Source organism: Siphateles boraxobius, unplaced genomic scaffold (assembly GCF_051911475.1).
Source record: "Siphateles boraxobius isolate OS27281-9 unplaced genomic scaffold, OSU_SipBor_1 49, whole genome shotgun sequence".
In the NCBI taxonomy this organism is placed as follows: Eukaryota; Metazoa; Chordata; class Actinopteri; order Cypriniformes; family Leuciscidae; genus Siphateles; species Siphateles boraxobius.
Genome location: NW_027509130.1, coordinates 3,045,457 through 3,117,545, shown reverse-complemented (window position 1 = coordinate 3,117,545; position 72,089 = coordinate 3,045,457). Strand labels below are relative to the sequence as shown.

At 40.0% G+C, this 72,089-nt stretch overlaps 2 protein-coding genes and 1 long non-coding RNA gene across 3 annotated transcripts; 2 read left to right on the top strand and 1 right to left on the bottom strand.

Annotated features, from left to right (window-relative positions):
* The first annotated feature begins 21,838 nt into the window (after nt 1–21,838).
* Nucleotides 21,839–32,888, top strand: LOC143711100 (tripartite motif-containing protein 16-like). The gene is made up of 9 exons (XM_077202429.1): nt 21,839–21,887; nt 22,827–22,859; nt 23,323–23,355; nt 29,103–29,710; nt 29,794–29,889; nt 30,001–30,234; nt 30,320–30,470; nt 31,054–31,113; nt 31,949–32,888. Exons 1-9 carry the CDS (start codon nt 21,872–21,874, stop codon nt 32,476–32,478), a joined length of 1,761 nt encoding a protein of 586 aa, XP_077058544.1. The 5' UTR covers nt 21,839–21,871; the 3' UTR covers nt 32,479–32,888.
* A 2,621-nt stretch (nt 32,889–35,509) lies between these two features.
* On the top strand, nt 35,510–61,822 carry LOC143711109 (tripartite motif-containing protein 16-like). Its single transcript, XM_077202439.1, has 6 exons — nt 35,510–36,159; nt 58,915–59,010; nt 59,486–59,719; nt 59,799–59,949; nt 60,073–60,132; nt 60,755–61,822. Exons 1-6 carry the CDS (start codon nt 35,650–35,652, stop codon nt 61,294–61,296), a joined length of 1,593 nt encoding a protein of 530 aa, XP_077058554.1. The 5' UTR covers nt 35,510–35,649; the 3' UTR covers nt 61,297–61,822.
* On the bottom strand, nt 44,076–44,810 carry LOC143711184 (uncharacterized). The gene is made up of 3 exons (XR_013194767.1): nt 44,708–44,810; nt 44,286–44,357; nt 44,076–44,174 (listed from the first exon to the last, which is right to left on the bottom strand). It is a non-coding gene; the product is annotated as an uncharacterized LOC143711184 (long non-coding RNA).
* Nucleotides 61,823–72,089: the final 10,267 nt, after the last annotated feature.

Below are 72,089 nucleotides of genomic sequence, written 5' to 3'. Positions count from 1 at the left end.
TGTGTGGAGCAGCCTGTGTCAGTCACCTCTTCCTGAACGTCACTCACTCACTCGCGCACTGCGGTCTCGTGAGGAAACGCAGCTTTTTGATATAAAGTTTTTCTTGTTCCCGAATACAAATATTTTCTAAAGTATTTGTTCGAAATAAGTATTCGTAAAAAACACGTTATTTGTGCCTTTCCGAATACCGTATTCGGGTTCGGCTCCACCCCTAATATATATATATATATATATATATATATATATATATATATATATATATATATATATATATATATATATATATAATTTTTTTTTTTTTTTTTTTTACAATGTTAACAAATAATACAAAGTTACAGAATAAACAGTTACAAACATACATACACACACAAATATATATATATATATATATATATATATATATATATATATATATATATATATATATATAAAATAATAATAATAATCATATTGTGTGTAGCTGTCATTTGTATCAAAATGATCATCCATCAAATCTTCCTTATCCCAGAAAATTTTCTTTTTTTCTTTGCAAATCCCTGTACTTGTGACAATGACAACAATGATGACATAAATCTCAATGAAAAAAAAAAAAAAAAAAAAATCAGAAACAGGTTTTGTCTAAGTGGTCAACAAAAGTCTCGTTGCTATTTGCCACTTGATCATACATATTATATAGCACAGATCTTTAAAGAGAGAGAGAGAGAGAGAGAGAGAGAGAGATGTGACCCTAAATACAGCTTCCATGTCACCCAGCAGATGTAACTATAGCTTGTATGTCTGATAGCACAGCTAACATGAACATACATGAATGGTAAAACAAAATCTATTTGTTTCCATGATAAACCAGCCTTATTGCATAAGTCATGTTTTCCAGCTTCTAGTCATTTATTGTGCATGCTACCTTATATTTACGAGTTGTTATTTTACTTTAATAAAATTGAGATATGTCATGCATGGGATTGGTAGGGTTTAACCAACATCTAAATGTAGATATCAGCAATATTATTTTGCATTAAGTTAGAAAACACTTGCCAGTCTGTTAACATTAATATTTGCAAGCCTCCAAGCTTGGTTGTAAATCTACGCATGATTCCATGGTAAACCAGAGATATTGCATTAGTTGTTTTCCAGATTCAATCAAGTTTGCTGATGATACTACGGTCGTAGGTCTGATCACCGACAACGATGAAACGGCCTACAGAGAGGAGGTGCTCACTCTGACGCACTGGTGTCAGAGGAACAACCTCTCCCTCAACATCAGCAAAACCAAGGAGCTAGTGGTCGACTTCAGGAAGAACGACAGAGAACACAGCCCCATCACCATCAATGGAGCACCGGTGGAGAGAGTCAGCAGCTTCAAGTTCCTCGGTGTCCACATCACAGAGGAACTCACATGGTCCGTCCACACTGAGGCCGTCGTGAAGAAGGCTCATCAGCGCCTCTTCTTCCTGAGACGGCTGAGGAAGTTTGGAATGAACCGCCACATCCTCACACAGTTCTACACCAGCACCGTCGAGAGCATCCTGACTGGCTGCATCACTGCCTGGTTTGGCAATACTACCAGCCGTAACCGCAAAGCCTTGCGAAGGGTGGTGCGCACTGCCAGTCGTATCATCGGAGGTGAGCTTCCCTCCCTCCAGGATATATATGCCAGGCGGTGTGTGAAGAAAGCTCGGAGGATCATCAGAGACTCTAGCCACCCGAGCCATGGGCTGCTCTCACTGCTACCCTCAGGCCGGCGGTACCGCAGCATCAGGACACACACCAGCCGACTCCATGACAGCTTCTTCCCACAAGCAATTAGATTTCTAAACTCTTGATCCCTCATGATCAATAACCATAAACATTCTAACTGTCAACACAGCACAACATAACCTACTGCATTTACATAATATATATATATATATATATATTTGCACCTTACGAGTATCTATTCTATGTATAATTACCTCTTTTTGTATTTTTGTATACTGTTGTATATTGTAAATTGTTGTATATTGTATATTGTTGTATATTGTAAACTGTTGTATATTGTACATTGTATATTATTTATTGTTCTGTTAGTGTATATGGTACTGTGAGTAATTGTGCGCACATTAGATGTGTAATCTATGTAAATCTGATGTTTGCTGTAATTGTTTTCGTCACATCGTGTCATACTGCTATGTTGCTCGGAACTGCACCTAAGAATTTCACCCACTGTTGCACTTGTGTATATGGTTGTGTGACAATAAAAGGATTTGATTTGATTTGATTTGATTTGAGATTCTTGTCATTTATTGTACATGCTACCTTATATTTTTTAGTTTTCAGCTCAGCAACCTCGGTTTTGCATATTCTAAACTAGCTAGCTCTGGCTGCTACATTCCCAGAGTTAGCAAACGTTAGTCTGTTAACATGAATAGGCAAGTGTAACGGGTATATATTATCTAGAAATAATAATTATTTTTGGCGGACTTTTATTTTGGCGGGTGGACAGGTTTTCGGAGTTGAGTGTGTGCTGGTGAAGAGAAGAGCGCGGAGTATGAGAGGGGGGATGAGACAAAAGTGAGTGTTGTGTCGTGTTCGAGAAGCTCGTTCGAAAAAGGGACTTAAACAGAAGTTGATTGGGCTTTGGTCGGATAAAGGACGACATCATGTGATTTTTGTGAACCGTATCACTTGTTTCGTAGTTTTTGGGAATTTTGATCCGTGAACCGCATCGCAGTGGACTGTTGGAGTGACGCAGTAATGTTCCGTGAAGGCTACGAGAACTGTGAGTGCTTTAAAAGTACAAGTTTAGCTTGATTGACGACGATTTAAGAGATTTTTCACATTTTTGTTAAGTTTTGGACTTTCATTTTGATTGAGAAGCACTCTTGAAACGGACGTTTCAACCGTATTGGTCACGCGCACATACATAAGTGTTCTGCACGTGTTGTCGCACGTGAGATGGAAATTGCGGTTCGCAGCTGGTGCTGAACATAGTTGTTTTCCGGAGGAGATTTGAGTCTAAAACACTTGGTGTTACCCTGCCATCCAACGACATCTTAGGTGGATACATCCCTGTGAGATATCTCAGTTTTGTTACCCTCCTGTGATACATTTCATCTCTGACTTATTTTTGATTCATTCATTTTTTTTCGTGGGACATTTCATTGAGCTTGAGTGATATTGCTACGAAACCTCAAGAGAATTTCAACGCACACTACGTCGAGACAACTCCCCTCAATTTTTCTATCTATTATTATTTTTTTTTTTGTATATATTTTTGATCCAAGGAACTGTGAGAATTCTGTTGAATCACAGGTGAACTAAGGTGAACTGAGTGAGCACAGTTCAGGGACATTTCACGTAAGTGCTCTTCCATATGTGAGATTGCATTGTGTATATTATTGTTTTTTTCAATGTGATTTATTGATCATTTGAATCTGTCCGTTTGAAACGGAGAACTCATCCTAAGTGGTGTTTATATAAGGTTTTTGTTTTGTATTTTATTTTTGAGTGAGGTTTATCTTGGTACAAGTGAAAGAGATTAGAGCTTTTACATTTAAAGTGATTGAGAGTGAGTTTAAAAGAAAACACAAAGACCATACATTTAATATTTTTTTATTTTTATTTTTTTTTATTTTGTGGTCATTAACCCTGAATTGAACATTTGATTACAAGAAAGAAGAAAAGAGACAAAGAATAAATACTGTTTGATTTCATATTTACTTCTTTGTATTTTTGTTTTGTTTTAGAGCTGTCAAGGAGTAGGGGCATCTCAGCTGCTTTATTAGACCAGAGGAGGGAGGGGTATATTAGACTGTCTAACCCATTTTACTTTTACTTCAGTGACATTACTTAGGCTGAAGCCTACTCTCGTCGGTCTGTACCCAATAAAGTAGAACATAACATACACCCATTTAGTGTGTAGTGAGATTAAAAGCACTGAAAGCGGGGACTAAGATCTTTTCGTTATTCAGTCTTCCGTGGCAGCACTAATATATTTTCCCTACAAGACGGGTTAAATTCTCGTTACATAAGTGGCGTCACGAACAGGATCATACTTAGCCTAATTTTTGTTGTTGTAGTATTCTGTCCCAGGTCTGTGAGCAAGAAGAAAAATGGCGGAACTGGAAGAACTGAAGAAGGAGTTCGCGGAAATGCAGAAGAGGTTAACGGAGCAAGCTGGGGCATTGGATCATGCCAGAACAGAACAGCGAGAAGCCCTGGCACTGGCCAGAGCAGTAATGGAGCAGCAAGCATCCACTCGTGCACCCCCAGCAACGATCTATATCCCAAGAGATCATAAACTTACTGATTTCACTGGCACCACAAAACCTGGAGAAGGAAGTGTGGAGGAGTGGATTGTCTCCATGAAATCAGCCTTTCGAGTTATGAAGGTGCCAGAAGAAGATCAGGTGGAGCTGATAAAGCAGCACTTAAAGGGGGAAGCTAAAGATACTGTGAAGTTCATGATGGAAGAAGTGGATAACAGCGTGGAGTCCATCTTTCAGCTGCTCCAGGAAACCTATGGAGACAAGGTACCTATTGGCACAAGGTTGAAAGACTTTTATGATCGAAGACAAGCACCTGGTGAGACCATACGCGCCTATGCTTACGATTTACGAGAAAAGCTCCACAAGGTGAAACGCAGAGAGCCTAGGCGAGTTCCAGATGAAGAGAGTGTGTTGAAAGAGCAGTTAGTCCTTGGACTGAGGGATGATTTCCTAAGAAGAGAGATGAAACGGAGGGTCAAGGAAGAGCAACGCTTGACTTTTGCACAGTTGATGCAGGACGCCATCACATGGTCTGAGGAAGAGGAAGCACAAGCTGAAGGTAACCTGAAGACCCCTGTGCGTGCGAGAGTAGCAGTTCACACTACAGTTGCGACTGGTGACAATCCATCCTCACTGACATTAGAAAAGTTGCACGAGGCAATAGAGAAGATAGCTGCACGGCAGGAAGAATTGTACAGAATTGTCCATAGTCAAGGGAGAGTTGATCCACAGCCTGATGTTATGAGAAGACAACCTCTGAGAAACAGTGAAGGGCAATATATCTGTTACACATGTGGTCAACCAGGTCACACCAGTAGACGTTGTAGACAGTTTAAGGAGTTGGGTAACCGGGGCACGGCGTCATCACCAATGGCCGAAGTATCTGAGGTGTTAAGAGGGGCTTCGTCGGGTGACAATGCAAGCACCAGTGGGCTTTCCGTAATCCGGAGCCATACAGCTGATTGGAATGCAGATATAGCACCAGAAACACTAAGGGATAGTGCTTTTGGAGACTGTTTAACAGTGGATGTGAAAATAGCAGGGGTGCCCACCAAATGCTTGTTGGACACAGGTTCAGAGGTTACCACCATCTCAGAGTCTCACTTTAAACATCATTTCGGAGGACAAGAAATACATCTGTCATCTGCTAACTGGGTGCGCCTCACTGCTGCAAACGGACTAGACATTCCTGTCCTTGGATGTCTACAGGCAGACATAGAGTGCATGGGAAAGCTGCTTCCAGGGAAGTGTGTTTTCGTGCTAACAGACTCGAACCCCGATGTGAAGGAGATGAAGGGATTGGCTGGAATTGTGGGGATGAATGTGCTTAGTGAATTGAAAAACCTTGTGCTGTCTGGAAAGGATTTGGATAAGGAAAGCAAAGTGAGCCAACGTGCAGATGCTAATGTCAGAAGAGTGATAGCAAAGGTGAAAAAAGATGAAAGACTCTTGGGCTCAGAGGGCAGGATAGGATTTGTTAAAGTGTCTGGGAAGCAAGTTGTGATAATCCCACCCTTAAGTGAGAAGATTGTGGAAGGCCACTGCAGTATACCTCATCAAGTGAAGCATCAAGTGTTGGTGGAGTGCACAGGTTCTGTTACCCTTCCAAAAGGATTGTTAGTAGCCAATGTGCTTGCAAGCCCAGAAAAAGGGAAAGTTCCGGTGCGAGTGTTAAATCTCTGTCAAGAAACCATCAGGTTGATGCCGAGATCCAGGATTGCAGTTGTGTCCAAGCCTCAAAAAGTAGTCCCAAAGCAAATGGTGGAATTCGAAGAGGATGATGATGAGTTGCGGGTTAAACGACATGTACAGTGCAGCATTAAGAGTGAGATCCAGCCCGAACAACAGTCAATTCAAGTTCAGATGAATCAGGATGGACTGTCTGAGATGCAACGGGAGGAGCTAAATGCTCTGCTGACACGTTACAGTGATGTTTTCTCCAAGAGTGACACAGATTATGGATACACAACAACAGTGACGCATAGCATACCTACTGGAGATGCTCAGCCAATAAAACAACGCCATCGACGAGTTCCCCCTCACGTCTTTCAAGAGTTTAAGAGACATGTGCAAGATCTTGTCAGTCAAGGGGTACTGAACGAGAGTCGCAGTCCATGGGCCTCGCCTGCAGTCATTGTGATAAAAAAAGACGGAGGTGTTCGTTTCTGCTGTGACTACAGGAGACTCAACCAAGTCACATTCAAGGATGCCTACCCCCTTCCGCGTGTGGAGGAATCCTTGGATGCCTTGGGGAATGCACAGTTGTTCTCAACTCTAGATCTCACGGCAGGTTATTTTCAAGTGGCAGTAAAGGAATCAGATCGAGAGAAGACTGCTGTCACAACACCGTTCGGGCTGTTTGAGTGGACACGGATGCCGTTTGGTTTATGCAACGCTCCGGCCACCTTTCAGCGATTGATGAGTGCAGCATTAGGTGATCTGGCCTTTGATATTCTTTTGATCTATCTTGACGATATTATTGTGTTCTCTGTGGATTTCAAGAGCCATTGTGAGAAGTTAGAGCTTGTGCTCTCAAGGTTGCGTCAGCACGGACTGAAGCTGAAACCGAGTAAATGTTTCCTCCTGAGACCAGAGGTCCGGTTCTTGGGACACATCATTTCGTCAAAGGGAGTTCAGGTAGACATGGACAAGGTTCAGTGCTTGGACGCGTGGCCTTCACCGACGAACGTTAAGGAGGTTAGACAGCTGCTGGGATTTATGAGTTACTATCGTCGATTTGTTCCAAGATTCGCACAGCTGGCAAAGCCTCTACATGCCCTGGTGGGAAAAGGTAACAAAGGCAAGTCCGCAGAAGCGTTTGTCTGGAGTGATGAGTGTCAATCCGCATTCAGCAAGTTAAAGAGTTGTCTCATGTCACTTCCGATTCTGGCTTACCCCGATTTCCAGTGTCCGTTCATACTCACGACGGATGGGAGCCTCAATGGACTTGGAGCAATTCTCAGTCAAAAGCAGGGGGGCGTTGAACGTGTTATTGCTTACGCGAGCAGAGGTCTAAAGGGATCTGAAAGAAATGACAAGTATTACAGTGCCTTCAAGTTGGAGTTACTTGCCCTTAAGTGGGCAGTAACTGAGAAATTTAAGGAATACCTGATATTTGCAAAGTTCCAGGTTATTACTGACCACAACCCTCTTCGCTACCTGGAGACAGCCAACCTCGGAGCAGTGGAACAGCGTTGGTCTGCACAGTTAGCGGAGTTCAACTTTGAGGTGTGTTACAAGCCCGGCAGACAGAACATCAATGCTGACGTTCTTTCTAGGATTCCCTGGGGAATGGAACCTGAGGAGGAGGACGATGGAAAAGACTTCATTCGGTTGACATCAGACGAGGTACGGGCATGCCTGTGGCCAGGTAGAGAGGAAGCGGTTGACAAGTCTGTTGTCAGAGTTGCCAGGCAAGCAGCCATAAGGAAGGGTGTTGATGGTTATAGCTGGCCATCCATCAAAGAGCAACAGAGGAAGGATCCTTGTATAGCGCCTGTGTACAACGCTGTATTCGAGAATAGGAGGATAATGACACGTAGTTTCCGGGATATGGAAACCCAGCAAAAGAAGCTAGCTAGACAGTTGGAGCGTTTGAAATTAAGACATGAAGTGCTGTTCCGAGTGATTACGGACCCAAGAGACGGAGAGGAGATATGGCAGTTGGTAGTGCCTGAGTCTTTATGAGAGAAAGTGTATGGGGGAGTTCATGAACATGGAGGACATTTTGGTAGCAGGAGTACATTAGAGCAGATGCGACAGAGTTACTATTGGCCCACAATGGCCAATGATGTACAAACATGGGTAACCCAGTGTCGAAGATGTACCCTAGCTAAGGATGTATTCCCTAAGATTCGTGCTCCTATGACTTGCACCAACGTAACTGCACCTCTAGAAGTTCTTGCCATGGACTACACCATTCTTGAGAGATCAGCAGGGGGTTATGAAAATGTTCTAGTGCTGACAGACATGTTTACAAGGTTCACTGTGGGGGTTCCAACGAAAAATCAAACAGCACTTACCACCGCCAAAGCCCTCGTACGACACTGGTTTGTCTGCTATGGGTGTCCCGCCCGATTGCACTCGGATCAAGGCAGATGTTTCGAGGCAAACGTAATCAAGGAGCTTTGTAAATTGTATGGAATCAGCAAGAGTCGTACCAGTCCTTATCATCCGCAAGGGAATGCGCAGTGCGAAAGGTTCAATCGCACGATGCACGATATGCTGCGAACGTTACCTGCGGAAAAGAAGAAGGATTGGAAAACACACCTGCCTGAACTTGTGATGGCCTACAATAGCCACGTTCATTCATCGACCGGTTACTCCCCATTTTATTTAATGTTTGGACGGGACGCAAGACTGCCCATGGATGTCCTAGGAGGAAAAGACCTATCTGATGATGAGGCGGATGATCTTGATGAGTGGGTAAAGAATCATCATGAACGCCTGAGAACTGCAGTGGAGACGGCGAGGGTAACTGCTCAAGAAGCTTCCAGGAGAAGGAAGAGGGTCTATGACCGCAAGGCTTCAGGAGCGCTCATTAGACCTGGTGACAGAGTATTGTTGCGTAACCACAAGTTTAGAGGACGTAACAAAATCCAAGATAAGTGGGAGTCTGTACCGTATTTGGTAGTGCAGCAAAATCATGCAGGTTTACCAGTCTTTACTGTACGTCCTGAGCAGGGAGGTTCCACAAAGGTCGTTCACAGAGATCAATTGAGACACTGTACTTTCCCCTCACCCACAAAGCAGGTTACACATGCAAGAAGAGAAAAAGAAGTCAGACTCAGATTCGCAAGACATTGTCTACATTCCATATACTACACACTTACCGAACACGTGCTTACCTGGGGAAGTCGAGGGTGGAGTGGTATGTGAGGAGGGTAATGTAGCTGGGAGTGAGAGAGGAGACACAGGTCAAGATGGGGAATCTGAAGGCTCTGACAGTTTGGAGGCTGACACTAGGGGGGTACCTAATCTTAGACGTTCGAAGAGGGAAACCCAGGGTAGAATGCCTGTGAAATACAGGAATGATTACATTCTAAAATAAGGTTCCAGAAAGTTTTGTAACTTTTAAGGTCTTAGGAGAAAGAGTTATACATGTACATGTGATGTATTCCTAATATGTTTTTTTGTGTTTCAGAGATGAGTCTGCTAGAGATGTCGATGGAGTGGCAGGGTTTAGCAGGGGGGAATGTAACGGGTATATATTATCTAGAAATAATAATTATTTTTGGCGGACTTTTATTTTGGCGGGTGGACAGGTTTTCGGAGTTGAGTGTGTGCTGGTGAAGAGAAGAGCGCGGAGTATGAGAGGGGGGATGAGACAAAAGTGAGTGTTGTGTCGTGTTCGAGAAGCTCGTTCGAAAAAGGGACTTAAACAGAAGTTGATTGGGCTTTGGTCGGATAAAGGACGACATCATGTGATTTTTGTGAACCGTATCACTTGTTTCGTAGTTTTTGGGAATTTTGATCCGTGAACCGCATCGCAGTGGACTGTTGGAGTGACGCAGTAATGTTCCGTGAAGGCTACGAGAACTGTGAGTGCTTTAAAAGTACAAGTTTAGCTTGATTGACGACGATTTAAGAGATTTTTCACATTTTTGTTAAGTTTTGGACTTTCATTTTGATTGAGAAGCACTCTTGAAACGGACGTTTCAACCGTATTGGTCACGCGCACATACATAAGTGTTCTGCACGTGTTGTCGCACGTGAGATGGAAATTGCGGTTCGCAGCTGGTGCTGAACATAGTTGTTTTCCGGAGGAGATTTGAGTCTAAAACACTTGGTGTTACCCTGCCATCCAACGACATCTTAGGTGGATACATCCCTGTGAGATATCTCAGTTTTGTTACCCTCCTGTGATACATTTCATCTCTGACTTATTTTTGATTCATTCATTTTTTTTCGTGGGACATTTCATTGAGCTTGAGTGATATTGCTACGAAACCTCAAGAGAATTTCAACGTTACGTCGAGACAACTCCCCTCAATTTTTCTATCTATTATTATTTTTTTTTTTATATATTTTTGATCCAAGGAACTGTGAGAATTCTGTTGAATCACAGGTGAACTAAGGTGAACTGAGTGAGCACAGTTCAGGGACATTTCACGTAAGTGCTCTTCCATATGTGAGATTGCATTGTGTATATTATTGTTTTTTTCAATGTGATTTATTGATCATTTGAATCTGTCCGTTTGAAACGGAGAACTCATCCTAAGTGGTGTTTATATAAGGTTTTTGTTTTGTATTTTATTTTTGAGTGAGGTTTATCTTGGTACAAGTGAAAGAGATTAGAGCTTTTACATTTAAAGTGATTGAGAGTGAGTTTAAAAGAAAACACAAAGACAACACATTTAATATTTTTTATTTTTTTTATTTTTTTATTTTGTGGTCATTAACCCTGAATTGAACATTTGATTACAAGAAAGAAGAAAAGAGACAAAGAATAAATACTGTTTGATTTCATATTTACTTCTTTGTATTTTTGTTTTGTTTTAGAGCTGTCAAGGAGTAGGGGCATCTCAGCTGCTTTATTAGACCAGAGGAGGGAGGGGTATATTAGACTGTCTAACCCATTTTACTTTTACTTCAGTGACATTACTTAGGCTGAAGCCTACTCTCGTCGGTCTGTACCCAATAAAGTAGAACATAACATACACCCATTTAGTGTGTAGTGAGATTAAAAGCACTGAAAGCGGGGACTAAGATCTTTTCGTTATTCAGTCTTCCGTGGCAGCACTAATATATTTTCCCTACAAGACGGGTTAAATTCTCGTTACACAAGCCTCCTCCAAGCACAGACGTCACACCTGTTGCATTTCACCATCCACTTATTTAGCTGCTGTCGCATCCCTTGACATACCATCTCCTTTAACCTCTTTCTTTTTCTATTTTTAGCCCCCGACCGCTTTTTTGCTTCATTCATCTTTTTCGAGTTTCAACGATAACGCACTCCTGTGCTGCTGATTCAGCGCTCACGCGCGCGCCCCCCCCCCGCTCGCGATACCCTTCTATGTCAAAATAAATTCTATGATGGAATATTATGAGGGTGCCGGCGCCTACTCTAGCCTGTTAGTCCTCCAAAATTTATATAGCTTTTTTTATATTTAACTTATATAACTTTTATATAAATGTATATAACTTATAAAAAAAATCATTTTTTTTAACCATCGCTTTGGCGCCCCCATGATGCGGCGCCCCTATGCGCCGCATATAGCGCATACCCACTTTTTGCGCCACTGGTCCCACTCAACCTGGTGTTCCACTCTACCTGTATTCACTCTACACCGCATTTGTAAATGTAATACAAAAAACACTTTTTCATGATCAGATTTTTTTTTTTTATACAGCATTGATGTTGAACAGGTAAACACTTTTGAACAATTGCATTTTATGTTGGCTATTTTCTTAACCAGTGGAACTGTGTTTACATTATTTGACCAAAAATGTGAAATGCGTGCTATACTGCTGCCCGCAGCCTCTGTGCCTGGCTATATAGACCTTATGTAGCCCCGCCCCTGCGCTCATTGTATTTTGTCTTACGATAGTAAGTACGATAGTTAAGGAGTACGATCTTAAGGAATTAGGAATGAACCGCTCATCTATTTAGCTAGCTTGTACGCATATTGTTTGGATTAGAGTCACTTTCCAAAAGTTGCTAAAAGTTGCCAAATAAATTGTAAAAATTGCTAAATTTGTTGCTAGGTGCTTTTTGAAAAAAAAGTTGCTAGGGTAGTCTAAAAAGTTGCTAAATCTAGCAACAAAATTGCTAAGTTGGCAACACTGTTCTCAATACCAGTACGCAAACTTCGGACTTGCGTCCTTGGTAGTTCAGACTTGCCAAGTTCGACTCAGGAGAACGAACTCCCAAGGACGAGAGGACGCGAGTCCGGTTATTCTGCAAATGGAACAGCGGCGTTCTTGATCGCGTCACTCAGCACGCTCTGGCCACTCCGCTTATCTCTTTATATTTTAGGCAACAATAAAACGAAATATGTTATAAAACACCAATCTGCCTCTTTTCATCAACAATAAAACGAAATATGGTATAAAACACAACTCTGCCTCTTTTCATTTAAAAAAATCTTAAACATATTATTGGCCACACAAATCTGGTTCAGGCAACGCGTACATCGATTATCTTCACTGCATATATTTATAACAACACGAAATATAAAAAACAACCCTGCTTCTTTTTTTGTTTTCATTTTAAAAATATGAAACATTATTGATCATTAAACTGACATTTAACAAACAGACAGGGTTGTGTCATTTTTATTCAGTGAAGAGAATGTATAGTAACATAAATATAAAAAATATTCTATAGGTATATTTTAAAATATATAAAATAAAATTACACAACCCTGTCTCTTTTTGTTAATTGTCAGTTTTAATGATCAATAATATCCAGTATAGAAGTAAGTCGCCTAAAAGGTATAAGAAGCTATACAATGAGATATAAAGCAAACAATTCAGTCAAACATAAGTCAGCACTCTAATAGGCTACAAAGTTAATATATAAAGTTATGAAACTTCACTTTGCCCTCAGCCAAAACGATTTGCCATGGAACAAACTATAGATTAATGAGACCAAATATCGACTTATACACAAGACAAATTATATCTCATGTTTAACCACTAGACTAGAGACATCAGAGCCAGCAGCAAACATCAGAAGGACTAGCCGAGGAAAAGCGGTTCCAGTCGGGGTTAATGAGCGCTGAACTCCCGGTGATCGCCTGGATCTCACAACTCCGAAAACGTCAGATACATTTTTCAAATCAGAATCAGAATCCGAATCAGAAAGAGCTTTATTGCCAAGTGTGCTTGCACACACAAGGAATTTTCTTTGGTACTGAGGCTTACAGTGCACATATACAAATACAGATTCAACAAGTAATAGTAATACAAATAGTAATACAAATTCTACAAATAAAATTATAAAAAATATGAAAATACTATAAAAATATATGGTCACAGTTGGGTTTTGTCAGAATAAACATTTACAGATAATGAACATATTTACAGTATTTTGTATTGAGAGTGAGGAGTTGTCGTCATTGTACAGAGCCCCTCCCCTCTCCGCCATGTTGGCAGGATTACCGCGGCAAAACAATGAAAACATGATTGTTTACGTGTGTTGTTAACTCGGTAGTAGAGGAGATTCTCGCAATTCCGCACTGTTTTACCATGCCTGGACGTCACTGCTGCGTTAAAAACTGCTCCAGTACCTCACACGATACATACGGAAAACATAGGAACAATGGAATACAGTTTTTTAGGTTACCGAAATGGACACAGCATCAGGGAAAGCAAGTCTCTGACCTGACGAGACGCTGGATTGCTTGGTTGGCTGATGCCTTTGATAAGATTGTCTGCTGTGCCTTAACGAACATGTGCAAAAGTGTTGTTTGAGTGCCTTGTTCATTACTTTTTTATTTCTTTGAAATAAATGCTTGAAACAACTTGATATGGCTTAACAATATTTATTGAGAACTGAATATATATTTTTTGGACAACATAAGTAATAATAATAATAGGCCTACTGTTATTAGTGTAAAAGAACAAATATCTTGATGCTACTTCTCCAAATACCGCTGTTTTGCGCTTGGTGTGAGCTTGTTCCTGTAAGGTCCCTTTTCTTTCGCCATATCTTTTTGCATTGCTTTACTTTCTTCCTTTTTTCCCCTCATATTCGTAGATCCGTCTCTGTCCCGCCAAAATAATAAATGCGTGAAAATAATAAATGCGCGAAAATTAAAGAGCTCTGGAATGTTTAGTAGCGCCTCTGTGAAGTTCTGAAGGCGTTGCCCCTGGCAACCGATAGCATCTCCTAACATCATGGCCGACAGGCTCAGACCCCGCCCAAATCGGCACGTGACTCCTCACTCTCAATAGTATGAATAAATATAAATATAAATATCACCTGAATTTTTAAGATATTGCACTAAACAGTGGGAGTATTGCACTTACAGGCATATGCCTTGGGAGATATGTTAACTTTTCAGAAGGGAGATGGCCTGTGGGAAGAAACTGTTCCTGTGCCGAGATGTTCTAGTGGCCAGTGATCTGAGTCTCCGTCTTGACGGAAACAGTTCAAACAGGAGGTGTCCAGGGTGAGTGGAGTCTGTGATGATTTTACCTGCTCTCTTCCTCACTCTGGAAGAGTACAGGTCCTGGAGGTTTGGCAGGGGGGCACCAATAATCCTCTCCGCAGTCCGGACTTTCCGTTGTAGTCTCCTGATGTCTGATTTGGTATCTGAACCAAACCAGACAGTGATGGAAGTGCATAAAACAGACTCAATAACGGCTGAGTAGAACTGAATCAGCAGCTCCTGTGGCAAGTTGAACTTCCTCAGCTGGCGAAGGAAGTACAGTCTCTGCTGGGCCTTTTTCATAGTGGAGTCAATGTGATTATCCCACTTCAGGTCCTGAGAGATGATAGTGCCCAGGAACCTGAATGACTCCACTGCTTCCACAGTGCTGTTCATGATGGTGAGTGGGGAGGAGTGCTGGGCTGTTCCTCCTGAAGTCCACGATCATCTCCACTGTTTTGAGCGTGTTCAGCTCAAGGTTGTTATAACTGCACAAGACAGCCAGCTGTTCAACCTCCAGTCTGTAAGCAGACTCGTCACCGACAGTGGGGTCTTTAGAAGTGCAGTCATTAGTGTACAGGGAGAAGAGCAGTGTGGAGAGAACGCACCCTTGGGGGGCGCCAGTGCTGATTGTGAGTGTCTTGGATGTGTGTTTCCCCAGTCTCACTCGCTGCTGCCGGTCCGTCAGTAAGCTGGTGATCCACTGACAGATCGAGGATGGCATGGTGAGCTGGGTCAATTTGGCTGTGAGAAGACCAGGCATGATGGTATTGAAGGCCGAATTGAAGTCATCAAAGAGGATCCTTGCATAAGTCCCTGATCTGTCGAGATGTTGCAGGATATAATGCAGTCCCATGTTGGCTGCATCATCCACAGACCTGTTTGCTCTGTAAGCAAACTGAAAGGGATCCAGCAGGGGTCCGGTGATGTCCTTCAGGTGGGCCAGCACCAGTCTTTCAAACGACTTCATGACCACAGACGTGAGAGCGACAGGTCTGTAGTCATTAAGTCCAGTGATTTTGGTTTTTTTGGGGACAGGAATGATAGTGGAGCGTTTGAAGCAGCAGGGAACTTCACACTGCTCCAATGATCTATTGAAGATCTGCGTGGAGACCGGGGCCAGTTGGTCAGCGCAGGCTTTTAAACAAGCAGATGAGATGCCGTCTGGGCCTGAGGCTTTCCTAGTCTTCTGTTTTTTGAAGACTCTGCTCACGTCCTCCACACAGACCTTAAGCTCAGGTTTGATGGCAGGAGGGGGGGGGGGAGTGGGAGTGCAGGAGGTGATGGTGAATGTGTGAAGTGCAGATCAGACCGGGTGTGTGGTGTGAATGAGGGCTTTTCAAACCGGCAGTAAAATGAATTTAAATCGTCCGCCAGGTGTTGATTGTCCACAGATCGAGGGGGTGGTGACTTGTAGTTGGTGATGTTCCTCAGGCCATTCCAGACTGATGATGGGTCGTTGGATGAAAACTGTTTTTTCAGTTTATCATGTTCCTCAGGCCATTCCAGACTGATGATGGGTCGTTGGATGAAAACTGTTTTTTCAGTTTATCAGAGTAGTTTCTTTTAGCAACTCTGATCTCCTTTGTCAATCTGTTTCTGGCCTGGTTATACAAGACTTTATCCCCACTCCTGTAAGCATCCTCTTTGGCATGATGAAGGTGTTTGAGTTTCCCAGTAAACCATGGTTTATCATTAGTGAATGATAAGAATGTCCTGGTAGGAATGCATGTATCCTCACAGAAACTTATATATGATGTTACAGTATCTGTGAGCTCATCCAGATCGTTGGTAGCAGCTTCAAAAACAGTCCAATCAGTGCAATCAAAGCAGGCCTCTAGATTTTGCTCTGCTTCATTAGTCCATCTTTTTACAGTCCTTATTACAGGTTTAGCTGATTTCAGTTTCTGCCTGTAGGTCGGTATGAGATTAACCAAACAGTGATCAAAGAGCCCCAAAGCTGCCCGTGGGACCGAGTGATACGCATTTTTTATTGTGGTGTAACAGTGGTCCAGTATATTTCTGTCTCTGGTGGTACATGTAACGTGCTGTCTGTATTTTGGTAGTTCGCGGGAAAGATTTGCTTTGTTAAAATCCCCAAGAATGATTAAAAGAGAGTCTGGGTACCTTTGTTCCGTTTCAGCTATTTGTTCAGCCAGCTGTTGTAGCGCCGCGCTCACGCACGCGTCTGGAGGGATGTAAACATTCACGAGAATGAAAGAGGAAAATTCCCGAGGCGAGTAGAAGGATTTACAGTTTATGAAATGTGCCTCTAAATTAGAAGAGCACATCTTCTTCAGTGTTGTTACATTTGAACACCAACTTTCGTTAATGTAGAAACACAATCCACCACCTCTCGATTTCCCCGTTAGCTCCGCGATGCGATCCGCTCGGAACAGCTGGAAGCCCGGCAGATATATTGCGTTGTCCGGTATGGCTTCACTCAGCCAGGTTTCAGTGAAGCACAAAGCAGCAGAGTTTAAAAAATCCTTGTTAGTGTGGGTGAGGAGAAGAAGTTCATCCGTTTTGTTAGGAAGGGATCGGAGATTCGCGAGATGAATACTGGGGAGTGCAGTGCGCAGGCCGCGCTCGCGGAGTTTAACCAGCGCGCCAGCACGCTTCCCGCGTTTGCGTCTGAAAGCGCGTTTGAACAACACCGCTGCCCCTCCGACGAGAATGTCCAGCAAAACGTCCGAATAATCAAAAACTGTAGAAAAGTTTTCTGGTGTGTGTTTCCTAATGTCCAGTAGTTCGTCTTTGGTGAAACTGATAGGAAAAGAATGACTAAACGCAGAACAAACGAACAAAAACAACACAATAGCTGGAGAGCTCAACACCGAGGCAGCCATCCGCGGCACCATCTTGAATTGAAAATAGGCGTTATCTTTATAAATAAACCACAGATTTGAGCTTTAAACAACTACTTTCTCGCCTGAAACACTCTTAAAATTACATTTCGTGACACAATAACAGTAGTATATTGATATTATGCGGGTTTTCTCCTCTGCTATTGATGCCGCTGGATGGTGCGAGATGCATTCTGGGATACCTGGCTGTCTCAAGTCCGCACAAGTCACCTCTCGATGCATCCTCGGTAAAAGTGGCGGATCAAGAACACATCCGCGTATTTGAACTGGACTTGGCTAGATGTGAACTTTGAATTGGAACAGTACTTGGGCAGCGAGGGGTTTTCAAGATGGCGGAGTGAGTGGTAGCACTCTTGCAGGCCCCGGTAAAAAGTTTATTTTTAGTCCTTGAAATGTGATAAACTAGTGTAACAACCCCTCTAATAAACAGATATTTAACGTAGTGTCAAAATTAAGGGACAAAATAAGCTGTCATAACATTCTGGGGTTTTTTTTGGAATCATGTCCGTCCACAACTACAACTTGGCTTTTCTCCACAATGTATGTGAAGATTTTGACATTGAGGAAGAAATGGAAGCGGAGCAACATTCATCCAAGGAAGACAAAATTAACAAAGAACATACATCAATTAAACAGCCGAATCCAAAGAAACAGAGACACCAAAGAGAAATTGAGGACGCGAATACTGGCGCTGCAATTTTACACGCAGTACAAGCTCTGACCAGAAAAATGGATGAGCAGACGGAACTTTTGAAAAGTTTTGACAGACATATTGAATAAGCCAACACAACCGCAACAAAAGAAAACCGAGAAGAAATCAGCGTGCTTCAGAAAAAATAGGAGGCTTTCAGAGAGAAAACAGCCTGTTAAAAGAAGCATGTGCAGAGCAAACCCCATAAAAGAAGATGGAATTTGAGGATGATTGGTCTGGTCTCCCTGAAAAGGATAGAGAGGACACAAGAGAAGTTGTCATCGGGATACTGACAAGAGTCATTCCAATGTCTGTGGAGCGGCTGCGAGACACGTAGTCCGTTCACCGGCTGGGAAGAAAAGGCGATGCCGCTACCTCAACTAACACAACGAGAGCTATCATCATTCAGTTCGGGATGAGAACGGTGCGGGATGATATTTGGAAGAAGTCGAAGGATGCGAGAGTGTGTAGGGACATGCACATACGTTTCAAAGAAGACTTCTCGAAAGAAGACTGGGAGGCGCATGCAAAGCTATGGCCACTGGTCCAAGAAGCCAGAAAGAGAGGTAAAAGGGCATTCTTAAAGGAAGGATACACTCTGATCGATAACCGGAGAGTAGACCCTTACTGAACACTTGTTTTGCTAGCATTTGAATGGCTGTCAGAAATTCAGCCTGCACTCACATTTGACTGGGAAATTCTACTTTTATTGTTTGGTTGACATAAACACTATTATTAACGTGAGTATTAACACTACCTACACTTTGTTTGTTAATGCATCACTGAACATTCGAGGTTCAATAATCCGATATTATGATCGGATCATGGTCAATGATATGTTGATGACTCCAAATGTTTGCATGGCAGATACTGAATGTTTACTTTGTTTACCTGTGTAAATGCTTTAAAACTGGTTTGATATTTTTTGTTATGGTAGTCTACTAACAATAGCTCTATTCAAAATTAAGAAAATTACAACAAAGTAGGTTAAGTTGATTTCATACTTAAATGGACCTTTGCTAAAGTAATGGTTTGGTTTGTAGTTTTCCTTTTCTCCCTGTATAGTGTATAGAGGGTTAGTTACTCTAAACATGTAGATTTAGGACTAATTACTCATTCCTGTGCATTGTGTAGCTATAGGTTATCTACTTATCACCTAAATGTTGTCCTTTATTTCTTTAAATACTAGAGGGTTGAAAGATAATGTAAAACGTAAGGCTATTTTTCTTTTCTGTAAGGAGCAAAGGGCTAATTGTGACTTTTTGCAAGAAAACCCACTCAGCGGAAGTTGACAAAATTTTGGAAACAGCAATGGGGAGACACTATCTTTTTCAGTCATGGAACGTCACACTCGGCAGGAGTTATGATTTTATTAAATAGATTTACTGGGAAAATTATTGACCATAAAAGTGACTCTACAAGCTATTGGTTAATGGTTGCAACAGAAATGAATGGTATAAACTACATTTTATTATGTGTGTATGGTTATAACAAAAGAACACAGATAGAAAAAATCTTCTCATCCTTAAGTAAGTGCTTAGAAGAATGGAAAATTATTTTTTCAATGGATAGAGTAATAATTGGGGGAGATTTTAAGATGGCCCCTGATCTTTGGTTAGACCGCATACCATCAAAGAGACACTGCCACACATTTGATGAAACAATAGTTGAATTGATCACAAAGGCCAATCTAATAGATTATTGGAGAATGAAAAACGCACTCAGAAAACAATTTACTTGGTTTAACTCATCTAATAATGGCCAGTGCTCAAGATTGGATTATTGGTTAATCTCAGACAATCTAGTTAATGAGGTAAATAGATGTGAAATCTCAGCATCACCCCTAACTGATCATTGTGTAATATTTTTGACTCTTTCTCCAGGTGGAAGAGAGAATAACATAAACTCCATATGGAAATTCAACAACACCCTTTTGGAAGATACTGAGTTTTGTAATGTAGTTAAACAACTGGTTAAAGAAGTAGGTGAATTGGAAATGTGTTTTCTGAGTAAATGGGTAATGGTTCAAGTTCAAAGTTAGACAGGAATAGTTTAATCTAAAAAGGCTATCAGAAGGGAAGATGTTCGTTTTTCTGACCGATTAATGGATATGAAGAAATCTTTGAGTCGCTGGCTTACCAGAGACCTCACTATCTTTGGTAGAGTTACTCTATCTAAAACAGAAGGCATTTCCAAAATAATTTATCCATGTCACTCCCTGTATGTTTCTTCTGGTAATATTAAGAGAGCCAACTCAATTATTTTCCCATTCCTGTGGAAAAATAAAACCCATTATATTAAGAAATCACAGCTCATTAAAGAGTATGATATGGGTAGTATCAAAGCCTTGGACTTTAAATCAATGTTTGGGACCTTTAAGATTAACTGGTTGAAAACATATCTATCACAACCGGATTCTATGTGGTTTCACATACATAGACATCTATTTAAAAAAGTTGGAGGGCTTGATTTTCTTTTGCAATGTGATTTTGAGGTGACCAAAATTCCTGTTAAATTATCAACAAACAAATTCTCCAATATTGGAAAATGATATTCCCCCATAACTTTTCTCTGCATGGATCAACAACATGGTCATTAAATGGTAAATGGACTGCATTTATATAGCGCTTTAATAGACCCAATGGCCACCAAAGCGCTTTACATGTCGCCTCACATTCACCCATTCACTCACTCATTCATACACCGACGGCGGTGTCAGCCATGCAAGGCGCCATCCAGCTCGTCAGGAGCAGCTGGGGTTAGGTGTCTTGCTCATGGACACCTCGACACTTGTTCAGGTGGAACCGGGGATCGAACCACCAACCTTTCAGTTTGTAGATGTTATAGATGATAATGGTAACTTTTTGGAATATAAAGCTTTCTTAGACAAATATAATTTAAACTGTACATATAGAGAATACAATAAGATCTGTAATGCAATACCTGTACCTTTATTACAGTTAATTCAAGGCACATTGTTATATACAAGAAGACCCATACCAACTTTACCAAATTTAGTTATTAATGATTATACTTTAGTTGACAAAAATATAAATAATAAATATATTAATGATCCTTTGAAATCTAAATTGTTTTTTGATTATAACAGAGGATTGTGTGTCCAGATTCCAAACATGCTGCATTGTCCATAGAAAAAAACATTTTAAATTCATTAAATTGCCCATTTTCCCAAAAGTCAAAGAGACTCACTTTAAAATAATTTATAAGATATATCCGGTCGCTGACTTTCTTAGAAAAAGATTCAAATATGATGTAGACCCTTGTGTATTTTGCGTGATGGTGGATTAGACTCTGGAACATGATGTGGTGGATGAGACTTTTCTTTTTTTTTGCCCCGTGTCCAATCGCTTTTGGTCCGCGGCACATAATTGGCTGTACTTAAGATTGATAATATCCCTACTTTCATCTTGCCACACATCCTATTTTATATGGATAATGTAGATTCATCAGTATCAGATTTAGTCAATATTATTCTTATGGGTAAATATCATATTCATTGCAGTAAGTGGAGATATTCTAAGCCTTCCTTTGTTTGGTTTATAAATTATTTTGAAATGTTTTTTTTACCTCACTGAGAAAGATCAAATCTACTAAAATTGCAAGGAAAATGTGTAGAGACATATCTAGGAAAATATTTATTTGATTAATCTCCCCTTGTATGTGCCGCTCCAAATGTTATTTTTATTTTCTGTAGCCTTTCTGCCTTTGACTTGTTTATTTTGAAGTAGCTCCCCCGTTTTGGTTTTTTTTCTTTCTTTTTTCTGCTTGGTTAATACTTTTTGTATATTGACAACATTTGTATATACACATGGCATGTATATTATCTTTTCCCTACAAGAGTTTGTATGTTGGATTTTTTGTTAAAAAAAAAAAAATACTTGGGAAGCGACTGATGACGTTTCAGAAGTCCACAAGTCCAGAGTCGCAGAGAAACGCAAACGGGAGCATAAAATGGAGCACAGTGCAGGTAAGGTTTGATTAACTACAAAACATGTAGTACATTAGCATGCCAAAATGTAAAGATCAGAGCCAAAAACAATTCTTCTAAGGCAATGACATTTCAGTGTAAAAAAAGAGTAATTTCGGCTGGAAGTAGACCATTTGTTTACGATCATTTGCATATCGAGGAAGTAATAATACATGCATGGCATAATTTTAATTCGTTTAAAACTGGTAGTGGTAAAAGTCGCTTTATTTAGGATTAATAACCTCAGTCACTTCGTTCAGTGACGATGAGGAACTGTGAAAGATTGAGAAGTCTTAACTGAAAATGTTCTGTCGTGTTTTTTTTTTTTGTAGCTAAAATTGGACTAAAACATAAGCACTGATCTATTGAGTGTTATTTCACCGCCGGTGTAAATAAACAAATAAATGAATAAAATCTAATAAAATAAGTGTGTGAATCAAAACCTAATAAAATAGGTGTGACTCAAAATCTAATAAAATAAGCTGTGTTCTTAATCTGGTAGAGTCACACAAAGTTCCAGGATCAACAAAATGTTGGGTAATATTTTACTTTGATGGTCCCTTTTGAACACTCTACTGACTAAAAGTAACTTTGGAAATGCATGTCAACTAACTGTCATTAGAGTATTAATAGACTGTCTGCTTAATTTCTGCTAACACTTTATTTGATGCTCCTCTTTCAGACATTCTACTGACTATTAGCAACTTTGCAACTACATGTCAATTTATTCTAACCCTACCAGTCTAATAATACTCTACTAATACTCTAATAACCTAATTAGAGTTAAGTGCAAAGTTACTTATAGTCAACCGAATGCGTGGGACCATCAAAATAAAGTGATGTTGATCCAAGAACATTCACTGTGATTCTGAAACACAAGTTGCTTTTTTCCTCTCATTGTCGAAAACTTTGTATGTTTTTGCAATTTGTGTTTTTCAGCTGGCAGTAGTCCGGACTTCCATCGGCCCGACAGTAAGGCACTTAAAGAATTTGACAAGTAGTGTTTTTGGGTTTTATTTATTTATTTTTATTTTTGTTATTAATATATTTTATTCATTTTTTATTATAGTGCACTCTCAGAAAACTGTCACTGTGGGGCGGTACCTTTTCAAAAGGTACACCTTTATACCTAAATGGTGCATACTGGTACCTTAAAGGTACAGAAATGTACCGTCCCAGTGACAGCTTTTGTACCTTTTTTTCTTAGAGTGTGTGTGAAATGATTGTGGATAATTAGTAGTACACAAGCTATAGCAGAAGTGAAGAAGAAAAAAGTGGGTGATGGATCGAGATAATTGAAGTGCCTTTATGATTTAAATCATTTATGAATCTAGATTAGATCTCTTCATTCTTAATCATTTTAAAAGCATGTAGTGCACCTAATAATGTTCACCAGATTCCCTTACAGTTTGTGTTTTTCTGTTCTGTTTTGCAGTGAGCAGAAATTCAGATGATGATCGCCCCCACAGTAAGTAAAAGAAAAGAAAAGTATGATACTTGTATATATTTATAGATTTGATAAACTGTGAATGTTCATCATTGCTGTCACGGCTATGGTTATTTCTCTTCAGAGACTCTTATGTTGAAGTTTTTCTGTTCCTTTTACGGCTGAGTTTAATTTCCCATGTTTATTTCCTGTTTCCGGTGTATAAAAAAGGTACAATGGGGTTCTATATATAGAACACTAGGCTTCTTGACACAATTTTAAAGCCCTCTTTGAGCCAAAAAGGTTCTATATAAGGAAAAATGTCCTAAATTATTGCATAATACTTGTTTATGTTCATATTTAAAGGGTTATTTAATTTTTTTCTATTGACAAAATACAAAATTAATTAATTAAAACTAAATCTGTAAAATGATCAAATGATGGGTCCTATACGAAAAGCCTGACAGAACAGTTTAGGTTCTATATTTTCTTCTAAGTGTGTATGTTCTCATTGGTTTCTGTAATTATTGATTAGTTTGTCATCTGTGTTTAGTTCAGTTTATTAACCAATGCGTGTATATAGTTCTTTGTTTTATTCACCGAACTAAACTGACTGCGTTTAAAGAATTTTAACATTTATTTTAAAGCACATATGAAATTAATTTAAAACGTGTATTGAGTCAGTATATTGGACATCAGTCTCATCATGATACAATTATGATTTTGTACCGTAACACTATTTATATATTAGTTGGTAATGCTAGTACTATTAAAGCAAAATCTGTATGTTAAGAGTTCAATCATATTCAGTTCAGAGTATTTTAGTATTTTAGACAACTGTCTTCTAAACAGCATAGTCAGTGTAGTCAAAAAACACTGAAATTAACAAGTTAAGTCACACAATACCTGTCAAGTCAAGTCATCCTCATTTATATAGCGCTTTTAACAATGTAGATTGTTTCAAAGCAGCTTTACAGAGATAAACATATAATTTAAGGTAACAGAGATTGGTTTAGTTTTATAGTGGTTCTTGAAAAATGTTTTTCCAGCTAAAGTTAGTTTTGATTGATTCACTTCCGTCTAAATGATAGTTTGTTATTAAATTAGGGGCCGCTAAGACGACACCGTTCTCTCTAAACAGACTAAACGTGAACCTGTGATAGACGCTGATGGCATTCACATGCGCATTAAGAATTGATTCTATAGTTTTGTGCGTTTGAATATATGTGCGCAGGTTTGTAATTCTTACAAACCATGCCTAAACAAACTACTTGTCTATAAATTTTGAAGCAGAATTTTATTTTATCTTATCACTTCGGGTAGGTACGCGAACCAAAAAATTCCACAACACTTTATCTGTAGAGTGGTATAGGGACCCTCCATAGGGAGAGGCTAGTTGGCACTTCAGCACTGCATTGTCATCGGGTCCAGGCAAAAGTCCTTTGTCAGATCTGGAAACGGCCTGGATCCGGCAGGCTGCGGGAAAACCTCGGGATAAACAAAGACACTAAAATTAGCGTAGATGCCATTCTTCTTATGATGTAACGAGTACATCATTATTTAAGGGAAGTGTTCCCAGTTCCGGCTGACCTAATCTAAGCAGCCTAATATTGAATTATAGAAGTCGATAATGTGTTATGTGTATGCTAGGTCAAAGAGATGTGTTTTTAGTCTAGCTTTGAACTGACAGACTGTGTCTGCTTCCCGGACAATGTTAGGAAGATTGTTCCAAAGTTTTGGTGCTAAATAGGAAAAGGATCTACCGCCAGCAGTCGATTTATATATTCTAGGTATTATCAACTGGCCAGAACTTTGAGATCGCAATAGACGTGAAGGACTATAATGTGTTAAGAGCTCGCTCTTACTAAACCATTTAGTGCTTTGTAAGTAATCAGCAATATTAAAAAATGTATACGATGTTTAATAGGGAGCCAATGCAGTGTTGACAGAACCGGGCTAATATGGTCATACTTCCTGGTTCTGGTAAGAACTCTAACGGCTGCGTTTTGAACTAGCTGTAGTTTGTTTATTAAGCGTGCAGTGCAACCACCCAGTAGAGCATTACAATAATCTAGCCTTGATGTCATGAACTAGTTGTTCCGCATTTGTCAATGAGAGCATATGATGTAATTTAGATATATTTTTAAGATGGAAAAATGCGGTTTTACAGACACTAGACACGTGACTTCCAAATGAAAGATTGGTATCAAAGAGCACACCCAGGTTCCTAACTGACGACGAAGACTTAACAGAGCAGCCAAGTGTTAGACGGTATTCTAGGTTATTACGTGTGGAAGTTTTTTGTCCAATAATTAGAATCTCTGTTTTTTCAGAATTTAATAGTAGGAAATTACTAGTCATCCAATTTTTTATATCAACTATGCATTCCGATAATTTTGTGAATTGGTGAGTTTTGTTAGGTTTGGAAGAAATATAGAGCTGAGTATCATCGGCATAACAGTGAAAGCTAATTCCATGTTTCCTAATGATATCTCCTAAAGGTAGCATGTACAGAGTGAACAGCAGCGGTCCTATCACTGAGCCTTGTGGTACGCCATACTGAACTTGTGATCGATAAGACATCTCTTCATTTACTGCTATAAACTGATAGCAGTCAGATAAATATGATTTAAACCATGCTAATGCAATTCCACTAATGCCAACATAGTTTTCTAGTCTATTTAAGAGAATGTTGTGGTCAATGGTGTCAAATGCAGCACTAAGATCGAGTAGCACTAATAGAGAGATACAACCACGATCGTATGATAAGAGCAAATCATTTGTGACTCTAATCAAAGCTGTCTCAGTGCTATGGTGCGGTCTAAATCCTGACTGGAAATCCTCGCAGATATCATTTCCTTCAAGAAAGGAACACAGTTGTGAGGATACTGCTTTTTCTAGTATCTTTGATAGAAAAGGTAGATTTGAGATTGGCCTGTAATTGACTAATTCTGTAGGATCAAGTTGCGTTTTTTTAACAAGCGGTTTAATCATAGCCAGCTTAAAGGTATTTGGTACGTATCCTAGAGACAAAGACGAATTAATGATGTTAAGAAGAGGATCTATGACTTCTGGAAGCATCTCTTTCAATTAGGGCTGGGCGATATATCGCACGATATTGTTAGGCGCATCTCGTCAGTAAAGCCGGTTCCTTGATTAGTAGTAAATCACCTTCACCTGCTTTCAGATGGAGCGGCATTAACTACACAGCACAAACTCCAGTGTTAAATTAACACTCAAGAGTGTTAAAGTTAATGAGATGATTAAGTGATTAATTTAGTGATGTTTGAGCATTATTGAAGACACCTGATGTTAACAAGCAGAATCACTGAAGGAGAATATCACAAATTGTAAGCAACCGTTATGGCGATAAGTGTTTGCTTTAGTTCGGCTCTCAACCTTTATACATTCACTTTAAATTTGTTTGTCTGCTGTTATTTATTTATGACAGTCAAATGAACAAAAAAAGTGTGATCTTATAGTGTTGGTTGTGTTCTGGCATAATCATGCTGTGATCTGATAAATAAATGTTATTGATATAGTTTGGTTTAACTTGTTGGCAACAACTTTTTGATTCTACAGCATATATGAATATAGGGATGTTTCTAATAATCCAAAAAGTTTAATAAACATTGCTCTGATCTAAACACATTCAACTAAATTTATTTAGAAACACAGACATCAATAATCAGCCTGTGAATCTCAACAATGGTGACAATAATAAAGCATGTTGCAGTGGCTGCCACCAATCACAACTCAATAATGGCTCCCATCATGCATTGCGATGTGAATAAATTATGATCTGAATTTTCTATGTAATTTACTTTTCCTAATTGAATATTCTGTTCGTCACCATTGTTGAGATGCATAGACTGAATCTTGAAGTCTGTGAATGCCCATAAGAAAGTTTTTTTTTTTAGAAACAACTTTTAAGAAATCCTTTTTATTATAGCTCAAATTCTGGATATTTATTCAGAATCACAGTTATGCTGTAACCAACAACATAAATCAAAATCATAGAGTTCAAATGATGATTTCATAATATAACCAACACCATCAGATCACCTTTTTCTTTGTTCATCTGGCAGTTATAACTCAGATACATCAGCCAAACAAAATCTAAAGTTACTAATATAAGGTTCAAGAGCCCAACTAAAGCAACCAATGATCGCCATAACGGTGGCTTACAATTTGAGTTTCTCTCCTTCAATGACTACGTTTACATGCAGCCAAATTTCGGGTTATGGTCGGGTTAAGGTCACTATTCGGGTTTCTGAAACATTAGGGATAACCCGTTTACATGCGTGAGCAGAGAGAGTTACTCCTGTATACATGGAATTGCAATATCCCGATGTAAACGCGACGCGCGGTTAGCGTCTGGACATACGGACAACCTTAAGACACAATATGCGTCATTTCCGATTCTTCTTCCTGTATCCAAAGACAACAACAACAGCAGCACGCGGATAATGAATAGTTCGGGGCAGATAGCGATCGCCTTTGTTTGCGCTTTGGTGCTGGTAACGTTACTGACCTCGCTCCAAAAGTATGGTGTGCTGCGTCTCGCCATGTTTACTTCCGGTATACTGCACGCGGGGTTTTGTATGCGAGAAGTTTCTCTACTCAAAAGACCAATATTCCTTGCGAATAGAACATGCGCAGAACACACATCACTATGGGGATATGCCGATGCGCGTTTACATGACCAAAAATTCGGGTTAGAAAAGGGGTACCCCAGGTATAATATCCCGTTTTTTAAAATCCGGGATATGAGCATATTCGGGTTTTTGCCGGTGTTTACATGGCCGTTCAAAACCGGGTTATTGCTAATATCCCGGTTTTGAACGGGTTATTGGCTGCATGTAAACGTAGTCAGTGATTCTGCTTGTTAACATCAGGTGTCTTCAATAATGCTCAATCATCACTCAATTAATCACTTAACTATCTCATTAACTTCAACACTCTTGAGTGGACTCATATACACTCCCGGGAGTGTTAATTTAACACTGGAGTTTTTGCTGTGTACAAAGAGCCGTAGTTAACTGACAAGCTGAGCCATATCGCATTAATTATCGCACGCGATACGTCCGCGATATGGCTCAGCTTGTCAGTTAACTACGGCTCTTTGTAGTAAATGCCGCTCCATCTGAAAGCAGGTGAAGGCGATTTACTACTAATCAAGGAACCGGCTTTACTGACGAGATGCGCATAACAATATCGTGCGATATATCGCCCAGCCCTACTTTCAATAGTTTAGTCAGTATAGGGTCTAAAATACATGTTGTCGATTTTGATGAATTAACGAGTTTGCAAAATTCTTCCTCTCCTATGGCAATGAATGAATCAAATTTTACCTCAGGGAGACTATAATGCACTCCCTGATGCGATGCTGTAGTAGACGGTTGCATAGTTATAATTTTGTCCCTAATATTATCAATCTTATAAGTGAAGAAGTTCATAAAGTCATTACTGCTGTGTTTCTTGGAAACTTCTGGGCTTGAAGCTTTCTTTTTCGTTAGTGTATCCACTTTTTCAAATAAATACCTAGGATTATGTTTATTTTCTTCTAATAGGGTTGAAAAATAAGCAGATCTAGCAGCTTTTAAAGCCTCTCTGTAAGCAATCGAGCTCTTCTTCCATGAAATATGAAGGAGATTTCATGTTTGTTAGGTATGTAAGACTAACCTGTTTGTTAGGTATGTAATCGGGAATATATAAACCCTTCAATTAGAAGGAACTTGACTGTCATACTGAAGTGTGCATCATCTCTCTATCTGTGTGTTTAAAAGGAGAAATGGCAGAAGCCAGTTTCTCATGGGCTGAGGATCAGTTCAGCTGTCCAGTGTGTCTGGATCTCCTGAAGGATCCAGTAACGATTCCCTGCGGACACAGTTACTGTATGAGCTGCATCTCAGATTGCTGGGATCAGGAGGATCAGAAGGGAGTCTACAGATGTCCTTTATGCAAACAGGCCTTCACACCAAGACCTGTTTTAGGTAAGAATGTTGTGTTTGCTGGGATGGTGGAGAAACTGAAGAAGACGAGACTCCAATCTGCTCCTGCTCCTCCTGCTGCTCCTGCAGTTCCTCACACTGGATCTGATCTGCAGTGCGACTCCTGCACTGGAAGAAAACAGAAAGCAGTGAAGTCGTGTCTGGAGTGTCGAAGCTCTTACTGTCAAATTCATCTTGAACAGCACGAGAGTCTCTTCAGAGGTAAAGGACACAATCTGATGGACGCCACTGGACGACTGCAGGAGATGATCTGCACTCAACATGGTAAAATGCTGGAGATTTACTGCCGTACCGACCATCGGTGTCTCTGTATGCTGTGTTTGGTGGATGAACACAGAAATCATGACACTATATCAATTGCAGCAGCGAGGACAGAGGAACAGGTACGGCTTCATACTGGATCTCATGAGTGATCCAACACTGAACATTTGAGTGGTAGTATAAATTTAATTATATTTTTCTTCAGAGACATTTAGAAGAAACACAGAGAAACATCCAGACGAGAATCCAGCAGAGAGAGAAAGATCTGCAGGCGCTGATAGAGGCTGTGGCGTCTCATAAGGTGAGTTTGGAGAAGAACAGAAGTTTGAGTCTCAGTTTGGACTTTCCTCCAGTGCTGGAGCTCTTCTAGTAACACTGAAGCCACTGTGTGATTGTGATGTGTGTGTAACAGCGCTCTGCACAGACAGCAGTGGAGGACAGTGAGAGGATCTTCACTGAGCTCATCCGCTCCATTGAGATATGTCGCTCAGAGGTGACGCAGCTGATCAGAGATCAGGAAAGATCTGCAGTGAGTCGAGCTGAAGAACGACTGGAGCGACTGAAGCAGGAGATCGATGATCTGAGGAGGAGAGACACTGAGCTGAAGAAGCTTTCACACACACACGATCATGTTCATTTCCTCCAGGTAACAGAGATCTTCTCAAACACGGAGGACTTTAACAAGCTTCTGGAATTACAGCGAGTTTGTGTTTTTGTGTTTGTGTCTGTAGAGTTTGCCATCTCTCTATCTTTCTGGATCTACAGACGTGTTCACTATCAGTTCTCATCTGTGTTTTGATGATGTAGTGAAATCTGTATCTCAACTCATAGACAAACTGGAGCAGTTCTGCAGTGAGGAGACACAAAAGATATATGGAGCAGGTACTTTTATAGGGGTTTAGTTACAGGTCCTTCTCAAAAAATTAGCATATTGTGATAAAGGACCTGTATTCTCGTTCATTAAAGGGATAGTTCACCCAAAAATGATAATTCTGTCATTAATTACTCACCCTCATGTCGTTCCAAACCGTAAGACTTTCGTTCATATTCTGAACACAAATAAAAACATAATTAAAGTAATATTAAAAATAATATTATTTAAAGAGTTTTCAAACAACATCAAACATTTAGAGCAAACAAAGTACTTGCTTCGCTTCATAAAATTGAGATTAAACCACTGAAGTCACATGGGTTACTTTAATGATGTTTTTACTACCTGTCTGGGCCTTGCAACTGGTAGTTGCGTAGCTGTCAATGGAGAGACAGAAAGCTCTCAGATTTCATAAAAAATATCTTCATTTGTGTTCCAAAGTTACATGAAAGTCTGAAGGGTTTTGAACGACATGAGGGTGAGTAATTAATGACACAATTTTCCTTTTTGGGTGAACTAACACTTTAAATATAAATAGGACTAATTTTCTCTTGACATGAGACTTAAACTTCAGATGTGTTTTGGTGTTCGTAGTGAAAACCATCCAGGTCATTCAGTCTCCTGAATATCAGACCAGAGAGGAGTTTGTACAATGTAAGTTACTACGAAAACACAAACAAACACAGACTAGATACGTTAATTGTTCAAAAAACATGAGCTAATTTATTAAATTTAATTAATGTTTGTGAGCTCCTAGGATAGCTAAAATTGCACCATGCCATTACAGACTAATGTTTTTGGGAGTGATTTATAATTCTTGTTCAAAATCAATAAAACAAAGTTGAAGTATTGAAGTATGGCAAGGTTATAATTTTTTTGGTAAATGATGACTGTCATATGGAGGGATTATTGGGACAGATTGAAAACTAAAAGTCTAAAACTAAAAGTCTTAAACTAAAACTAAAAGTCTGAATCTGAAACTAAAAGTCTAAGTCGAAATTGAATTTGGTATTTAGGATTGGGTATTTTGTATTTAGGATTGGGCATTTGGTATTTAGGATTGGACATTTAGTCATTTCGCCTTTTAGGATTGGGGATTTGGGGATTTAGGATTGGGAATTAGCACTGGGATCTCCCTCTGCTGTCCATAAGGAGCCTCTGCGCACCAGCCATTTCCAACCCAGCCTCCAGTATTTGGCCCATGCCTCCTTATTTGCATACACTCCTAAATCCCCAAATTCCCAATCCTAAATCCTAAATGGCTAAATGATTAAATGCCCAATCCTAAATACAAAATGCCCAATCCTAAATACCAAATTCATTTTCAACTTAGACTTTTAGTTTTTTACTTAGACTTTTAGTTTCAGATTTAGACTTTTAGTTTTCGTTTAAGACTTTGTTTTAGATTTTTAGTTTTCAATCTGACCCAATAATCCCTCCATACTATCATACTTCACGGTTTAGATGCGGATGTGTTTGTTTTCATCAGATTTCCATCCATTCACTTTGGATCCAAACACAGTGTGTCAACGTCTCCATCTGTTCGAGGGCAACACCGTGATCACTCACACCGGCAATAAATACAAATATCCTGATCATCAGGATCGGTTTGATCACGCTCAGGCGTTGTGTAGGGAGAGTTTCAGTGGACGCTGTTACTGGGAGGTTGAGTACAGCGGTCGTGAGGGTGTTCATATAGCAGTGGCATATAAGAGCATCAAAAGGAAGGGAATGAGAAATGATAGTAGATTTGGATATAATAATCAGTCCTGGAGATTGTACTGCTCTAGCTCCAGTTGCTCATTCAGACACAATAACACACACTCTGTTCTCCCTGTAGTGTCCGGCCGTAGAATAGGAGTGTATGTGGATCACAGCGCTGGGATTTTGTCCTTTTTCAGTGTCTCGGATACAATTACTCTGATCCACAGAGTCCAGGCCACATTCACTCAACCGCTCTATGCTGGGATTGGAGTACAAAATGACACAACATTGAAACTGTTTCATCTAACAGTGTAACTTATCCTGCCATATCACATGTTTAAGCACCACGATTAAATCAGAAGCAGTGAGATGAAAGTCACTTCTTTTCTAACTACTTAATCAACAGCTGATATCTCAGATATGATAACAGGTTTAGCAAAATAATCAAATGTTTGTAATGTATGAGTAGAAACTCGTACCTTGTTGGAATGCTGAAAATTTTTTTTTAAATTTTTTAGTTGGAATTAGATGAAACAAAAGATTTGATGACATTTTTGGCACAATGACATGACTATCAAATGTAACTTCCATATCTGATTTTCTGTTGTGTTAATGAAAGATATTTTATAATAGCCTACTTTTTAATATTTTATATGCTGTTTGGTGCAAAAACAATTTACCTGAACCTCCAAAGGATTTATCAATAAATAGCAAAAGAAAACCAAGACAGTCGTGTTGTCTTCATTCCAGCTCAGATTTTGGGATTCACCGTCAGAAAACGCTATTGGCTGTGGATCTCATATGTCATATGAAACACAATGGCTTTCCTTTATTAAACTGAACAAACAAATTAATGCCACAGTTAGAACCAGTTTCTACCATTTACGCCGGATAGCCAAAGTCAAGCCATTTTTAAACAGGAATAGCTTCGAAACAATTATTCACGCATTTATTTCAACACGACTTCATTATTGTAACTCATTATATGTCGGGCTACCTCTCTCTTCTATCTCTCGTCTTTAGATGGTCCAAAATGCGGCTGCCCATCTACTCACTGGCAGCCGAAAACGAGACCACATCACCCCAATCCTAAATTCTCTGCACTGGTTACCAGTCCGTTTCAGAATTGAATTAAACACTGGGCTCGTTTGCTGCGGTCCGAGCCAGAGTACGTTTGTTCCCGGCGCCATAAGTGGACTTCTGCTGCTTGCAAACAGACTCTTTTGAGGAGACAGTGGATTTCCAAATTTGTTGCCCTGATACCACGTGCAATGCACGAATACACTGCAGGCTCACTCTCACTCGTATCCAAGGTAAATCATCAACACTATCATCCCTTACATGTGTTTTATTTAACTGAATACATCACAATAAGCTAAAACGCATGCGCAGCACTCAAAAAATGATGTGTCGGCTTTACTAAACTTTTGTATGTAAAAAGGTTCCACATAACTGGGTTTCGTTAAACAAACATACTTTGTTCATGTAACTTCAACATCATGGAAGTCATTTTAAGCGACCCAATTAAACTCTGAGCTGAGTGTTAAATGAACACTGAAGAAGTGTTAAAGTTAATGAGATAATTAAGTGAATAATTGAGTGATCATTGAGCATTATTGAAGACACCTGATGACAAGCAGAATCACTGAAGGAGAAAACCGGAATTTCATGTCACCATTATGGAGATGAGTGTTTGTTTTAGTTGGACTCTTGACCCTCACATCATTAACTTTAGATTATGTTTGGCTGTTGTACATGAGTTATAACAGCCAGATGATCAAATAGAAAAGGTGATCTGATGTTGTTGTTGTGTTTTAACATAATCATTATATCACAATCATTTGACCTGAATCACTGACCTCATATAGAACCAAAATTCTGATTTAAGTTTACCTTATGGATTATAACAGCACTGACATTGTAGATCATACCATTTTAGCCTTTTGGAATCCAATGGAATCCAGATGATCAAATCAATAAAAAAGATACAGAAAGAATAAAAAAAAAAAAAAAAAGGTTATGTAGGCACACACAGACATCAAGAATCAGCCTCAGAATCTCAACAATGGTGACAATTATAAAGCATGTTGCAGTGCATTCTGGGTGCCACCAATCAAAAATCATTCATGGCTCCCATCATGCATTGCTGCATGAATAAATAATGAGATTATGTTCAGAGGTGATCTGTTTGTCACCATTGCTGAGATTAACCATACGCTTAATATTCTTGTCTGTGTGTGCCTGCATACAAATATTTTTTGAAAGATTTTTTGAAGAAGTTTTTGTTTTAATCATTTGGATTTCTTTGAAAAGGCTAAAAAAAAATGGTATGCTTTACAATGGCAGTGCTGCAATAATCCATAAGGTAAACTTAATATTATTAAAACGACAAATAATCAGAAATTCACAAGTTTCCACAGCTAGGTGTCAAAGGTGTTCACTACATGTGTGTTTGATGCATGTATTGCAATTAACCTAAAATACATTCACAGTCTTCTTTATTAGGCTACCATATTTTTATATCCTTCATGGTGTATGATTCTTTAGAAAGCACTTTTGTTTTAAATCCCTGTTGTTAAATATTTCCGGAAATAAGGTAGATGAAAAAAATGCCTGGCGCAGTAACATTACAGTAAGTTACGTCCTACTGGAACATGTTGTGCCCTCCCTAACTTCTTTTCAGATCTCATACAACTACATTCCTAAACCCCAACTGACAATTGGAAGTTTACTAATTCATTTAAAAAACAAGTGACATTGCATTTGGCTGATTTAAAGCTGATTATTGTCCCCACATAGTTTTTGTTTGTGCTGGAAACGTGTAATCTTGTAAAATACAATCATAATTTAGTGTATATGATAAAAAAATAAATGTGTTGGATCTGTCACTATAGCTATAACTTCTGTATTTTTATTTAATTTTTAAAACCTTCAGTATGAGAATGCTATGTTGATATTTTTACTATTTGTGTTCAAGCATACTCATCTTTTAAAACCTGTATTGAGTCGATCTATTGGACATCAGTTTGAGTTTCTCTCACGTTTGCCGCAGTCTCAAACGTTACCCAGTTGATATTGTGATGTAACATGATTTGTATTTTTGGGGGGCACTGATGCCAGTACTATTAAAGGACAGAAATAAGTATACAAAGAGCTCAATCATATTCAATTAAGGGTATTTTAGCATTTTTCAGCTAACACAACTGTGGCATCCAAACAGCTTAGTCATAAAATAAACAACACTGAAATGAACAAGTTACTGTAAGTCACACCCTGCAGAGCAACCTGTTTAAGTATGTAATCAGGGATGATATCAAAGAAGGTACTTGACTGTCAAGCTCAGTACGTATCGTCTCTCTGTCTGCATGTTCATACGGTGAAATGGCGGATGCCAATATTTCAGTGGATCAGTATCAGTTCAGCTGTTCAGTGTGTCTGGATCTCCTGGAGGATCCAGTGACGATTCCCTGCGGACACACTTAGTGTATGAACTGCATCACAGATTGCTGGAATCTGGAGGATCGGAACAGAATCTACAGCTGTCCTCAGTGCAGAAAAACCTTCGAGCCAAGACCAGTTTTAGGTAAGAATGTGGTGATCGCTGAAATGGTGGAGAAAATCAAGATAACGAGTCTCCCAGCTGCTGCTCCTGTTCTTCCTCCTGTTCCTCCTCATCGTCATCCTCAAACTGGATCTGGAGATGTGCAGTGCGACTCCTGCTCTGGAAATAAACAGAAAGCAGTGAAGTCGTGTCTGGAGTGTCGAAGCTCTTACTGTCAAATTCACCTTGAACAACATGAGAGTCTCTTCAGAGGTAAAGGACACAATCTGATGGACGCCACTGGACGACTGCAAGAGATGATCTGTCCTCAACATGGTAAAATGATGGATATTTACTGCCGTACCGACCAGCGGTGTATCTGTATGCTGTGTTTGGTGGATGAACACAGAAATCATGACACTGTATCAACTGCAGCAGCGAGGACAGAGAAACAGGTATGAACAGAAAGAATTGGTAATGTTTACAGTTAAGCTTGGTGTTGTCATTATAGATTTGTAGCAAATTAGCTCATAAGGAAAATATTAACAATTATTCATAACTTGTTATGATTAATTATGAATATTTGGATCAGTTAATCGGATTAACTTGATGTAGCTACATTTACATTACAACCAATTAATCAGTTCATCTTGTGAACACTCAATATTGATTATTAGTTAATTAATAGATGAGGTTTGGAAATAACTTTCCTACTGTACATGAAGTCAGAATCTGGAATCATTGAATTGACTTTGTTTGCAGGGGAGGTAATCAGAACCAAAATACGTATTGTGCACAAGTCTTATTAACTCAATCACAAACATAACTTATCTAAACACACATACACACAATCACACATACATGGGTAAAATGATAAGTGGCTTATAATGAAACCGGAAGCAGGAAATTAAACTATGGAAAAGATCCATTTAACTGTGAAAAGAACCATCAGCTTATGATTTTCAGAGCACCTCATTGCATGTATACTTGCATGGCCTTTGCAGTGAAAGCATTTTGTGAAGTTCCTAAAGAAGGATTTTGATGGTTCCATGAGTTTCAAGTTTTCAAGGCCTGACGGCGCCTATAGGGATCTAAACAGAACTGTCACTAAATTCTGTCAGGACCACTATCGTCAAATACGATTGACAGTTAGCATACAGTTTGGATTGGTGGCATGGTTCTGTTCTGTGCAAGAACTCCCTCCCCATCCAAGATTAGCAGCAACCCCCCTTAGGGTAAACAGAACAGAACCAACATGAATGTATTGCAGATATCATTAAATTAATTTGGATGTACAACATAATTAGAGAATTTGGTAACACTTTATAATAACTGCACAGTATTAATCATTAGTTAAGCATTAGCAAACAGTTAATTCATAATTTATAAAGCATTAATAGACATCAATAAGCAGTTTATAAATACAGCTATAAATGCTTTATTCTTGATTTAAAAGCATATCTATAATGTGTTTAATAATTGTATTTTCATACTTTATTAATGATCAATTTATCATTTCTAAATTAAGTATTGCATTATTTATAAACCAGTTATTTAAGAGTTGTCAGTGGTTCATAAGATTACTTAGAAAGTGTAAATGATTAATAAACTATTTAAATGTACATTCACACATCTTATTATTCAGACATATAGTAATAGTTACTTAGTGTGTTAATAAATGCTTTATTAACATGTATTTATACTGCAATTCAGGGTTAACTCGGGTAGTTATTGTCACAGTGTCTGGTTTGTGTTCCCTGGGTTGCCACTAGAGGTCCTCGTTCTCACGGTGTCTTTCACGTTTGACTTCATTTCCCAGCATTCTGTCTGTCACTCATCAGTTCATTGCACTCAGCTGTTTCCCATCACCTTGTTAGTTTGAGTGTATATATACCCTGTCTGTTTTAGTGTTTGTCACGGAGTCGTTGTTATTCGTCACACCACCTTGTAGTCTGCCTGTTTCTGTTTTGTGCTTCTTGGATTGATATTATGGACTTTGACCCCCTGCCTGAACTGTTGTGAGTACGGATTACCCAATTAAATTACTGCTTTTGGAACTTCCCTGTTTGTGTGTGTGTACCGTGACAGAACGACTCCGTCATGAATAGTTCCAGCAGTATGGGGTTCCGGGCCTCTTCCCCAGCCACCGAGGGGGGGAGGTCGCAATCTGGAGAAGTGCCTGTCGCTACTCGATCCGTACCGGAAACACGATCTGTACTGCGCATGTGCGAGAACGCGTCTCCTTCCTGTCTGATGTCGAAACCATTTACGGCAGTTGTTGTTCGACACTACCCGATCCGTATCGTAACCCTAGACAGTAAAAGACCGTAACTGAAGCCCCTTAACTGACTTTTATTTATCCTTTGTCATTTTATTGATTGTTTATTTATTTTATTATAACTTTAATTTATTTTCTTCTCCCTAAAGTTGTGTTATTCTACGTGCTCCGTTTCATGTTAACACTCATATATTTGTCAATTCTGTTTAAGCCAGTTATTGTTGTCAATTTTACATACAGATGTGTATGTAGCCTCCTCTACAGAAGTAATATTGTAATATTTACAATATTACTACATGTAATATTTCATTTTGTAAAGGTTTGTTCTACTTATTGCAGCATACTTTAACAAATGTCTGCACTCAAGAAAAAACACAGAAACACTCAGAATAACATTATTTATTTATTAATAAATGAATTAATCCATACCTACCTCCATCCATCTATCATCCATCCCTCCATCCATCCATCTATCTATCTACCCCTCCATCTATATCCCTCCCTCCATCCATCTCTCCTCCCCTCCCTCCATCCCTCCTCCCTTCCCTCCATCCCTCCCTCCATCCCTCCTCCCTTCCCTCCTCCCATCCCTCCTCCCATCCCTCCTCCCATCCCTCCTCCCCTCCCTCCATCCCTCCTCCCCTCCCTCCATCCCTCCTCCATCCCTCCTCCCATCCCTCCATCCCTCCTCCCATCCCTCCATCCCTCCTCCCATCCCTCCTCCCTTCCCTCCATCCCTCCTCCCTTCCCTCCTCCCATCCCTCCATCCCTCCTCCCTTCCCTCCTCCCATCCCTCCATCCCTCCTCCCATCCCTCCTCCCTTCCCTCCATCCCTCCTCCCTTCCCTCCATCCCTCCTCCCATCCCTCCTCCCTTCCCTCCATCCCTCCTCCCATCCCTCCTCCCTTCCCTCCATCCTCCCTCCTCCCTTCCCTCCATCATCCCTCCTCCCCTCCCTCCATCCCTCCTCCCCTCCCTCCATCCCTCCTCCATCCCTCCTCCCATCCCTCCATCCCTCCTCCCATCCCTCCATCCCTCCTCCCATCCCTCCTCCCTTCCCTCCATCCCTCCTCCCTTCCCTCCTCCCATCCCTCCATCCCTCCTCCCTTCCCTCCTCCCATCCCTCCATCCCTCCTCCCATCCCTCCTCCCTTCCCTCCATCCCTCCTCCCTTCCCTCCATCCCTCCTCCCATCCCTCCTCCCTTCCCTCCATCCCTCCTCCCATCCCTCCTCCCTTCCCTCCATCCTCCCTCCTCCCTTCCCTCCATCATCCCTCCTCCCTCCCTAAGACACTCGCTCTCTCACAAGCTCTCTCGCTCGCTCTCTCTCTCACACACACACACACTTCCTCAATCCATCACACCCTCTCACTCGCTCTCACACACGCTCTCGCTCTCCATCCCTCACACACACACACACACACACACACGCTCTCGCTCTCCCTCCCTCATGCACACGCTCTCCATCCCTCCCTCACACACAGACACGCTCTCGCTGTCACACGCTCTCTCTCTCACACTCACTCTCTTGCTCTCACACGCTCGCTCTTACACTCACACACGCTCTCTCACACACTCACTCTCTTGCTCTCACACGCTCGCTCTTACACTCACACACGCTCTCTCACACACTCACTCTCTTGCTCTCACACGCTCTCTCACACTCTCGTTCTCACACATTCTCACTCTCTCACATGCTCTCAAACGCTCTCTCTCTCACACGCTCTTACACTCTCACACGCTCTTGAACACTCATGAACAAACAAACATGGCATTGACCTTCAGGCCTTGTTCATCAGCACAGGATGATAAAAATGTTTCCATGTCATCTAGACACTGGAATAAAAACAAAAAGTCATCTTTTGCGTCAGGAAGTTCCTCCAGGACCTTCCTGAGGGCATTTTTTTGTTGACTTGCGCTCATCTGCAGAAAAGAAGGCTCTGTCACCTTCCCACAGAATAAGTCTCCATGACTGCGTACCCCGTCCCGCGCTGTAAGAAGGTCTCTTACAATGATTGGCTGTAAATATATATAATGGCACAAAATAATTAATCTATTCATCTAGCATGCATGCAACTGCTTGATATATGACCAATAAAATAATTTACCTCATCAGTGTCCTCTTCAACTTCAACTCTTTTGCTGAGCGACAGTTTGGTGGTGGTGGATTTTGACACCCTAAAGACAGGCTCAAGGTTTCCCTGAAGGAGTTGGGATGCTTCCTTTGTCCAAAATGCAAATCTTTGTCCATGACTTTGGAAAATATGTAAATGTAGGAACTCTATTTGTATAAAACCTTTTTATTGTCACTTTTCTAACAGTGGCTAAATACAGCCAAGATACTGAAATTTTATATGTAGAATCTGTCATACCCTTCTAGGCAAAACCTCTCCATCAGCTGAATGCACCATCACTGGCGAATCAATGGCACCTCCTCCTAAAAACACACACAAAAATAAAAAATAAATATTTGATACATATGAGTTTGATTGGATACTTGTGTGAAAATCCAGCTTACCTCTGTGAATATTAATGGACAGGAAGTACAGGTACTGAGAGCATACTGTGAAATACAAATAACACTGTAAGTCTTTGATTTTTATTATCAAACAGCTCTGACAAATGAATTATTCTTACCATCAGCATGTAAACAGCACAGGAATTCTCTGAACACTGTTGAACAGAAACCTCTAAAAGGGAAAGTCCATCCAAAGTAATTTTAAAAACAACTGCTAGCTTGTTTAAACATTTATACATGCATACTTAAATTAGCTTTACACAATTCTATCCTTTAAAACATACCCCAAGGTCTCTTCCTGTTTTTTCAGTCCAGGATCCTGGGTCAATGGAGCTTTCAATGTGCCTGGCATTCCAAAGAAAACACAAAATACATATGTAATTAAATTATCAGTTATGTATGGTGATAACAAGGCTTTATGAACTTGAAGCCTGAGAACGAGGATCTTATGTGAACTTGAAGCCTGAGAACGAGGATCTTATGTGAACTTGAATCCTGAGAACGAGGCTTTTATGTGAACGAAGCATGAGAACGTGGCTCCCTTTGGAAATTGTAACCAAATAACATGCCTGGAACAAGGCTAGTAAATTAATTATCTTTTGTCTCAACCTAAATATGGTTCTGTAAGTCTCATCTCCAAAACCATCAGGACGAAGAGAATCAAGGAAAAGTATCTCCCTTTTAGCTACCAACATAACCTGAAATGGGTATTTTGTTAATATCCATGAAAATAGAACGCACTTAACCCTACCTTGTGAATTAAAATGTTACAGCTAGAAAGATTATAGAAAAAAAACTCAACACAGAGCAGATAGTGATCTGCTTCATCCGGCTGGCTGCTCCAAGCTGGAAATAGTATGAGATCCTTGGACCTCACGTTTTCCTAATAGTATTGGAACAAAAAAAATATTAAATAATCATATACTTCTGTGCCTGTTCCCAAAAGAGTTGGTTGATGAGTATATGATAGAAAAACAAAACAAAAAAACACTTGCAGGCAAACAATGCACTCGGTCCACATTTTGGTCTTTCCAGGTGGGAACCACATAGAGGTCCACAATGTGAACATCTTTTCCCTTATGGAAAGAACAATATAAGTTACTGAACATGAATAAATTAAAATAAGTACTTTTTAAAAGAAGATATAATAGTATGAATTACATGTCTTTGTGCAGCTTCTTCCACAATCTTGAGGCAAGCATTTCCGATCTGAAATTAATTGAAAACAAATTACATCCCAGTGAAAGCTGCCTTGTGGAACATTATGCATTATCTGGGAATTTCGTTTTTTAACTTCAAAAATAACTTCAATAACTTCAAAATCATCTCCCATGGGACAGGCATTCATGACCTCTGGCAGACGTGGGTGTCGATTGAAGAGTAGGAAGTATGGACTGTGTCTAGTGGAGTACTGATCACATAGGAAGCTTCCCATTTACTATCAAATGTGTATTAAATGAAAAACTTCACCCTTAACATTAAATATTAAATAAGTTCATCAATTCAGTTTTCCCGTCGACATCTAACTGTAGATATAATAAATATAATAAGTAAACGTGTTAAGACCTGCTTTGCAGTTTTGATACCGTACACCACAGCAGGAAGGTGGAGGTCCCAGTCATTGTGGTTGTCATTAACATACTTTCTGAGACCACGCTTGATGTTTTGATTGGTTCTTTCATCCTGTACATATCAATGCATTTATAAAGTTGATGAATAACCAGCCCAGGCTCATATGGACCATATGGAGCTGGTTAAGTGATGCAAACTTCAGAATTTATTAGTTTACAAATCATGCACTATGGTAAAAAGGGTTTTGAGGTCATAATATAAATTGTGCAAGGAGCCACGTGAAAACAAGTCATTGATCCATAATCTGCCCTTGTAATCATAATTGTGTATAAAAATGATTAAAAGTGCTTGCTATTTTACTGCCTCTAGTGTTAATTTCTGTTGGAAACTGCAGTGACATGTATAAATATTGCCACAAGAACGATTTTCTAATGAGCCTGTGTTGTGAATAACCATAAGACAACAATAGTTCTTCCAGGGCAGATATCCTGTATAAGAGTTACCTGTCTGTTGGTCTGGGGATGGTAAGCACTGGAGACACAGGGCTGCCAACTCTCACGCATTGAGCGTGAGACACACGCAATTGACCCAATTCTCACGCTCTCACGCCACACCCCCGATTTCTCACGCTTAAGTGTCAACCCGGTAGGTAAAATGCCTGAAAGATGAGTTTATCTATATATCTACCTGTTGAGCCACTCGCGATCGACTAGTTATACCGCAAATTAGTTAAATATCCCGTAATCTAGAGTAAAGATATTGTGCTCCAAACCGCGCGCACGGCAGAGGTAAGCGAGCGAGAGACCTTGCGTGTGCAGACTAGAGGATGACACGGGAGTGGATTTTCACTCCTGTCCCGTCCCACTCCCATAGAAAGAAATCTTGTCCCGTCCCACTCCCAGACCAAAGTTAAAAAAATAATCCCATCCCATCCCGCTCCTGGTAAATTGACTCCCAATCCCATCCCGCTCCTGTTTAAACTGACTCCCGCTCCTGTACCGCTCCCATATACGGCAATTTTCGCTTGATGAACGAAGCGATGCTTGCCTGATTCTTTCCCGAATTTGCCTTGCAAATGTGCTTCTTCAGACCGCTCGTCCCTGAATCACTTGCGTACTTGACTAAGACTAAGCATGTCTTACAAGCAGCGTACATTGTGCTATCACCGTCACATTCTACTCTCATAAACTTAATTAATATTTCAGACTTTCCGACCAGTTCTGTGAACTTAATAGACATGTCATTACTTCTGACTTTGCGCTGTAAATCATTTTTTGCCACATCGACTTCTCCGCGGCTGTTAGCTCCCTCCATCACTGCTCTTTGAATTCCGGCGGTAAGCCGTGACAAAAAGCACTGATGGCTTCTGGGACGGCTGGGTCATGTAGTTATTTTTTAATTGCGTTACATTGTAGGCGTATTAAAAGGAAACTACAAAATGATGCATTTACTTTTTTCTTTTTTTGTCGTCTTTGCTATTGGTTGATTCCCGCTCCCGTCTGCTCCCGTTAACCATTTATCCTGTACCGTCCAAATCCCGTGATTGATAGCAAAGATGACTCCCATCCTGCAGGAATCCCACAGGAATCCCGTGACCCGTGGGATTCCCGAAAAAATGTCAGCCTCTAGTGCAGACCAACCCCCCCCCCCCCCCCCCCCCCCCCTGGAGTAGTCTCACGCCAAGCTAAACTCAAAAGTTGGCAGCCCTGGAGACAGCATGTTTAATGTTCAGCGTACTGAAAATGCTGCTGTTGAGCTGCAAAGGGATCATCAGTTAAATTTGCAAGACTAGAGTAATTGCAGACAACAACACATATGTTGAGAGTGACTAGAGTAGGGGGAAAACAATTAAACCTTTACAAAACTTCACCTTGTTGACAAACTCCTTCCCTTGGTTGTTAATTATTTTTCTGACCGTGCCGAACAAGTACAACTTTTTGATTATTTTTGCAGACACCTCAGCTACTGTCTTAGATTGCAGGGGCGCTGCAATCACCCACTTTTTGTACAGGTCTGTCATTGTAAGGACATACTTCTTGTTGCGTGCCGTTTCTGGCAGTGGTCCAATCAGATCCAAACCAATGACCTCCCAAGCTTCTTTTACCTGCTTGCCACAAAATTAGTATTAGTCAAATGCTGGTAAAACTGTACACAAGCTTGAGACTATATATAGCTTGTTAGATTCATCAGTATGCTAAAACATTGTAAGCAGTACCTTAATGGAATGCAAGACTGGCACAACAGTCTTGATTGGGTCATTCAACTGGCAGCGGTGACAAGATCTGACCTAAAAAGCAACACATTTTTTTAAACAAATTGTCTAGAAAAATAGCCAGTTGATGAGAGGCGCTATTAACATTAAGTGACATGGCATCTGTGGCTTTAATATGTTAAGTCCATAATGCTACTGCAGTTGATACAAGTTGGTGATAATACAGTAGTCAACATTTGAAGTGGATAAAGACCTTTCATTAAAGTTATATATGACTTTTGAATAATACCCGTTCTTGTCTTAGGACAACTTTGATTAACTTTTTTGATCCACTTTTGATCCAGAGACAACTTTTAAATCAAGGAGGTATCTAACAATCAAAGGTGGCAAAAGTAGACACATTCTTAAGTATAGATATAAGATACCCATTCTTTCACATCCTGGATAATTGTAGACCAATAGTAGCCAGCAACAACCCTGTTTTGAGTGCCTCTGACACCACTATGATTCCCAGTCCCAGGATTATTATGGCACTCTGTGAGAACACAGAACAGACCTCTTCTTTTCCTCTGACAGGACAACTAGCCGCATATACTGCATACTGGGGCCGATGTAGAAGAGTCTGTCGTCTGTTTTAAAAGGAAAAAAGAAAACGTCTGAAAGAGTTGAAGTTCAAAGTAAATAGAAAAATATCATATTACTATCTGATATCTGACAGGTTTAACTACATTAAAGTCACGTATTAATACCCAGATATGGGAGCTGAACAAGTACAGTTAAAATAACTTGATATTTTAAACAAATTTGTCCATTTAGAACATGAGGTTGTACCAGTCAGTCAGTTCTCTTCTATTTTTCATTATAAAATCTTCCGGTTCTTATACCCCCGGTATCACACAGACAAGGCCCAGAGAGTAAAATGCATATTTTAGCTGTTTTAACTGAAAGCAACAGCGATACGACATTATTGCGATACTCCCAAGAAATATTATAAAAGGTTATTACAAAATGCACTGTTGATTAAAATGCTAACTTTGATATTACATTGTGGATTTAAATGAATAGGCTTGGACTTGGTGCTTGTAACCCAAAGACAATGGTGCCACCAGAAAAAAAATTATTTTAGACGAATATGCTTAACATTCTGGTAACATAAGACGTTTGGCATTAAAACAACATTATATAGTAGTTTAATGTAGTACTTACACAAAAACTCTGCAAACATAATTTTTTTCCTCACACAATTTTTATTTTGGGTGAACTATCCACGATACACATATTGTCACTATCGTATTGTTGCATGATTTTTGTATTACGATATATTGTGGCACGATATATTGTTACACAACAAAATTGAACTAAGGCCTAATCCTGGATTAGTCTAAACCTTGTCATAGTTAGCTGCTACCTTTGATGATAAAATTCGCAGACGACCGTTTCACTTTCCGACAGGCATCTCTCCTTTTAAGAGAAATTCTTGAACTTTCACATAAAATGCAAAAGAATCCATGTTTTTTTCGCACATGCAGCACAGTACAGTACAAATTGTGACAGTAAACGGATCGAGTAGTGACAGTGACGATGTCGTAAAAACATTGATGATGACAGGAAGTGGCAGAAAAACTTAGTTCTCGCACATGCGCAGTACAGATCGTGTTTCCGGTACGGATCGAGTAGCGACAGTGCCAACTCGAATGAACATTTTCGATTGTTTTGCACTGTGGGCTCGCCAGAGGTGGAAGTAACGAATTACAACTACTCACGTTACTGTAATTAAGTAGTTTTTTCATGTACTTGTACTTTTATGAGTATATTTTTAAGTCTGTAATTTTCCTTGTACTTAAGTACAAATTAAGTGAAGTAATGTACTTCGCTACTTTAAAAATCACATTCGTTACTAAGTACTTGTACAATTTGAATTAAATTTATATTCAAATCTTTGACCAGCATTTGGGTTACCAATAGAAATAAGTGATCTCGGGCGGGCCAATAAAAACCCATGTATTTGGACCGGGAAAAAAGCCCGGTTTCTGGAGAGCTATTCGTCCTCGCACGTCCTTCACTGTGAAGGTGTATAGTGTTATCAAAGAACTTTGGCGTTATAGACATGGAGATTCGAGACGCTGAATTCATTGAAAATTCCGAAGAAATACCGGATGACGAGTGCCCATGGCCGCACCTGGAAGAGTTGTTCACATACAGAGGAAGGAAAGGAGACAGCGTGCAAATGCAATGCAAACTTTGTTTGCCATCTGCAGTGATTTCGGCTTACAAGACTTCAGCCTCTAATCTCAAAAAACACATTACGGTAAGAAGACGTATAACTATATTTATGTGATAGTTGTTTTCGTTTTTAATGTTGGGTAGACCTCACGGATAATTTGACTAAAAACATCACTTGAAACATGAGCTTCAGCGTTACCCAGGTGACTAGCACGTAGACCGTAAAAAATGATTTAGCATTGTAAAGTGGCGCTCAAAGTTAAATTGTATGTCATTGTCAACAGCAACACATTGTTTTATTCATATTGAATCCGTGTTTTAAGCTTATAATGAAGGGTTTAATAATTACTCTTTCATAAATACAGTTTCTTGCCGCGACCCACTGCTTCAGCGTTACCTAGGTGACGAGCACATAGACCGTAAAAAAAAAAGATTTAGCATTGTAAAGTGGCGCTCAAAGTAAAATTTTATGTCATTGTCAACAAATTGTTTTTTCATATTGAATTTTAAGCTTATAATAAACTCTCTAATAATGACTCTTTTATAAAAACAGTCTCTTGCCGCGACCCACTGGCGTAACAGTGTAACTGCACTGATTGACAGCCTGTCTAGATTGCGCATGTGTCAGTGCTAAATGCTGATCACTTTTGAAATATTAGTAGGGTGCTTTTGGAAAGCTTTCTTGTCAAGTCAGTTTTTTTGTAAAAAACAAAACAAAAACTGTTTATAAATAAAATAACCCAACAAGCTTATTTATGTTGCATTATAATTCATTAATAATAGACCATTTTTCTAACTTGATTCCCATAAAAAATTATATGAATAAATTAAATAATATTAAATATATATAATTTCCTTTGTATACTTCCTGTTATATTTTCAGAGGAAACATCCATCAAAGATTGATCAGTATGATGACATTGTGACAGCAGCAGAACGTAGTCAACGTAAGACCACAGCCACACCAAACAAGCTCTCATCAAGTAAGCAATCCAAGTTACCAGATGTGATGTTAGCAGCTGCAAGCAAACGTGTCCCTCAAACAACTGTTGACAAGCTTATCATCAATTTTATATGTGAAAATGTACAGCCATTTACAGTGGTAGAACAGCCAGCTTTCAAATAATTAATTACCACACTGCAACCTCAAGCCAAAGTCATCTCCAGATCCACCGTCCGTACCAGAATCTGTGATGCTACTGATGACATGAAGAAGACTTTGATTGCAGAATTGGGTAAAGCCAAATTTGTTGCAACCACCACAGATTGTTGGTCAGCTCATCAGAAAAGTTACCTTGGTGTAACTTGCCACTGGATTGATGAGGAGACCTTAGAAAGAAGATCTGCAGCACTAGCATGCAAAAGATTAAGGGGGTCTCACACATTTGACGTGATTGCTGGTGCTCTTGATGATGTCCATTGTCAATATAAGATTAGAGACAAAGTTGTAAGGACCACAACCGATAGTGGATCCAACTTCCTCAAAGCTTTCCATGTGTTTGGAATGCAGAAAGATGCAGAGGTAGATGACGATGAAGAAGACATGGATGCTCTTGACGTAAGTGACCATATTGAGTATCATGATGCAAGTACAATCCTTGATGAAGACTCTGGTATGGAATATCAACTACCCCCTCATCAACGATGTGCATGTCACTTGCTAAATCTTGTGGCAACAACTGATGCTTCCCTTGCAGAGGCCATGAATGACACCTACAAGAGGCTTTTCCGTGCAACATTTGCAAAATGCCAGGCCATTTGGAACAAAACTGGGCGATTTCATTTGGCTAGTGTAGTGGTAGAGGACAAGTGTGGGCTACAGATCATTCGCCCCAATGCAACACGGTGGAATTCCACCTGTCTTGCCACTGAAAGAATTATACGCATCATTGATGAGAAAGGTGAAGATTCCATTAGGGGTGTATGTGACGAGCTCAAGGTGAAAATGTGAGTAATATTAGTTACCATGTATGCGGTCTTTCCCTATAGTCATGATGTGGCTTAGTTGTTTGCCATAAACATGTATTATCTTCCAGGTTGAGTCCTGCAGAAGTTGCATTCCTCCGGGAGTATAGCATCACCATGAAGCCACTGATGAAAGCGTCAAACATCCTCCAGTCAGAGTCCAGTGTTTACATGGGATGGCTGCTGCCAGTAATTCACCAGCTTCTATCCAAACTCAACAGGCTAGAGACATCAAGCAAGACCTGCACAACACTCATCAGAGCCCTGCAAAATGGCCTGCATAAGCGTTTTGGACAGATGATGGAGGATCCAGAATTGGCTGCTGCTGCAGTCCTCTTACCCAAGTTCAAGACCTCCTGGACTGACAGAGCAGATGTTATAGAAGCTGGTAATTTCAAATTTATATTATTTCATTTGTGTCTATAACTGCACGCCTGTATAAGCATGTAAAAGGTTGTTATTAAAGTATCATTTGTTTTGATTTAGATAATTTAAGTGTGGGTTTACAAAAATACTCCCATAAATTGAAGTAGTTGTTTTCAAATTACAGCCTTGACATACTTGAAACAACATCTTGAAACTTCAGAGAATGAGGGTGAACTTCAAAGAGAGTCATCTGATGACGACGATTTCTTCTCCAGACCACTCTCCAAAATGACAAAGTCCATTTGAGCTTGATGGTTACCTTGCATGTGCCTCGGACAACATGGAGCTGCTTCACTCCTTCCCAGCCATCAAGAAGCTGTCTCTGAAGTTAAACACAGCTCTGCCTGCCTCTGCTGCATGTGAACGGCTTTTTAGCTGTGCTGGTCTACTTTTTACATCCAAACGAAGCCGGATAGACTCTGTGAACTTTGAAAATCAGCTTCTGCTGAAACTGAACAAAAGGTTCAGAAAGTGAAATATCCTAGAGTTTAAGGCCTTTGCCCAGTTGTTGGTTTGCAGTGAAAAGTTTATGCTGTTTATACATGTTTAAAAATCATTAATTCCTGTACTATGTGTTTATTCGTATAAAACACAAATTGCCTGTGTGTGATCCATTCATATTTCTGATTTGATTCAATGGATTTGATGTTTATTCAATAAATATCACAGGCTAAAAAGTAATTAGTACTTGAGTAGTTTTTGAGAGGGGTACTTTGTACTTTTACTTAAGTACATTTTTTAACACCAGTACTTTTACTTGTAATTGAGTATTTTTTTAGCAACTACTTGTACTTGTACTTGAGTAAAAATTTTCAGTACTCTTTCCACCTCTGGGGCTCGCATCACGGAGGAGACCGTGGCGGGAAAGTCCCCCGAGGCCTCTTCCTCCGAGAGAGGAGGATCGTTTGAGGGGACTCGTCTGGCCAAGTTCTCCGGAACTAGGGGAGGTTGCAGGGGAGGAGGTGGTCGACAAATTCCACGACACCGTCCTCCGCCCTGCCATGTTCCTGATCCGGAGCCGCTGGTCTGGTCCAGCACAAGACCCTCGTCGCGGGTTCCGCCCAGCACGAGGCCGTCACAGCGGGTTCCGTCCAGCCCAGAGCCCTCACCGCTGATGCCGTCCAGCCCAGAGCCCTCACTGCGGACGCAGTCCAGCCCAGAGCTCTCACTGCTGGCGCCGTCCAGCCCAGCACACTCTCGCTCTCATGGACGTAGGAGGAAGAAGAGACACAGTCCATCTGCCGATCCAGAGACCACTCACGTCACGTCTGCGGATCCAGAGAGCATTCACGTTCCGTCTGCCCAGTCAGAGACGGTTCACGCTCCGTCTGCCCAGTCAGAGACAGTTCACGCTCCGTCTGCCCAGTCAGAGACAGTTCACGCTCCGTCTGCCCAGTCAGAGACAGTTCACGCTCCGTCTGCCCAGTCAGAGACTGTTCACGTCCCGTCTGCCCAGTCAGAGACTAATCAGGTCACATCTGCCCAGACAGAGACGGCTCACGCCACGTCTGCCCAGTCGGAGACGGATCAGGAGATGCCCATTCTCGTGGCCGGAGGGGCACTGATCGGCTATTTAGAGCGTCTAGCTCGGATCCTGAAAACGCCCTTCAGACCTTTAGTGTCTGTTCCTGAGCCGGAGCCAGTGTCTGTTCCTGAGCCGGAGCCAGTGTCTGTTCCTGAGCCGGAGCCAGTGTCTGTTCCTGAGCCGGAGCCAGTGTCTGTTCCTGAGCCAGAGCTTGTTTCTGTGTTTGTGTCTGTCCTTGTGGTTATTTCTGTTCTAGTGACTGTTCCTGAGCCGGTGTTTGCAGTTCCTGAGCCGGTGGCTTCTGCTCCAGAGGCAGAGCCAGTGCCTGTTCCAGAGCCGGAGACAGAGCCAGTGCCTGTTCCAGAGCCGGAGACAGAGCCAGAGCCGGAGACAGAGCCAGAGCCAGTGTCTTTTCCTGAGCCGGAGGCAGAGCCAATGCCTGTTCCAGAGCCGGAGGCAGAGCCAGTGCCTGTTCCAGAGCTGGAGCCAATGTCTGTTCCAAAGCCAGTGCCTGTTCCAGTGCATGAGCCGGTGTCTGTTCATGAGCCGGTGTCTGTTGCTGTTCCTGTGCCATGGTCGCCCTCGCCCTGGTCTTCACCGCCCTGGCCGCCCGAGGGGTCTTCACCGCCCTGGCCGCCCGAGGGGTCTTCACCGCCCTGGCCGCCCGAGGGGCGCCCGAGGGGTCTTCACCGCCCTGGCCGCCCGAAGGGTCGTCTGCTTCGCCCTGGCCGCACGATGGACAAAACCATCACCCCCTGTTTCTGTTCCCTTCCATGGACCTGGCCCCCCATCCCTCCCCCTGATCCTCCACCGTTCCACCTCCCTCCTGGCCTCTTGTTTTGTTTGTTTTTTGTGGGTCTTGGAGCGTCTGGTAGCCGCTCCGTAGAGGGGGGGTTATGTCACAGTGTCTGGTTTGTGTTCCCTGGGTTGCCACTAGAGGTCCTCGTTCTCACGGTGTCTTTCACGTTTGACTTCATTTCCCAGCATTCTGTCTGTCACTCATCAGTTCATTGCACTCAGCTGTTTCCCATCACCTTGTTAGTTTGAGTGTATTTATACCCTGTCTGTTTTAGTGTTTGTCACGGAGTCGTTGTTATTCGTCACACCACCTTGTAGTCTGCCTGTTTCTGTTTTGTGCTTCTTGGATTGATATTATGGACTTTGAACCCCTGCCTGAACTGTTGTGAGTACGGATTACCCAATTAAATTACTGCTTTTGGAACTTACCTGTTTGTGTGTGTGTACCGTGACCGTTATAAAGCATTTAGTAGTGGTCAGTTAACTATTATTGTGAGCTCATCTAAAGTGAGGACTAGTCCTCACTTTAGATGAGCTCACAAAAATAGTTAACTGACCACTACTAAATGCTTTATAACTACCTGAATTTACTCCATTTACTTACACTTTCTAAGTGATCTTATGAACCAATGACAACTCTTAAATAACTGGTTTGTAAATAATGCTATACTTCATTTAGAAATTATTAATTAATCATTAACAAAGTATGAAAATACAATTATTAAACACATTATAGATATGCTTATAAATCAAGAAAAAAACATTTATAGCTGTATTTATAAACTGCTTATTATTTTCTATTAATGCTTTATAAATTATGAATCAACTGTTTACTCATGCTTAAGCTTAGCTAATGATTAATAGCGTGCAGTTATTATAAAGTGTTACCGAGAAGGGTAATCTAATTCAGAGGAAATCAGAATGCCAAATCCTGACTGACGAGAGGAGGAGCTGGGGATGGAGCAGGGTAATTAGCTTCTAAGAAACACGATAGCTGCTGATAATACTGAAGGAGCTTATATATGTATACAGTGATAGCCGCCATATTCTTATAGGTAGACGTGGATCAGGTGAGATTCAGCTGATGCGAGCTTGACTGACATTTTTTTGACTACATTTTTTTTTTAGAGTGTAGGTTACATCAAAAATGAAGATTTTTAACTGGGTTAAAAACTCATTGAGATTAGATTTGGAGATTCAGCCTTAATCATGTTACATACAATGTTTGATAACTACAACCAGATATAAATTGTGGAGTACTGTGAAAGACAATCCTGGATAGCAACATTGTGTCAGCCCAGATCCAGCCCACAGCATGGCATGTGTGGAATGATGATCTGGCCCACATACTGCGTGGAATGATGAAACTTGGGTGGTGGTCCACTCCAGTATGCATGCCGCAATGCATCCTGGAAGTAACCATCAATAGATATCCAACATCCTTTTGCCACTGTAAAAATATTGAAATACTAATTGAAATACTAATCACCGTAATGGTGACTTCAAATGAAACAAACATTAGATCTAAACCTCTGTTGGTTCTCAATAACAACTTTTATAGAAATGACTCTGTATATAATATAAGATAAGGTCCAGTTCTGGTTTATTTCTTTTTTATTGGCTGACAGGTGACATGCCTTGTGGTTCAGATCTGGCATACAGGACCTGACCGCACATGTGTCATCATTCCACGCTACATGAGGGCCAGATCATCATTCATGCAATGGACAATGCAAGTGAGATTTGCATGGCAGGACACTCCCCCGGACATACAGGTAAATAAGCTTGCATTCAGCCTTTTGCTTTGGAACTGAGCGGTTGTTTATCAGTGTTCTGCCAATCTGCCTTTGTTGATAAGAGGAGACGTTCTGAGTTGGAGGGACGGTGCATTCAGCAGTGTGATTTACAATAAAGAGCAAAAACGTGCACAGTTAAGTGCTGCGGTCGTTTCCTGGTCCCGCCTGACAGCCACAATCACTGCCTCACGTGTCTGGGCCTTAAGCACACTGAGGCATCGTTCGTTGATTACTCATGTTCTCACTGTGGGTACATAACCATCGCAATGTTGAGATCGAGACTCTTATACCTTTAAAACGATGGAGTACCCTCTGCTATTCCCTGTTCTATTTTCTCTGCACCACAGAGGACCACTTCGGTGAAGACACAAAGTGATCTGGGGATTATAGTGGGAGCTCTTCCCCAGGGCTAGTCCCCAGGGGCCTCTCACTCTTCACTGACATAGCAGGCTATGGAGTTTCCTGATGAGGCTGCAGGTCCTTCTCATCGGGGAAGCAGCATCTCATTTGGGGCTTCCAGGGAGACCGGATATTGATAGCTTTATCATAGGTTGCGTTTGATTCCTCTGGGGATAAAGACTGTGCAGTGTTGCTTCTTCCACTCTCACGACCCTCCATGGTGGGGCAGCCAAGTATTTGGAGATTTTTCAGGTGGAGAGTGCAATGCGGTCCATTTATGCCCGCAAAGTGCTGCCATCTGGCAGGATCGCCTGTGTCTCCAACGAGTGCCCTATTTGCTCTTGAGGTGAGTTCCCCGCCTGGTGAACCCTGGATGGAGTTTTCTTCCGGGCATCCTTCGGCAGTCAGATGTAGCGGAGTCGTCTGATGCCAGGCCCAGTACTTAAGATGCATGCCTAGTCGTTCAGCCCCTGTACTTGGCTACATGCCCCATATGTTGTGATTCCCTCTTGGCAATCCCATATGTGTTTTCTTCCATGGTACACTGTAAAAAAAAAAAATCATAAAAAAACGGTCAATGACTGGCAGCTGCGGCTGCCAAACAAAAACCGTAAAAATAAAGTAAAATATCGTAATTTAAATGAAATGCAAAAAACTTTTACAGAAATTTTCCTTAAATTTTTTTCAGAAAAACACTGTTATTTTACAACTATTTCCTGAATTATTACGATCAAACACCTTCATTGTAAAAAAAATCCCATAAAAAAAACAGTCAAATGACTGTCACCAACGGCTGCCATACAAAAACCATAAAATTAATGTCAAATATCTTAATTTAAATAAGTGCAAAATATTTTTACAGAAATCTTCATTAATCTTTTTTAACAGAAACACACAGTTAAAACACAGTTATTTCACATTTATTTTCTGATTTATTTACTGAAAAACATGCAGTTAATTACATGCATGATTAGCTTTGACTATATACGTCACTACATCAGCAACTACACAGTTACTGTCAGTTAAATAAAGAAACATGCAGCATTTCATCAGTGTTTATTTGCTCATCCTGGACTGAAGCTCAGGCTCTACTCTTCAACACAATGGTGACACACGAAACACACCATACAGAAACACTTTAAACCCCAACAGAAAATTAAACACTACCAGATCTCTCAGGATCGCAGCATCTTCACTTATTACAATCCATACTTTATTTCTTTCATACTAACATTATTAATGAGAATTAACAGAGGTTTAGAAGTTGAAGCTTTATTGAAAAGAATAAAGTTTGATGTCACCATGATGGAGATCAGTATTTGCTTTAGTTGGGCTCTTGAACTTTTAGTGTTGAACTTTAATGTTTCTCTGGCTGCATTAACTGTGTGTCTCTGATGCATATTTATTATCGTAAGAGTCTAAGAGAAACTCAGGTCAGATAAGTAGTGAGTATAGTCATCATGTAGAGTCCGGCCCCATTGATAACATCTGAAGTACAATATCTGATTATGTCATTAAATATTAGTTATTCATTTTGCATGACAAGGCTTCTATAAAACATTCTCCAGTGCTGTGATACTCAGATTTTATGAAGTCATTATACAGAAAATATTTGACAGGATCATATAGACTCACTCAGATGTCAAGAATCAGCGTATGAATCACAACAATGGTGACAATGAAAAAAAAAATGTTTGGTTGTCACCATTGTTGAGATTCATATGTTGATTCTTGATGTCTCTATACAACTAAAAAAACCACAAAGCTTTTTTTGTGTAGTATATATATATATATATATATATATATTTTTTTTTTTTTTTAAATGCAGGTTGTTATAATACTGATAACACAATATTCAAGGGTCATGTGAAAAATTATGACATTAATTAAAAACTTTGTATAAAGCTAAATTCCACCTACATACTCTGTAATATAAGCTATCATATACAGAGATTTGACTGTCATATCAGTGAATCAGATCATCATATGATGACTATAACATCATCAATTAATGATCAAGATCATCTGATATTTTCTCCAGCATTTATGACAAACGTGTATCAAATACACAGTTAAAGCAGCCAGAGAAAAGCATAAGTTAAATCTCAAGGGTCATGACCCCAACTAAAGCAGAGACAGATCCCAATCATGGTGACATCAAACTTATTTTAAAGTTTTTTACACTTTATTTAAATTAGCATATTTTACTTTAATTTTATGGTTTTTGTTTGGCAGCCGTAGCTGCCAGTCATTTGACCCTTTTTTTACGATTTTTTTACAATGAAGGTATTTGATCATAATAATGCAGGAAATACCTGTAAAATAACAGTGTTTTTTCGGTTTATTTAAATTAGCATATTTTACTTTAATTTTATGGTTTTTATTTGGCAGCCGTAGCTGCCAGTCATTTGACCATTTTTTTACGATTTTGTTTTACAATGAAGGTATATGATCGTGATTATTCAGGAAATACCTGTAAAATAACAGTGTTTTTCAGTTTATTTAATTTAGGATGTTTTACAGTTTTTTGTGGAGCTGACAGTCATTTGACCATTTTATCATTTAACTGTTTTGTTTCTGTTAAATTACAGATTATATTTGTAATTTTACATACATTTTATGTAATTTAAGAAAACAGAAAATATACTGTATGAAAAATACAATCAATTTTCTGTATAAAAAATGTGAATTACTGTAATTTGTCATTAATGTCACAATACCTAAAATAACAACTGAATTTTTATTTTACAGATATTATTTGTAATTTTACAGTGTTTTGAGTATAATTTAAAATTAAAGAAAATGATCGTCAAAAAATCACAGTTATTTTCTGTAAAATTAGGATTTTTTTTTACAGTGTACGGTTTTCCTGTCGGTAAACCCTGGGAAGGGTAAGCAGTTATAGCGCTTTACATAAGGACCCCACAAAATCAGTCTGTCGATGTTATGTCGAATGTGACTGATAGGGAACGTCTTGGCTATTGTTGTAACCCTCTTTCCCTGAAGGAGGGAATGGAGACATTATGTCCCACCTGCCACAAACCTGTACCACCACTGAATGACAGGGATCCACATTTCGGCTCTTCAGCACAAACCTGAGTGAGTTGCCGACAAGCTTATATACCTGTATGTCCAGGGGAGTGAATTGCCATGCAAATCTCATTCTCAGATGTCAATTGGCTTGATTTGTTACCACTTGAAGGTGATTAAGATCCCACAACGTCAGTCTGTTGATGTGATGTGTCCATTCCCTCCTTTAGGGAATGAGGATTACAACAGTAACCGAGACGATCTCCATAGTGGTTAAAATGTTACAGACACCAAGTATTTTCTAGCACTAAAAGATAACAAAGTTTAAATGCCACTGCCTACCTAAGCATTGCTGTTGACCTGTCTCTTTATGGACATAGTATACCCATCTTCTAACTTAGGGTTTGCCATGTCACATACATCTCATGCAAATTGGATGACTGGTTCACAAGAATGTAGGAAAAGTAGGTTTCACAGGAAATGGAAATATGCATATTACATTTAAAGGCACTTTAATGCTAAATTGATTATGACCCTGTGTTACAGGCGCAAACATAATCTAGCCCATAATTTAATGTGCAGTAAGTCTAAATTTGATCTCTGATCTTTAGGGCCCTATTTTAACGATCTGAAACGCAAGTATCAAATGCGAAATGCAAGTAACTTTGTGGGCAGATCTCGGGTGCTGTTGCTATTATACCGGCGAGATAGACACCACAATGATTTCCCTCATGTGGTAATATTTTTCCTTGTAATTACGTTAGGTTTGCAAAAATGGGAACTGCTGCGTCTGTGTAAATGAGAGAACACTCAAAAAAATGATGTGTCGGCTTTACTAAACTTTTTTATGTAAAAAGGTTCCACCGGTTCCACATTATTGGGTTTCGTTAAACAAACATACTTTGTTCATGTAACTTCAACATCATGGAAGTCATTTTAAGCGACCCAATTAAACTCTGAGCTGAGTGTTAAATGAACACTGAAGCAGTGTTAAAGTTAATGAGATAATTAAGTGAATAATTGAGTGATGATTGAGCATTATTGAAGACACCTGATGTTAACAAGCAGAATCACTGAAGGAGAAAACCGGAATTTCATGTCACCATTATGGAGATGAGTGTTTGTTAGTAGTTGGGCTCTTGACCCTCACATTATTAACTTTAGATTATGTTTGGCGGCTGTACATGAGTTATAACAGCCAGATGATCAAATAGAAAAGGTGATCTGATGATGTTGGTTGTGTTTTAACATAATTATTATGTCACAATTATTTGACCTGAATCACTGAACTCACATATACAACCAAATTTTGAGTTAAGTTTACTTTATGGAATATAGCAGCACTGGCATTGTAGAGCATACCCTTTTTTTTTGCCTTTTCAAAGAAATCCAAATGATCAAAACAAAAAACAAAAACTTTTTTTTTAAATCTTTCAATAAAACATTTGTATACCGGCACACACAGACATCAATATTTAGCGTATGAATCTCAGCAATGGTGACAAACAGATCACCTCTGAACATAAGCTCATTATTTATTCATGCAGCAATGCATGATGGGAGCCATGAATGAGTTTTGATTGGTGGCACCCAGAATGCACTGCAACATGCTTTATAATTGTCACCATTGTTGAGATTCACAGGCTGATTCTTGATGTCTGTGTGCCTACATAAACTAATATTATTATTTTTTCAAGTTTCTTTTTGTTTCTTATTTATTTATTTGATCATTTGGATTCCATTGAAAAAGCTAAAAATGGTATGCTCTACAACGGCAGTGCTGCTATAATCCATAAGGTGAACTTAACTCAGAATTTTGGTTCTATATGAGTTCAGTGATTCAGGTCAAATGATTGGGATATAACAATTATGTTAAAACACAACCAACATCATCAGATAACCTTTTCTATTTGATCATCTGGCTGTTATAACTCATGTACAGCAGCCAAACATAATCTAAAGTTAATGATGTGAGGGTCAAGAGCCCAAGTAAAACAAACACTCATCTCAACATAAAAAAGTTTAGTAAAGCCAACACATCATTTTTTTGAGTGAAGCAAAGTGTATGCGCGTTATGCACACGCTACATTATGGCCAAGCATGCGCCCTTAAAATAGCATCTGAATAACGCGCCACTGACTTTAGAATAGGTTTTTCCCAGTCTGTGGCGGAATTGTTTTCTGAAACGGCAAAATAGGACCAGGGAACGTTTGCGCCGGAACACGCCTCCTCTTTTCGCTGAACCGCCCCCGGGAGCGCAAGTTCATTCCCTAATTTACCGACATGTGTCTGGCAAAATAGAAATGATACATGTGTCGGTATTAAGAAAGAAAAAAATTAAGAAATCTTAAATACAACAGAGTTGTTAGGTTTATTAGTACATCAACTTCCACTAACACAGAAGCTGCATCCCACTTGAGAAAACCAGAAAACCTTTTCTCTGGTTTATCAGTTGTTGTGTTTCCTACAGACACATTTGGAGGAGATGAAGAAGAAAATGTATCGGAGAATCCAGAACAGAGAGAAAGATCTTCAGGAGCTGAAAGAGGCTGTGGCGTCTCATAAGGTGAGAAAGAGCATCTGCTGTAAGATGAAAAAGGACGAGAAATCTTGTCATGATTTATTCCCTCTAAGCTGCTCTTTTCAATACAACAAAAGTGGATGCAACTCAAAAGCTTTTCAGTGAATAGTGACTTAAATATCAGGCGGTTCTTCACACAAAACTATCATATGGCTTTAGAAGTCCTGGAATTTATTGCACAAGTCACATTATGCTTTTTGTCCATTTTGGATCTTGACAGTAAAAAAATTTAAAAAAAAATGTATTATATATATATATATATACACTTTCATTGTATGGAAAAAAAATGCTTAGACATTCAACCAAACATCTTTGTGTTCCAGTAAGTATGGTGAGTAAAAGACAAAAAATAAGAGGAGTAAATGATGACAAAATGTGCATTTGGGTGAAATATTTCTTTAGGATTCTACTCCAACTAGTCAGCAAGGAGCCCATGATTTTAATTTGTGTTCTATAACAGCACTCTGCACAGACGGCAGTGGAGGACAGTGAGAGGATATTCACTGAGCTCATCCACTCCATTGAGAGACGTTGCTCTGAGGTGAAGCAGCTGATCAGAGATCAGGAACAATCTGCTGTGAGTCGAGCTGAAGAGCGACTGGAGCGACTGAAGCAGGAGATCGATGATCTGAGAAAGAGAGATGCTGAGCTGAAGAAGCTTTCACACACACACGATCATGTTCATTTCCTCCAGGTAACAGAGATCTTCTCAAACACTGAGGTTTTTAACAAGCTTCTGGAATTACAGCGAGTTTGTGTTTTTGTGTTTGTAGAGTTTGTCGTCTGTCTCTCTCTCTGGATCTACAGACGGTATCACTGGTGGTTCACATCTGCTTTTTGATGATGTAGTGAAATCTGTATCTCAACTCAGAGACAAACTGCAGCAGTTCTGCAGTGAGGAGACACAAAAGATATCTGGAGCAGGTCAAAAAAAAAATCTCAAAAGTGAACTGACCATCATTAACTGAATATATAAAAGTAGTATATGTAGGTTGAATTTCCTTTTGATATGAGAATTAAAGTGCAGATGTGTTTTGGTGTCCATAGTGAAAACCATTCAGATCACTCAGTCTCCTGAATATCAGACCAGAGAGGAGTTTCTACAATGTGATTTACTATGAAAACACACAAAAACACACAGGATTCGATCTAGGGTCTCCGGCATGGGAGGCGGGCACGATAACTAGGACGCTAAAGACCGCAGCCACTAGCGTCAGTCGCTAGCACGTCTCTTGAGGCCAGGGGAGTGAGGTTTACATGTGCAGCTCTTACTGACCTACATACGTTACACTCACCCCCTTTAAACCTCACTCCCATACAGGTCAATGGCACCACATGTAACCAGTCCTACTTTAACTGCTTATGTTATTAAACCTGCAAGTTTCATAACACCAACCGCTTTACATCTGTTTCTATGGTATCTGTAGTTTCCAACTACAGCTAAACTTGTTATAGCATACTTCCCATACTGCTCAGTGTTCATTGCTAAAGCACATAAACTCCAATCTGGAGTGAATATAAATGATTTCAAACCAGTTCTCCAGAACCAATGATTGCAATTGAACTGGGTTTGGTTTTATCTATCCTTCTGAAATACCCCCTAATGAGTGACACATCAAAACTTTCTCCTATCTTTATTTATCATATGTCTACCAATAACTTATGTAAAGTTATGTTAATGATGAAAGCCACACTTTATTATTAAGATGCATGTGTTTGTATTCATCAGATTTCCATCAGTTCACTCTGGATCCAAACACAGTGCATCCATGTTTCTACCTGTCTGAGGAGAACACAGTGATCACTTACACCAACACATACTACAGTTATCCTGATCATCCAGAACGGTTTGATTACGCTCAGGCGTTGTGCACAGAGAGTGTGTGTGGACGCTGTTATTGGGAGGTTGAGTACAGCGGTAGTGAAGGTGTGTATATAACAGGGGCATATAAGAGCATCAGCAGGAAGGGACAGAGTTTGGACTGTGCATTTGGATGTAATAATCAATCCTGGATATTGTTCTCTTCTCCTTCGAGATGCTCATTTAGGCACAACAACATAAACTCTGATCTCCCTGTAGTGTCCAGCAGTAGAGTAGGAGTGTATGTGGATCACAGCGCAGGGATTTTGTCCTTCTACAGCTTGTCAGACACAATGAGTCTCATCCACAGAGTCCAGACCACATTCACTCAGCCGCTCTGTCCGGGGTTTGGATTAGGTATCCGCTCAATCGCAAAACTGAGTCATCTAAAAGCATCTGTACACAATTAAGATCCTACACAGCCGAGTTAAGGCTGCTCTATGCCTGCTCAAAACTCTGTGTAAAGATGTAATGCCGCATAAAAGCCAGACAAAATTGTACCTGCTCAGACCCACCTCAGCCACCTGAATAAAAGTGTGGTTGGAATTGCTGTGTAAATGCATTTCTGGCACCTCTGAGCAGCAATAATGTTAGTGTAAAGACTCCTAAATGCCACTTCAGAAGCGCTCTTGTGCCACCTTTGGAGTGTAAATGTGGCACAATAATGTAAATGATAAACAGATCTTACAAAAACTATATATATATTGCCATATCACATGTATTAACGACCATGATAAATCAGCAACGAGATGATGATTCTCTTGTTTTCTAACTAATAAATTAACAGCTGGAACTCTAAAGATCTCATGATAGCATCTTATTCATCTACAAATGGTTGTATTGTGGGAACTGATCATAAGATGTGTATGGAGAAAATGTAGATGTAGTGTGAATCATATATATGTGAATGAAATTAAAATCAGTCTTTTGGTGGAATTTGATGAAATTCTTGATTACTTTTTGCAAACGTTTGTTGAAAGTAACTATCCAATCTTTGTTGGTTTAAAGGACAAGTTCAGTATTTTACACTTAATGCCCTGTTTTAAGATCGTTTCTTTTTTATTATTATTTTTTTTTTTATATTAATGGAATATACAAAAGGGTACAGCAATATTAATAAAAGTAAACATTCCTTTTTTACCCCTTTTTTACAACTACTAAGGGTGGACACAAACATGAACAATCCATAACCCTCAGTAAACCTTGACCCACCCACCCCGAGGAGGAAAATTAAACAAAAGTGTATTCCCAAATTACACAAAAAATAAATATAACAAAACAACAGCAATAATAATACACTAAAAAATATAAATAAATAAATAAAGGGAAAAATATAATAATATTATTATAAATTATTTTATGTGCATGTGTATACGCGCGCGCACACACACACACACACACACACACACACACACACACACACACACACACACACACACACACACACGCATACACACACACGCAAACATGAAGGGATATATCCGTAGGTTAATTAAAATTACATATTACAAATCAAGCAAAGATAGATGGTGTATTCTTGACAAAATTAAGAAGAGGGTCCCAGTTTTTATAAAATTTGTCAGTGGAACCTCTTAGTGCAAACTTAATTTTTTCAATATATAGAAAAGCCATCAAATCCTCTAACCATGAGAAAGTAGGAGGAGATTTCCAGTGCAATAAAATACGTCTGCGAGCTATCAATGAGGCAAAGGCAAGAATATTAGCATATTTTTTTGTATACTCATACAAAACTGCTGGGACACCAAAGATGGCAATCAGAGGACATGGTTCAATAGAAATATTAAGGATTTTAGAAAAAGTATCAAAAAAGGAGTACCAATAATCTTCCAGCTTTGGACACGTAAAAAACATTATCGGCAGGAGCCAGAGAACATCTATTGCATTTGACATCCACACCTGGAAATAGCTTCCTTAGTTTAACGTTTGTAAGATGAATTCTATGGAAAACCTTAAATTGAATCAGACTCAGTTTGGCACAGGATGACGAAGAATTAACCCTGCCAGCAGCCACTTCCCACCAATCCTGATCCAGACTAAGTCCGAGTTCTGCCTCCTATTGATATGTAAACCGAGCAGAAGAAGGCAAAACATAAGGAAGAATTAAATTGTATAAAATGGATATAGAGCCATGTTTCTGTATTAAAAACGTCTCGTATAAAGAAAGTTCAGACAAGTTTGGGAAGGAAGGACAGTGAGGATGAACAAAATTGCGTACTTGAAAAAAACGAAATAAGTTAGAATGTATATTGAATTTAATTGCAAGATCAGAAAAGGTTGTGAAAACTCCATCAATAAATAAATCCGAAAAATATGAGAGGCCTCTTTTTTTCCATAAGACATAACCAGAATCTAAGGTTGAGGGCAAAAATAAATGATTATTGCAAATAGGTCCATAAAGAGAGGCAGCAGCAAGTTTAAAGTGTTGTCTGAATTGCCTCCAAATCCTAAGGGAAGAAGAAACAACTGGATTTGTAGTGTATTTTGAGGGGCGACTGAACAAAGGAGCACACACCAAGGCAGAGAGCGAGGACGAAGAGCAAGACTGTGCTTCTAATAAACACACATCTATATGGGGAGAATTATACCAACTGTGAATTTTGCTGATATTTGCTGCCCAGTAATAGATCAAAAAATTAGGCAGAGCAAGACCCCCATCTTTTTTATGTCTCTGAAGAAATTCAATTCAATTCAATTCAAATTTATTTGTATAGCGCTTTTCACAATACACATTGTCTCGAAGCAGCTTTACAGAAAGTGCATTTCGGAAATGTACATAGAAAAATACAGTTAGTTAATCATGTATTAATTTATGGCATAACATATCGCCGGCTTTGAGTTGTCTCTTCACAGGCGTCGAGTCGTCTCTTCACAGGCGTTGGGGCATCTGAAGTCTCCGTGAGAGGCTGGATACAAACTGGAGCTGACGAACGCTATTTACCTCGGGACTAGCGTCCCGAGATAACAGCAGAAAGGCAGATGGGAAATAATTAGCATAGCTGATGTTCATAATGTTAATGCATTCGAACTGATTCAGCAGTAGTATTAAAGGTTAAGCATTAAGTGAATGCTTGGTTAAAGAGATGCGTCTTTAATCTAGTTTTAAACTGGGACAGCGAGTCTGAGTCTCGAACAATATCAGGAAGGCTATTCCAGAGTTTAGGAGCTAAATGCGAGAACGCCCTCCCTCCTTTAGTGGACTTAGATATCCTAGGAATGACCAGAAGCCTCGAATTTAGTGATCTTAAAGAGCGCGATGGATTGTATGGCGATAGAAGGTCTGTTAAATACACAGGAGCTAAACCATTTAGGGCTTTATAGGTCAGTAGGAATACTTTGTAATTGATACGTAACTTAATAGGTAACCAGTGTAGAGATGATAAAATAGGTGTTATATGATCATATTTTCTTGATCTAGTAAGAACTCTAGCGGCTACATTTTGCACTAACTGTAGCTTGTTTATTGAGGATGCAGGACAACCAGCTAATAAAGCATTACAGTAATCTAGTCTCGAGGTCATGAATGCATGAACTAACTTTTCTGCATCAGAAACAGATAGCACGTTACGTAGCTTAGCAATGTTTCTAAGGTGGAAAAAGGCTGTTCTTGTAATATATGAAATATGATTTTCGAAAGTCAAGTTGCGGTCTAGTATAACACCCAGGTCTTTTACTGTAGTGGATAAAGTAACAGGACATCCTTCTAAATTAAAGTTGTATTGTAAGGGATTTTGTGGGTAGTTTTTTGGACCAATAAGTAATACCTCCGTTTTATCTGAATTTAATAGCAGGAAATTACACGTCATCCAGCATTTTATATCATTTAGACACTCTGTCAATTTAGATAAGTTAGTGTTTTCATCTGGTCGTGATGAGATATATAATTGAGTGTCATCAGCATAACAGTGGAAATTAATTCCATGTTTTCTTATAATATTACCAAGTGGCAGCATGTATATTGAGAATAGCAGAGGGCCTAACACCGATCCTTGCGGCACTCCATAGTCTACTGACGTTATCTTTGATTTTTCCCCATTTAAACAGACAAAATGGTAACGGTCTGATAAGTACGATCTAAACCAGCTTAATGCCTGTCCCTGAACACCAGTGTAGTTTTGTAGTCGATCCAAGAGTATTTTATGATCGATAGTGTCGAACGCAGCGCTAAGATCGAGTAGAACTAGTATTGAGATACAGCCTTGGTTAGAAGCTAAAAGTAAATCATTTGTAATTTTAACTAGCGCAGTTTCTGTGCTATGATGCGGTCTGAATCCCGACTGGAATTTTTCATAGATATCATTTTCTTGCAAGAAAGAGCACAATTGAGCGGACACAACTTTTTCTAGTATTTTAGACATAAATGGAAGATTTGAGATGGGTCTGTAATTTGCTAAGTTATTTGGATCTAATTGCGGTTTCTTAATGAGAGGTTGTATTACTGCCAGCTTGAATATTTTTGGAACATGACCTAAAGATAAAGACGAGTTAATAATATTAAGAAGAGGCTCTTCCACAACAGGTAACACTTCTTTCAGTAGTTTAGTGGGTATTGGATCTAATAAACATGTTGTTGGTTTAGATGCAATGATAAGTTTATTTAGCTCTTCCTGTCCTATAGTTGTAAAGCGGTGTAGTTGTTCTAGAGGGGCCATAATTGAGGCTGAATCATAAGACATCATAGAGGATTGTATATTTACAATTGTGTTTCGGATGCTTTTCTCATTGAAGTAATTCATAAAATCATTACTACTATATTGTAACGGAATATTTTGCTCTGGTGATGTTTGTTTATTTGTTAGTCTAGCCACGGTGTTGAATAAAAACCTTGGATTATTTTGGTTATTTTCTATTAGTTTGCGGAGATGCTCAGCCCTGGCTGCTTTTAGAGCCTTTTTATAACGTGACATACTGTCTTTCCACGCGATTCTAAAGACCTCTAAATTAGTTTGTTTCCATTTACGCTCTAAGTTACGAGTTTCTCTCTTGATTGCATGCGTAGCACTGTTGTACCATGGTGCTTTAGTTTTCTCTCTAACCTTTTTTAATCTAATTGGTGCAACAATATCTAGTGTACTAGAGAACATGGTGCTCAAACTGCTAGTCATTTCCTCTAGTTCATCTGTTTGTTTGGGTGCACTGCGCAGCTGAGATAGATCAGGTAAGCTATTTGAGAATCTATCTATAGTGGTTGGAAGGATTGTTCTGCCTGGTCGATAACGTGGCGCAACATGACAAATTTCAGCAGTACGTATTACGCAAGATACCATGTAATGATCAGTGAGATCGTCACTTTGCGGTATAATATTTATATCAGTTGGATTGGTTCCATATGATATAATTAAATCTAGTGTATGATTTAGACGATGAGTGGGACCACTGACGTTTTGCGTGACCCCAAAGGAGTTTAATAAATCTGTAAACGCAGTCCCTAACGCATCATTTGTATTATCTACGTGTATGTTAAAGTCTCCAACAATTATTGCTTTATCGACATTGACCAATAGATCTGAGAGAAAGTATGCAAACTCTTTTAGGAAGTCAGCATAGGGCCCTGGAGGTCTATATAGGGCAGCCAAGGCTAGAGATAATATGGATTTGTTTCTTACATCTAAGAGCATAACATTTAGCACAAGTACTTCAAACGAATTAAACCTGTGACCTGTTTTCTGAGTAACATTAAGAATATCTCTATAGATTGTTGCAACACCGCCGCCACGACCGATCAGACGGGGCTCATGCTTATAACAGTATCCTGGTGGAGTAGACTCATTTAGACCGAAATAATCATTTGGTTTAAGCCAGGTTTCAGTAAGGCAAAGTACATCGAAACTATTATCTGTGACCATTTCATTTACAATAACCGCCTTAGGTGTGAGCGATCTAATGTTTAGAAGACCTAGCTTTAGAAATTGTTTTTGTTCACTGATATTTAGATTTTCTGGTTTAATTACAATAAGATTTTTGCTAGATCCTACACTAGATTTATTGTTTGGTCTCACTAAGCGAGGAATAGACACAGTTTCTATATAATGTTCTACACTACTTATATCAATTAAGTTGGGACAGCAAAGACTGTGATTTGGACTTTGACTTACTAGTCATATGGTGTGTAACATCTTGGAGATGTTGTCGGACAGAACAGCCGCTCCGATTCTGCTGGGGTGCAGGCCATCAGCACGGTAGAGCCTAGGTCGCTCCCAGAACAGATTCCAATTATTTACAAAGAGCAGTTTCTGTTCATTACACCATGACATTAACCATTCATTTAGAGCAAATAATCTACTGAACCTTTCTTGTCCTAGTCGGTACGTGGGAAGCGGTCCAGACACGATGATCGTTGCTTCAGGCGATGTTCTGCAAACCGTCTCGATCAGGCTTCTGTAGTCCTTCTTCAGAACCTCCGTCTGCCGCAGCCTGATGTCGTTCGTCCCCGCGTGTAGCAGCACAGCTCCGACGCGCTCGTCACCGTTCAGGATCTCGGGAATCTGTGCAGCGACATCAAGAACACGAGCACCAGGAAAGCAGTGAGAGCGCACCTTACGCTTACCTGAGTTAGCACGGACATGACGGACCATGGAAGTGCCGATGATCACGGCCGCGTCACGTTCCGGCTCGCGAAGAGGGGAGAAGCGGTTCCGGGTGGAGATCTCGAAGACCGGGAGGGGCGGGGAAGTCCTTGGTCTGGTCCTGGCTCGTGTCTTCCGCTGTGGGATCACCCAGGGTCCAAGGTGTTGCCTCGGTGCCGGAGTGAGTGAAGGCAGAGATGATCGCATCCTCCTGGGCAGAGAAACGCACGGAGTAGACGAAGTCGGAGTCAAAAAGTTACTAACCACTGACTTGTGAGCATCGGCGCGTGATGTTTCAAGCGCTGATCGCCGATCTCGCAGCTCGGCTTGCTTCACCAGCAGAACACGGATCTGCTTCTCCACCGACTCCAGCTCTAATCGTACCGAAAACAGCTCGAATGTGTCCTCACCTGCACTCAGAGGTAACGTTAGACACACATCCGATATGTTTGCCATTATAACAGATGAACAGTAAATTAGTAGTGATACTACCAATATCACTACTAATTTAGGACTGAAATGATGGATATAACCCGTATCCTTTCAGTGAAACGGGTGTAAAATGAGAGGGTCGATAGGCGCGAGGCCACGCGTGAAATGCTAGCGGGCTAAAGGCTAGTAGCCAAGATTCGGAAAGTTGGATCTAAGTAGCGATATCAAAGCAATCCGATTGTTTTTTTATGAGGAATAGTGTCGAGGATAAGTTCACATGATATAAAAATAGAAAGTGCTTGTTTATAAATGAGTGGTAAAGAAGAAAATCAGGGATTAATGAATCAATTCGACGGAGCTCCAAACACAAACACAGATCGCACGAGCATGCGCAGTCGCTGTGCGTTTGTCTTGAAGTGATGAGATGATTGGTCTCAGGACTAACCACAATGTGGCTTTTTGCAAGATATGCCTTGCTTAGCCTGGGAGGTCTTCCCTGCCATATAAAAGTAGAAATAGAAATCCAACAGTTTAAAGAAGGACTTTGATAAAAACACTGGAAGGGTCTGAAAAAGGAACAAAAACCTAGGTAAAACATTCATTTTGATTGACTGAATTCTACCAAATAGAGTAAGAGGCAACTTATCCCAACGTTGCAAATCTAATTTGACTCAAGTGAGCAATTCGGAGAAGTTATATTGATATGGTGGATCAAAAGAGTGCGAAATATTTACCCCCAAGTAGCGAAACTTTGTGGAGGAAACATGAAACGGCAGGGCCTCCACTGGGATTTGTTTAGCCATATTATTTACTGGAAAACATTCACTTTTGTTTATATTAAGCTTATAACCAGAAAAAGAACTAAAAATGTTAAAAATATTCAAAAGATCTGAAACAGGGCCGACAGGGTTCGCAACAAAAAGCAAAAGGTCATCAGCGTAAAGCGAGACACAATGTTCTATCCCTCCTCTAACAAAACCTGAAAAAAGAGGGGAATTTTTCAAGGCTATGGAAAGAGGTTCTATTGGTAAAGCGAACAATAGAGGGGAAAAAGGACAACCTTGGCGAGTACCTCTTGAGAGCGGGAAATATTGGGAACACAAAAAATTTTTGTTCTCACACAAGCAACAGGAGCAGTGTACAAAAGGCGTATCCATGACGTAAATCTAAGTCAAATCTATCTAATATAGTAAATAAATAATTCCACTCAACCCGGTCAAAGGCCTTTTCCGCATCTAATGAGATGATTATCTCACTAGATGAAGAGGTGGATGGAGAGAAAATAATATTTAAGAGTCGGCCGAATATTTGATGATAATTGTCGTCCCCTAATGAAACCGGTCTGATCTTCAGAGATAATTTTAGGAAGGCAGGGATCCAGACGGCAAGCCAACACCTTAGCCAATAGTTTAACATCAGAATTTAACAAACTTATGGGTCTCCAATTGCCACATTCATCTGGATTCTTATCCCGCTTGAGTAAGAATGAGATAGAGGCCTGAGTGAGAGTTAAGGGAAGAGAACCAATTGCTAAAGAATCATTGTACATATCTAACAACAAAGGTGCCAGATTTTTGACAAACATTTTGTAAAAATCAATCGGAAAGCCGTCTGGACCTGCTGCCTTACCACTTTGCATAAGCTGAAGACCTTTCAAAATCGCATCTAACTCTAGAGGCTTGTCAAGATCATCTGCTACCGCTACATCAATACGAGGAAAATTTAAACTATCTATCCATGCTGGAATCATCTTTAGGTGGTTCTGATTTATAAAGATTTGAATAATAAGAGAAAAAAACATCATTGATGTCCGATGGATTTTTAGTTAAGGAACCAGAAGAATCATATACCTGAGTAATTAGACGAGAGGCAGTTAAAGGCCATGGTGCAGGTTAAACACCACTGTCGATTAATGGGTAGATAAAGCAGTCAAGATATGTATATAAAGTTAGAAATGTCTCCAAAATGGTGTTAAAGTCTAGTTATTGTAGTTTTTGGTTAGTAACGGTTATTTTTTACGCAACTCGGCGATGACGTCACACGAGGTAGACGCGGTGGAATGTAGCCTCAGCCGTTCTCAGCTACTTGAACTAATTCTAGCAGACTGGCACTGACTAGTATGGCGTCTAACTGGGATGGGGAAGAGCGGGCAAGACCCACAGTTAACATTTATGATGGCCCACAGCCATACAATTTCGAACCGTTTAGAATTGAGAGGGCGAATGAGGAAATACCGAGAGCCGATGGCCGTCAAAGACAAATAAATGCATGGTCAGAGGAGAATGAATGGAGAGTTGGTGTAGTGTCCTGGTGAGTTGCTACCATTTAGAAATGCAGCAATGACCGCTGGAGCTAGTAGTCAATGAACAGCAGTGCATTTTTTTTTTCACTGTCAGTGAACAGCATCGAGTGAAAGTCAACGTTTTCTTTTTATCCAGTGACAGTGATTATGTCGTTGGCTCAGAAAAGTAACGTTACCCTAAACTTAGTCAGAAGATCTATAAATATAATGCAGGCTTGACGGTCCCACCTGTGAGTGTTTATTTTTAAACTTTTACCTCTTTCTCCGGTGAAAATGTTGTTTCACCGTAGCCGACGCCGAGTAGGCTGGTCATGTCTTCAGTGTGATTATTGTTGATAGTGCCAACTAGTTTTCCTCGCGATTGATTGTCTTTGACACAGTCAGGCTTACGGGAGAGGGAGTGAGTAGTAAGCGTCTGTGTCGCTGTGTTTGGCAGGTGTCTGTATGGGCGGTGTCGTCCCATGGAAACTGTGGTGGAGAGCTTGTGTTGTAGGGAGGTGAGCGCGTTTTGGTCGCTGGTCGAGGATCTCACCCCGCGGCCAGCAGATGTAACGTGTCTAACGCAGCATCCTGGATTTGAGGCATGCTGCCTGAATCCGTTTGTGCTACACATAGCTTATTCACACTTCAGGCAGGCTCATGGCCCCCTTCAAGCCAGCACGCACGAGTATGTTCATGGTTTATGTTTACTTACCAATCTTTTTACAGGGAGTCCTTTGAACAACAGCTATAAGTGACAAGAGATGTGTTGCATGCACAAACATGCATAAGAGACAGGCTTCAAATGACGTTTCCAACCTACTTATAGAGTTTAAAACTTACGAATCTTTCCTACTTATCCCTAGGCAATACCGGTACACTGCGTACAGGCAGGCTATACGCTGGGCTTATGGAGTTTTAGGGAGGAGTATAAGGAAGCCTCTACCCTCTTGTGTGGTTTCAACCATAAGGCAAAACTTCCAAAGTGGTGACCAGATCTATCAGGGCTTTCAATGGCCTCGTTTGAATGAGAATGAATAAAAATAATTCTGTAAATAAATATTAATAAATAAATATTCTGTTGTGAACGCCCAATTGCCCTTAAAATGTTATAAAGTACACAGAACACATGAATTTTAATAAGTAAAAACAGTTTATGGCATTGCTTGTAAGGGTTACTACATTTATTTGTATAGCACTTTTCATACATGGAATGCAACGCTTTAATTTCATTAGTACTCTGGCAGAAGCATTATGTATCAATTGTAGCTTCGCTAAAGAACTCTTCGAAAGGCCAGTGTACATAGCATTGCAGTAATCAAGATGAGAGAAAATAAAAATATGTATGAGTTGCTTAGCATCATCCAAGGATTTGGATTGTATTTCTCAGATGCCTGCAAAAGTGTGGTCTTACCTGAGGGTCAACTGATGGTTCTCGTACTCACTCACACTCACTTACACACACGCACGCACACACAGTCACACAATCACACTCTTTCATGAATGCATATGCAGTGTTACATGCAAAAGCACGTCAAGCTGACACACAGTGAGCCCAGACAACACCGCACACAGACATTGACAAGGCACAGGTAAAATTATTGGTAAATTATTTTGAATTACATACAACAAATTTCATGCAAATAACAGACAGAGGAGCAGACATGCAGCATGCAGGACCCCGTGAATGGGGTACAGCGACAATTATTGCCACTTACAAAGACGAAAAAATGTAATGATTTAGTGCAAAGTAAAACCAAAGCAACAGCACACAAAGAAAAAACAAAACATGCAGAATACAGGAAACCACCACCAAATGAGATGACAGGGACAGAAGGAAAGAAGATAACTAAATAAATACTTACTAAAATAAATTAAAATAAAATAAATACTTACAACTAAATCA

What these genes read in the sequence shown, in the direction of transcription:
- LOC143711100 (XM_077202429.1), top strand. An exon ending in AGATGATGATCGCCCCCACA is followed by an intron (nt 23,356 to 29,102) that starts GTAAGTAAAAGA and finishes TGTGTTTAAAAG; the next exon opens with GAGAAATGGCAGAAGCCAGT. An exon ending in ACAAAAGATATATGGAGCAG is followed by an intron (nt 30,471 to 31,053) that starts GTACTTTTATAG and finishes TGGTGTTCGTAG; the next exon opens with TGAAAACCATCCAGGTCATT.
- LOC143711109 (XM_077202439.1), top strand. Translation starts at nt 35,650, where the DNA reads ATGAACTGCATCACAGATTGCTGGAATCTGGAGGATCGGAACAGAATC. An exon ending in AGGCTGTGGCGTCTCATAAG is followed by an intron (nt 59,011 to 59,485) that starts GTGAGAAAGAGC and finishes GTTCTATAACAG; the next exon opens with CACTCTGCACAGACGGCAGT. An exon ending in ACAAAAGATATCTGGAGCAG is followed by an intron (nt 59,950 to 60,072) that starts GTCAAAAAAAAA and finishes TGGTGTCCATAG; the next exon opens with TGAAAACCATTCAGATCACT.